A 72,089-nucleotide genomic window follows, 5' to 3' on the forward strand; every position below is an offset into this window, starting at 1 on the left:
AAATTATTTCTCTTCGATTTAGGGTTTCTAAAAGGTTTTCAAAACATCTTTCTGATTCATTTTTTTATGTGTGTTTGTCTATATTATGCTCGTGTGTTTTCCTTCTCTACCATGCATGTGTTGTTCTTCTATTTTCTTTCTACTATACATGATTCTTCTATATCTTTGTATTCTACTGTACCTTTAGACTAGGCTCGCATGTTAATCTTTGTTATGTTCTTCTATCTGTTCTTTGCTATATTTTCAGTATTTTTCTACTGTACGTGTTTCCTACTGAGTTCTTAAATTTTGTTTGCTTTACCTGACTTCGTTTGAGTTCTAAGCATGCTTCCTTTATTGTTCTTAAGTTTACATCACTTCTTCTCTCTGCTGAACTTGCTTAAATTCCGAAGCTTTTCTCAAACATGTTCTTTATGCTTTCAAACTTGCTATCATGTTTGTTGGTCTCTTATGAGTCTCTGAAAGAGGCCTCTGAGTCTGTTTCAATGGCTTGCCTTCTCATCTCTTTGCCTGATTCGAGTGAAAACCCTAGAAGTTGGGGATTTCTTTAGCAAGTTCGATTTTGTGTTTGGACTGGGGTTCTACTTTGAAACCCTGAACTCTCAGACTCATTCTGAGTCTATAAATTGGACTTGAACCTTTTTATGACTGTTTCTATGATAGTCTTTTCTAATCAGCATGACAACTCCTTTTTGTTTGATATTTGTGTGCCTTATATATGAGAAATTCTTCTTTCAAAAAGGTTTTGCCAATTATGATTGATTCCGAATTCCTTTTAATAAGGTTTGATTGATTGTTATTGATTTTCCTTAAGTAACCCTTTCCTCTCTTTTCCTGACTTGGTTCATTCGAACAAAGCCTGCGATTTTGATTTTACTGACTGTTTAATTGGTTCCCTTTCCTTATTTTCACAAACCGTGTACCACTGGACTTTTTTTTCCCTAAATAAACTCCTATGTATTTACCCTCTTTGTGTTACTTTGGAAAAGATTTCAGTCAAATTCTTTCCTTAACTGTCTTCTACCCGTTTGAAATCAGAATCCCTTAACTAAAGGGAGACTTTATGTGATTGATTGTAAAACTATTTTCTTAGCTTTTCTTACTTGCCTTCTGCACTATAAAAGGGGACTACCTTCTGCACTTTCAAGGACACACGATTGAATACTCTTTGACAACTTCGAATTCAATACTTTTACACACCTTCAGCTTACACTACTCACATCGCACTCTCAATTTTAATACTTTCACATTCTCGTCTGAGTTTCTTCTGGCTGTTTGCTTGCAATTTGGACTTTACTACTACTTTTTCTCTTCTTACTTCTGAAACTGGTATGTCCTAATTTAGTTCCAACCATCACACCAATGTGTTTATTTACAGCTTCTGCAATCCTATTTACTTTACTGTCCATGCTCATTGATTAATCTGCATATTATTCTCTTTGCACCTGTTTTTTGCTGTAAATCCCTATACCCCTATTCCCTATATGTGTTTGAGTTAAGGTTCAGGCATGGCAGTATCCAAATTGCTGCTCATGTTTGGACCCGATCCTTAATGGATCCTAACTCCCAAAAAAATGTGGCTAACAGGCTGGTCAGGGGTGTGCCAGCACTCCTAATTGCTGGGTATGACCACCAGCCTGCCATGGCCTTCCCAGAATCCCCTCTATTGCACTTACACTCATTCCTAGTTTCTAAGTTCTGCCCCCCTCCTATGAGCCTTGCTTTGGGACCTTGAGTTCCCTCTGAACTTGGACATCTGAGGGCTGGCCCTTCCACACTGCACTTTAATTCAATTCTGCAATTTATTTGGGTGTAAGCACTGCCCGGAGTTCATGATGCTCCTGGGAACTCTGACACACCCAAAAATGAGAAAGGCTTTGGAAATCAGATCTTTGGAGTTGGTTTATTTCATGTTTCAGACTTGGAGTCTAAATTAGGCTCTCCTTGGTTGTACTTTAATTTCTGATGTAATTTTACTTTCCTTTATTCATTCTGGGTTGTAATAATTTGTAATAACTTATGGGGGTATATAGTGAAAAGGGGAGGGTCACTCATGTATGCATGTGGGTAGACATCATGTTCTAAGGTGTTTATTCCTGCAATCTCATCCTGCTTTTCATCTATGCATATCATATAGAAATCCTGCTTATAGTTCTCCACTTATGTATCTCATATAGAAATCCTGTCTATAGTTCTGCACTTATGCATTTCACCTAGAAATCCTGCTTATAGTTCTGCACCTATGCATGTCATATAGAAATCCTGTCTATAGTTCTGCAGTTATGCATTTCATATAGAAATCCTGCTTATAGTTTTGTACTTATGCATATATAAATACCATGCCTTTGAGGTTCAGCACTCATATAGATACCATGACTATAGGCTTCTTCATTCTTGCATCGTATAGATAACCTGCCTATAGGATCTTTCAAATTATGTATTTTGCATCTATCGTTAGGCAAACGGTTTATAGGTTTAAAATAACAAAATCGCATTATAGATACCATGCCTATAGGACTCTCGCATTTCTATAAATGTTTTAAAATCAATCACGCCTAGAAAGCATGTCTATAAGGGTAATAAATCTGAATCAAGCCTAAAATCAATAATTTCGATACTCAACATCTGTAGAGTGTATGTTTGCTTTCTTTAAAATCAGTATACTTCGCATTGCTAGATACCATGCCCATAGGTCTCACCTAGGCAAGCCATTAGGTAATTAATTAACTACACCAGTCTTTAATAATTACAACCAGCGGGCATGCCTAATTTGGACTTCTTATCTGAAAATATGTGATAAATCAGCCACGCCCTAACGTTTAAGTTTAATTAAAGACCTAATCAGTATCTGAAAGACATGCTAAAACTATATGTTCTTTATGTTTTAAGGAGGTTTGTTTGAGCCTTGTCTGTTATGTGCTTCCCCATACTTATCATGTATGTTTTGAATGTCGCCTTAGACTTTTGTCCTTTTTAAACTCTAAAAGCCAATTTTCCCTCCCCTTTAGGACTAGTAGTCCCTAATACCTCCGGGGCTGATAGGATTGGGACGGGTAATAGCATGCAATAAGTAACGAGAACATTCTGCGATTTAATACCTTAACGGGGTGGGTACATGGATATGATGACCACGCGATAACACCACGTGTATAAATGGTTACCTGGTGTTGTGTGGTGTGATCCGTGTTATTTATAAACCTAGGACCCCCCCCCCCCTCCCTCTTTACTTGTTTACTTCATTTTTCCAGAATTTTAAAGTTGTTTAGTTTTCAGTTTCTTTAACTTCTTCTTTTACTACAATCACTTATACTTATTATGCAAAATCTCTCTTTTAATTGTCCGATTTTTAGTACTGTTTCTCCCCAAACTTCCGCTTCTTTCATTTTTTTTCGAATTACTTGCACCAGTTATTTGACCCCTTCTCCTTTACTTGTGTATCTTTCTTTAATTATAAAACTACCTTCTTCTAAATTTCAGCACTCTTTAAACCTCTTGTACTTCTTTTATTTGCAACCGTTATGTAAAAGTTACCTAGTATTTACAATGCTTGCTTGATCACTTGTTGTTTGTATTTAAAGTCACAATTGTAGTATGGCCGGGAACCACACTAGTGGATCTTGAGGGGTGCCTAACACCTTCCCCTCGAGATAATTTCAAGCCCTTACCCAACCCCTGGTTTTCTAAATCAAATTCATTTTTAGTGTCTTAATGCACTTAATCATTAGGTGGCGACTCTTCTAAATTGCAAACCCAATTCCCAAAAGGAAAAGAGTTGTCCGCCCAAATGTCATAAACCCGATTTTGCGATAAAAAGGGGGCATCGACAGCTGCCACCGCTTGAAATCAATTGCGGAAAATTTTCCGGGTTTTTCCGTCTGTGCCAACGCCGGTGTTCGGCTTGTCGATGCATTGGCAGTCACCATCGGAACAGCATTGACAGTCACCATCGGAACAGCATTGGCAGTCACCATTGGAACAGCCTAGTTCCCCCGAGAAAAATCGAGATTGAAAAATCCGACTTCATTGGTTTGATTTGGTTTATAGATTTCAAAATCCGAAACCATTGGTTTGATTTGGTAATTATAAAGTTTGAACCAACCCGACCTATGTACACCCCTACACAAATCTATAACTTTTAAAATATACTGAGTTCAATGCTATAAACCTTAAAATGTTATTTAGTATGTGGGATAAGAGATAATAATTCCGGAATTGGATGCTGGATTAATTTATCCTGTATTTTGGTGAATTTTTGAATCTAACATTAGCAACCCCGCCATTAATTAATCCCGCAATTGGGTATTATTCTATTCCACAATGAGGCTAGCATAATAATCCTAGGATTAATTAATCTCGAGATAAACACTAAAATAACAAAAATGTCATTCTCTAAGGCTCTTCCCCCAAAATCTTTTAAACAATCCATGGTCAAAATAGAAGTTTAAAGATTGTCTCAACTTATCTAGTTTATCAAAAACATATTATACACCTGTATATTTCATTTTTATCCAATAAACTAAATATCATTCAATAAAATGCATTTACTAAATAATCCCGTCATTATTGAATCCTCATACTATAAGAATATAACCCTATTATTATAATACGAGAATAACTTGTTCCCTAGCTGACGACTCCTAAAAGTTGAACACATAAGCTAAAGTCCTAAATCCGCATGTCGGGGAGATATGATATGAGAAGGGAGGAGGAGTCTAGGAGAAGGAAAGGCTACAATTTCAATTCAGTTTTAACATTGTATACAGTCAAAATCGAGGAGTACGATTTTCAAGTCTTAAATCAGGCTATAGGCCCGAGTCTAGGAGACTCGGAGTGGGTGTCGTATCCGGCTAAGGGACACCTACCTCGAGGAAGCTGATCGAATGCATGGCACGGACTGCATCGAGAGCAGCATTGTCTCGAAGTCAATCAAGAAAGAGCCGAAATATCTCAAGGACACGTGGACCTGGGCATTAATTAAAGGATAAGGGTTGTACGAACTAGTACAGGTCCGTACTAGGCCGTTATACACCTGTACCAATAGAATTCTTTACCTTTATGATCAAGGTACTATGTTGGGGTTTTCTCCTCCTATATAAAGGGGACCCCAATCACTTTGTAAAGCATGAGATCATTCACTGCAATAGAACATTCTTATTCTTCTCTTGTTTTACGTGGCTCAACAATTATTCTTCAGCTTTATTGCCTTTACTTTATTGTTCATACTTTATTGGTCTTAGCTGACCTCGAGGTCCCCAGATAGACGAGCTCGAGGCCCCTACTGTTCTGATAACATTGATTTGGTTTATTATTTCTTCTTACTTAAGCTCAATATTGCTCATATAATCACTAGTATTAGAATATATCACGTATCTTTAAAACCACAAATTATCTTTAATTGTTACTCACATTTTTCGAGGTAAACCGTTTGACGCCCACTGTGGGGCTAAAGATAATAGTGATCATTTTAGTGCTAGTTTTCTGATAACACACGTTATTCTTCACACCTTTTCTTGTCAAAGATTCTTTGATTTCAGGCTTAATCATGTCTAGCACACAAAATGCGCCTGCTCACGACAGTGAGAGACTTGGAGAAAATAGCGGCATAGGGCTCGGTGTACCACCGTAAACCCTGAGGAAGTGCCAAACATGGAGCCAGTCGACATTAGCTCCCACAACGCTCTAAACACGGACGTAGGCACGGACCCTGCAAGGAACGCACACTGGGAAACCCGAGCCATAGGCCAAGAAACATGGGGATTGGAAGAAGGAGGAGTCAGCCTCCAGGTGATATTCGAGATGCTGCAAGCTCAGCAAGTCGCCATCGCTAAACTTCAGAGTCAGAACAGGACTCCTAACACCGCCGAATCGGTAAACATGTAGCATGAACTAGTGCTGGAAAGGCCCGATGAAAGTGGCTCGGGGACTGACCCCACAATCATGAAAATTCTCGAGGAGCTGACTAAAAGAATCGAGTCAGGAGAAAAGAAGATAGAAGACAACGACAAGAAGGTGGAAACTTACAACTCCCGAGAAGACCAGATACCGGGAGCACCTCCAGTTTTGAAGGGTGTAGATGCCAAAAAATTCATACAAAAACCTTTTCCCCCAAGTGCGGCTCTGACGCCCATTCCCAAGAGGTTCCGCATGCCCGATATACCAAAGTACAACGGGGCACCTGACCCTAACGAGCATATTACTTCTTACACTAGTGGAATTAAAGGAAATGACTTGAATGATGACGAAATCGAGTCAGTATTGTTAAAAAAAGTTTGGAGAAACACTATCAAAAGGAGCTATGATCTAGTATCACAACTTAGCTCCTAACTCCATTGATTCGTTTGCTATGTTGGCGAATGCCTTCGTGAAAGCACATGCCAGGGCCGTAAAGGTGGCCACAAGAAAATCGGACGTATTCAAGATAAAATAAAGGGACGACGAAATTCTAAGGGAGTTCGTGTCCTTGTTTCAAATGGAAATGATGGAATTACCCCTAGTCTCCGATGACTGGGCAGTTCAGTCCTTCATGCAAGGTTTGAATGAAAGAAGCTCGATAGCATCTCGACAGCTAAAGCAAAACTTGATCGAATATCCAACTATGACATGGTCGGATGTGCACAATCGGTATCAGTCAAAAATTAGGGTTGAGGACGACCAGCTGGGAGCCCCCCTCGGGCTCAGTTCACCTAAACAGATTCACAGCCAAGCCCCCGAGAGACACAGACCGAGGATCAAGACTCAACAAAGAGCGGTATCAACCATATGATCGAAGAAATGACCAAGGTCAAGGGTCTCGGGGACTCATGAGCAAAAACGAGTTCGATAAGCACGTCTACCCCGCCGAAGCCCCCCGATTATCAGAGTACAATTTCAGCATAGATGCATCAGGATTCATCTCGGCCATTGGGAGCATCAAAGATACTAAGTGGCCCAGGCCAATACAGACCGTTCCCTCCGAAAGGAACCCGAACTTGATGTGCAAGTACCATGGCACACATGGTCATAGAACGGAGGATTGCAGGCAGCTAAGGGAGGAAGTGGCTAGGTTATTCAATGAAGGCCATCTTCGAGAATTCCTAAGTGATTGGGCTAAGAATCACTTCAGGGAAAGGTATGCAGGCAGAAAGAACAAACCTGAAAAACCTCAACATGTCAATCACATGATCATTGGTGGAGCCGACGTCCCACGGGAACCAATATTCAAACGCACCAAAATATCCATCACAAGGGAAAAATGGACTCGGCATTACTTGACCGAGGACACCCTCAAATTCAACGAGGAAGACATCGAGGCTTTATCTCAACCTCACAACGATGCACTGGTAAGTTCTATCTTTTTAAATAAAGTTCAAGTTAAACGTGTTCTCGTGGATCCAGGTAGCTCGGCAAATATAATCAGGTCCAGGGTCATGGAGCAACTCGGGCTGCTCGATCAAATCATGCCAGCATCTCGGGTTCTGAATGGCTTTAACATGGCAAAAGTGAAATGACAAAAGGAGAAATTATCCTCCCAGTCAACGTGGCCGGAACCATACAAAACACCAAATTTCATGTCATCAAAGGTGACATGAGATAAATGCTTTGCTCGGAAGGCCGTGGATCCATAGCATGAGGGCGGTACCATCGACCCTCCACTAAATGATGAAGTTCCCAACGAAGGATGGCGTGAAAACAATATATGGAGAACAACATGTAGCTAAGGAGATGTTTGTAGTGCACGATTTGACACCGGAATCGAAGTCATTATCGGAAAAGTCGAAGGACAAACAGGCGGCCAAATAGCAATTACAGCTCGTGTCCTTGTTTGACCCCGAGGGACAAATGTCCGATGAACAGGTGGCTGGGGACGAAGGAGAAGATTTCCTCACTCCTCGAACTTTCATTTCCTCCGAGGAATCAGATGCAACAAAATCCACGATCGAAGAACTCGAATAGGTCATATTAATCGAGCATCTTCCGGAACAAAAGGTATACCTGGGGACGGGGTTAACCCCCAAACTCAGGAAAAAACTCATTCAATTTCTCATTGATAATATTGATTGCTTCGCTTGGTCCCATTTAGATATGACAGGGATTCCACCGGAGATAACTACTCATTGAGTAAGTGTTGATCCCATATTTAAACCGGTGAAGAAAAAGAGGAGACCTCAGTCTGAGGTAAAGCATGCATTCATCTAACCAAACTTCTCAAAATAGGATCCATTAGGGAAGTAAAATATCCTGAATGGCTAGCTAATGTAGTGGTAGTCCCTAAAAAAGGGAATAAACTTAGAATGGGTGTAGATTACAAAGATTTGAACAAAGCATGCTTAAAGATTCTTTCCCATTGCCCAACATCGATCGCCTGATCGATGTTACGGCCATCCACGAGATCCTTACTTTTCTCGACGCCTACTCCGGGTACAACCAAATTCAAATGAACCCCAAAGACCGGGAGAAAACTTCATTCATCACCAAGTAAGGAACGTATTGTTATAATGTAATGCCCTTCGGGCTAAAAAATGCAGGAGCCACATATCAACGTTTAGTTAATAAGATGTTCGAACATCAAATAGGCAAATCCATGGAAGATTATATTAATGATATGCTAGTTAAGTCCCTGCGCGTAGAGGACCATTTGACCCATTTGCAGGTGATATTTGACATCCTTAAAAAGTATAACATGAAGCTCAACCCCGAGAAATGCGCTTTTGGAGTTGGCTCGGGAAAGTTCTTGGGCTTCATGGTATCAAATAGAAGCATCGAGATCAATCCCGATAAAATCAAAGCCATTGAAGAGATCACCGTGGTGAACAATGTGAAAGCTGTGCAACGGCTAACCGGACGGATAGCTGCCCTAGGCCGGTTTATCTCGAGGTCATCAGATCGGAGCCATCACTTCTTTTCCCTGCTCAAAAAGAAGAATAGCTTCGCATGGATCCCGGAATGCCAGCGAGCCTTGGAAGATTAAAATGGTATCCCTCGAGCCCGCCCTTGCTCCATACTCCAAAGGAGGATGAAACCCTGTACTTGTATATGTCCGTATCCGAGGTAGCGATAAGTGGCGTGTTGGTTCGAGAAGAACAAGGTACACAATTTTCTGTCTATTATGTGAGTCGAACTCTAAGGGATGCAGAAACCAGGTAACCACATTTGGAAAAATTAGCTCTTGCATTAATAAGAGCATCTAGAAAATTAAAACCATATTTTCAATGCCATCGTATATGTGTACTGACCACATATCCGCTTCAAAATGTCTTGCATAAGCCCGAATTATCGGGCAGGTTGGCTAAGTGGGCCATCAAACTTGGAGGATATGATATCGAATATCAGCCTCGAACGGCCATCAAGTCTCAAATTTTGGCAGACTTCGTGGCCGACTTCACGCCTGCCCTCGTACCCGAAGTAGAAAAGGAACTCTTGCTAAAAACGGGTACATCGACGGGTGTGGACCCTCTTCACGGACGGTGCCTCGAATGTGAAAGGGTCTGGGCTCAGCATCATTATGAAATCGCCTACGGGCAGTGTTATTAGACAATCTATCAAAACTTCTAAGTTGACTAACAATGAGGCCGAGTATGAAGGCATGATTGCAGGTCTTGAACTAGACAAGGGCCTTGGAGCAGAGGTCATCGAGGCAAAGTGTGATTCCCTTTTGGTGGTAAACCATGTAAGCGGAAGCTTCGAGGTTCGAGACGTCGAATGGAAATATACTTGGACAAACTTAAAATGAACGCTGCACCGCTTCAAGGAATGGACACTGGACCACATACCTCGAGAGCAGAATAGCGAGGCCGACGCACTAGCAAACTTGGGATCATCGATCGAAGAAGATGATATCGCCCCGGGGGCTGTCGTCCAGCTATCGAAGTCAGCGATCAAAGAAGGCCATGCAGAGATTAACTCAACAAGCCTAACATGGGACTGGAGGAATAAGTACATCGATTACTTAAAGCATGGGAAGCTCCCGCGGATCCAAAGGAATCAAGAACACTACGAGCCAAAGCAGCTCGATTCTCGCTCGATGAAAATGGAACGTTATACAGAAGAACCTTCGATGGACCACTAGCCGTGTGCTTGGGATCCGGGGATACAGACTATGTACTATGGGAAATCCACGAGGGCTCCTGTAGGAACCATTTTGGTGCAGACTCACTGGTTGGCAAGGTGATCAGAGCAGGATATTATTGGGATAGCATGGAAAAAGATACCAAGGAGTTCGTTCGAAAATGTGATAAGTGACAGAGATTTGCACCAATAATTCATCAACCCGGTGAACAACTCCACTCGGTCCTATCCCCATGGCCATTCATGAAATGGGGGATGGACATCGTCGGCCTCCTACTAACGGCGCCAGGTAAAGCTAGATTCATTTTGTTTATGACTGACTACTTCTCAAAATGGGTTGAAGCGCAGGCCTTTGAGAAGGTTACAGAAAAAGAGGTCATCGATTTCATAAGGGATCATATCATATGTCGGTTCGAGATACCCGCTGAAATAACATGTGACAATGGTAAGCAGTTCATCGGCAGCAAAGTCACAAAGTTCCTCGAGGACCATAAAATCAAAAGAATCCTATCAACACCTTACCACCCAAGTGCAAATGGTCAGGCCGAGTCCACCAACAAAATCATTATTCGAATCTTGAAGAAAAGGTTAGATGATGCAAAGGGGAAATGGAGAGAAGTGTTGCCCGAGGTACTATGGGCATATCGGACAACAGCAAAGTCAAGCACGGGGGAGACCCCATTTTCTTTGGTATATGGGATCGAAGCTTTGATCCCAGTTGAAGTTGGTGAGCCTAGCACCAGGTTTCAACATGCCATAGAAGACTCAAATCACGAAGCTATGAACACTTGTCTCGAGCTGCTGGATGAAAAGCGGGAGGCTGCATTAATTAGAATGGTCGTGCAAAAACAAAGGATCGAGAGGTATTACAACAGAAGGACGAACCTTCGACATTTCAGGGTCGGGGACTTAGTCCTAAGGAAAGTCACTCTTAACACTTGAGACCCAAACAAAGGGAAGCTAGGTCCCAATTGGGAAGGACCGTACCGTATCCTCAGAGTCGTAGGGAAAGGATCCTACAAAGTCAGCACAATGGAAGGCGAGCAACTACCAAATAATTGGAACATATCAATGCTCAAGCGATATCACTGCTAAGCTCGAAGACCTTGGGTTTAAAAGCATGCGTTGCACTCTTTTTCCATTGGATCGAATTTTATCCCAAATGGATTTTACCGGCCAGGTTTTTAACGAGGCAACACCTATATGCTACCTAAGAGTCACTCAACAAGTATTCAAGGCTTCTTTTTAATCAACCTCGAATACTGGGGGGGGGGGGGCATCACCCCCGGAGGTTACATTTTCAGGAAAGATATTTCACGCCTAAGAGGGTCTCGATATGAGAACGTTGTAATGGGCCAAACGGTCAAACGAACCGTGTCCATAGAGAATAATCGAGCCCCGACGGCAAAACATGTACGCATGTATCAGCTATTTAAAAAAGTATCCTGGTTATATCAAAAATACTTTGTGTCTCATACGAGCTCAACACTTACAATCCTACGGGAAATGGCTTAAGAGCCAAGACATAGAAGCACCCCGAATACTCGGGGACTGTCACTAAAGATCCAAATTAATAAGACCTTGAAAAGGCACCCCTTCGAAACGAGGCCAAGGCCAATATTCTCGGGGACTAACTTCTCGAACAAGCTCAGAAAGTTATCGGGAAACAAATCCAAGTGACTTACCCGAAGGCTACGACCATACTAAAGACTACGGTCATATAAAGGTTACAGCCAAATAAAAGACTACGGTCATATAAAGGCTACGGCCAAATAATGCGGCTCGGAGATGTCCGGCTTCCGCTATAAATTAAATGGCCTTCAAACACTTTGTAAAAACTGGTTAAATCAGGCTACCCTCGGCAAAAGCAAAATATAAGGGGCCTCGATAAATTCAGCCCCCAAGAGGCTTCGAACAATCAGCCCTCGAATAATCAAAAGGCTTCGATAACACCAGCCTCCGGAAAACCCTTAAGAGGCATTCAAGAATGTCCATGCAAACAAAATGACTAATAAGGTTCCGACACGACGAGCCTTCGAAAAACCCAACGGGTACAAAAATACATGCTAAGTCATAACTAAATATTACCAAGTCTTTCAGCCGAAATAAGGAAAAAAATATATAGCCATTTTTAGAGGCCGAAACGGCCCAATTTAAAGAGCCTAAGGGCCAATACGTAAGAGCCTAAGGGCCGATATATAAGAGCTTAAGGGCAAATATGTAAGAGCCTAAGGGCCAATACGTAAGAGCCTAAGGGCCAATATGTAAGAGCCTAAGGGCCGATGTATAAGAGCCTAAGGGCCAGTATATAAGAGCCTAAGTGCCAATATATAAGAGCCTAAGGGCCAACCTCGAAAGGCTTAAGGGCCTAAAACTTATAGTTCGAGACTCCGCTTTCATTTCGATTCGGACTCGAGGTTCATAATATCCCAAGCCCGAGGACTACCCGAGTTCGAGAAAATTCTCATTCGGGAACTGTCTATAAAGCCTAAGGGCTATCTCTCTTTCGAGTTCGAGCAAATACTCACTCGACTACCAAGCCCAAGGGCTGCCCGAGTTCGAGAAAATCCTCATTCACGGACTAGCTATGTAGCCTAAGGGCTAACTTTTTTTCGAGTTCGAGCAAACACTCACTCGACTACTAAGCCCAAGGGCTACCCGAGTTCGAGAAAATTCTTACTCGGGGACTATCTACGAAGCCTAAAGGAGCTAACTTTATTTCTAGATCGAGACCTTGATATCACTCAACTCGGACTCAGGAGTCTCGGTGTCCCGAGCTCGCATCAAATCAATCTAAGCCTAGCTCGAGGATTAACAAAGAACCTTAAGGGGTATTATATCAGTCGGTTAAAAACCTAAGGGTTTATTATGTTCTGAGTCCAGTATTCGGACTACTCGTTAGAGTTATACACTCGGGTCACAAACGAAGGCAGAATGGGATTCAACACGAATCGAAGATAAAATAGAGAAATTCTTATATTAACAAAAGATGTTTACAAAGCCCACGAGGGGCCCTTACATAGAAACAAAGGAGCAAAAACAAAAGCCAAGAACCTAATCTACTTTTGGGGGCATATCCTCGAAAGCGACATCTTCGAGAACCTCCTCCTCGGGGACTCCATCTCGATCTTTAGAGAGAATTGTGGCCTAGTGAAAAACTTGGCGAGTTTGGGTCTTGTCAGCACAACTATCGTGAAGCCACTTCTTGAGACATTGTACCGGTGTGGGATACAAAAGTTAGTAGATGATAGTGCCACCTCATTCCATGGAAAGAAAAAGGAATGAAGCGCCACACCAGTTTGAAGTTAAGAGAGATGAGCAGCAGTGTAAAGTTCGCATATCTTCCGATACGGGAAGAATTCTGTGCCCTTCTCTCATTGTTTCGAGCAACAATACCAACAACAACAATAACAACAACAACAACAACAACAACAACAACAACGACAATAACAACTCGGTATAATCCCACTTAGTGAGGAAAAGCTTTGAAAAAGGGAGCCATGACATAACTGATAAAGTTGCTGCCATATGACCTTGTGATCACAGGTTTGAACCATAAAAATAAGTGATCAGAGAAAGAGGTAGAAAAAGGAAAGAGCTAAAAGTTGATAAAGAAGAGGTGTGTGTAGTTTTTGTTCAGCCAAGTAGCCCCCTATTTATAGAAGGCCAGTGACGGTTCGGCGACACAAGTGGCCGACCAACGCTGGCATACATTCACTGCATTTGGGGAGATGGATCGGCGGCGCATTTAATGTTTTTGGGAAATGGACCGACGGGACGTTTTGATCACTTCAGGCGCCTACGTCACGAGCATGACATCATCGTGAGAGGCTCGGGACAATCGAAGTCAGAGTCGTTTCTTATCATCTTATTCTAAAAAACGCGGGGACTATCTGTATACAGTCAAAATCGAGGAGTACGATTTTCAAGTCTTAAATCAGGCTATAGGTTCGAGTCCGGGAGACTCGAAGTGGGTGTCGTATCCGGCTAAGGGACACCTACCTCGAGGAAGCTGATCGAATGCCTGGCACGGACTGCATCGAGAGCAGCATTGTCTCGAAGTCAATCAAGAAAGAGCGGGAATTTCTCAAGGACACGTGGACCTGGGCATTAATTATAGGATAAGGGTTGTACGAACTAGTACAGGTCCGTACTAGGCTGTTATACACCTGTACCAATAGAATTCTTTACCTTTATGAGCAAGGTACTATGTTGAGGTTTTCTCCTCCTATATAAAGGGGACCCCAATCACTTTGTAAAGGATCAGATCATTTATTGCAATAGAACATTCTTATTCTTCTCTTGTTTTACGTGCTCAGCAATTATTCTTCAGCTTTATTGCCTTTACTTTATTATTGATACTTTATTGGTCATAGCTGACCTCGAGGTCCCTGGATAGACGAGCTCGAGGCCCCTACTGTTATGATAACATTGATTTGGTTCATTATTTCTTCTTACTCAAGCTCAATATTGCTCATATTATCACTAGTATTAGAATATATCACGTATCTTTAAAACCACTAATTATCTTTAATTGTTATTCATATTTTTCGAGGTAAACTAATATATTTTAAGTTTTTCAAGCGCATTTAATAGGGGAGAATTTTTTCTTTGCCACATCATCTCTCTAAGACAATGGATATACTTTGAACAAGGATTAGCCGTAAAAGGTAACTTAGCGTAAGCAATTTTTTGAGGATAAGTTTAGGCCGTAAATACAACATAGAAATATCTGAAGTAATGGAGTAATCCTTTTATGTAGCTTCCATGTCTTCAAAATGTTTCTTTTGTTCAATTGAATAACTTATGTAATTTACTCTAGAAAATGTTAAAACAAATAGAGATAGAGGTTTAATGGAGCATATTGTGGCATTTCTCCTTTGGAAAATGTCTTTGCTAAATTAAATAATCTGTTTAAAAATTTAAATAAATTATGTTTTCATCAAACTTGGCCAGTGTGCGTTAGAAGAAATATCCAAGCCCGCAATATGGTTATAACTTATAACTAAGCCCGTTACAAAATTTACCTTGGTGATGGAGTAACTAAAAATTTCCACTTTCCTCTTCTTTTTTTCCAAATTTTCCCCTCATATGAATTCGCTTTAGCGTCTTTCCGCCAACCTACACCCCCTCCCCCCACCCACCCACCCACACACACAACTCACATGCTCCTATGCTTCATCTCGTTGATCATCCCCAACCGCCCACCGCCTCTCAGTTGTTATTAAGAATCGAAGAATATCATATTTTCAGATTCAAAAGGAAATAATTTTTTGATTGAATCACTTGAATTCCCACTGGAAATAATAATGGCAGAGAGTTCGAAATTCCAAACACAGATAGAAATCAAGCAACAAATGGCGGCGGCGAGATTCTCCACTGAGCTGATGGCGGAGGAACTACTGAAAGAAGAGAGAGTCCCATTCCCCTTCTTTAAGCCGTTGTCTCAGAAGGGAGCCAACACGTGGATCATTTCTCTCTTTGTGATCCTTCACTTGGTCGCTTTCATTGCTACGATGATCGTTAATGACTGCTGGGAGAATTCACATGGCGATTGTGCCCTTAAACCTCTTCGTCGTTTCTCTTTTCAGCCCCTCTCCGAGAATCCACTGCTCGGCCCATCAGCTTCTGCGTTAGTTCCCTTTTTCTTTTCCATAATCGTTTTTATTTCTTCTCCTATTTTATTGAATATTGTTGAATTCCTATTCGCTTAGTTATTTAGAATTTACTGTTTTCTTAGGTATATCATGGATTTAAGCCTGTAATTTGAAAATCAGACTTCTTAATGTAATTTGAGATGGTTTTTTTAAAATAGGAGGAGAGTTGCTATCAGTTTTGAATTGTTGCGGGAAGTTGATTTTGGTATACTTGTACATCTACATTGTTGCGGTTATGATGTTTATTGAGATCTATATCGTAACGGAAAATTTTGAAAAATAAATGTGCTTATGATGAGCTCTTATTTTGACGGGTTTTATTGCAAGACAGTACGTATTCTATTAAAGAGAATGCTAAATCTCTGTAATAGTGGTGAGAATGCAGCTCGTGATGTGTAGTCAGGGGCACGTCACGGGTTCAAACTTTCTGGCACACAAAAACCTGGTATTTAAGTAGAAAAGGGTAGAGGGGCGGGTATATTATCCATTGAGTTTAGAACTGTGCGCTAGCTACCCTCGGGACCTCTTGGTTATCCAAAAAAAAATGTTAAGAGATTGCCAAATCTTAATTTCTTAGAGAGAGTGGTTAACTAGTACTTCTGACTGGGTAAATTAGCTTTATGTGGATTGATCCTTGTCTCCTTCTGAAAAGTTAGTTTATAGCGGAAATTGGTGCTTTACTCCTGAGAAAATTGTAGTTGGGGATGTCAATCTTATATGTTCTTATACATTCCACTGATATCAGCATTCTCAAGAACGGATATACCATTTTATTGCACGAAGTACATGAACACTTGCCATATCTACAGATGTAATGTAATGAACTGTTTCTAAAATATTTCTTGGCTCTTTATGGAACCTCTAGCTTCTGCTTGTTGCAGTTTTTCAGGCTTTAGAATCAATTAATCACGTTACATATTCGATAATATATGGATCTCTAAACTCTCAAACAAATTGAATGTTTCCTGCTTTTATACCTGTCCTGAAACTTCTTTATTCTTGATGTTATTAACTAAGGCATCTTATTCTCTATGTTAATGTTAATGTCATTGTTTCAACTGTGCATTATAGAAGGCCCTCTCTCTTGCACCTGTTATTAGGTTGAGGAAGTTCTGCTGTCAGTAACACGTATACAATCTTTTCTAATGTAGGTTGGATGAAATTGGAGCGCTTAGGAAGACTTTGTTGACTAATAATCATCAATTCTGGCGTATCTTCTCAAGCCCATGGTTGCATGCAGGGCTTTTCCATCTGATCATCAACTTGTCATCTGTAATCTTCGTGGGGATTCACTTGGAGCAAGAATTTGGACCACGTAAGAATTTCTTTAATGTGTATATTCAGCAAGGAAGTAGTTTTATTGGGGTTTTTATTGGATGCTCCGATTTCTGCAGTAAGAATTGGAGTTATCTACATACTCTCAGCGATTACTGGTAGTCTAGTTGCTGCACTTTTCATTCAGGATCGTCCATCAGTTTCTTCCTCTGGTGCATTGGTTGGATTGCTTGGTACACTGCTCTCTAGCGTCATCAGGAATTGGAAACTTTATACCAATAAGGTCCTGAAATCTTTTAGCTATTGTTCCTCTCATTCTCAGCTATCATGTAAAATAGAATGTCATTTCCCCACTTCCGATTGCAGTTTGCAGGGCTAGTGGCTACCATGACAATCCTGATGACAACTCATGTCCTTGGACTGATACCTTATATCAATAATTTTGCTAATATTGGAGGATTCGTGTCAGGATTCCTTCTGGGGTTTGTGCTCTTGTTCAGACCTCAACAAGAGAAACTGGCTCGAAATAAGGGAGGCATATTTGAGTTTGATACCAAGCACATTGTCAAGCGTAGGAACACTTTGGACAAGCCTGTTCAGAGGGGTGTTGTCCTTGTTATCTTTGCTCTTCTGTGAGTTTCCATCTCTGTAAACTAGTTCCTAGGCTAGTTATAATTGTCTAAGATAAAGCGTAGGAACACTTTGAACAAGCTTGTATTGTTTTACTCTTGCTCCATTTTTCCTTGCATCCATTTTTACAGTAAACTAGCTAGTTATAATTGTCTAAGATAATTGGCTTTGACTTGCTGTCACTCCAAATACAGGCTTGCTGGAATTATAGTAGCAGTTCTGCATAGCGTTGATGCAAACAAGTACTGTAGCTGGTGTCACTACCTTGATTGCGTTCCATCCAAATGGTGGAGCTGCACCGACAAGGCATTTCATTGTGAGGTATCCTGTTATTACTCGATCTATTATGAGAAGGGAAAGCTAATTTCGGTCTAAGATGAAAGGGGATATGCAAGAATAGACAAGAAAGTTTAGGTAACGTTCGATTGTTTGGAGCGAAATGAAAAACACATCGAGTGGTGGCAAACATTTTGCTAGTTCAAAGGGGAGTTCTCGAGGAAAAGAATAATCATAGATATATCCATTCCCTATCATCTTTAGATATAACTGTTGTCTTCTTCTCTGTCTGTCAAGCAGTTCTAACATCACATATTAGTGGTTGTAGTTAGGTTGTTATTCACTAAGATTCTTGGTTCCTCACTTCTAAAGACTGCTCCCTCCATCCCAACTACCAATATCATGATTATTGGTCTAAACATTGGTTTTGAAGAGGGTAATTGTAAGGCTGCTATTTTGATAGAAAAAGGTGAGTTTTTCGCAACTACAGGACAACCAACTATTATCTTCTCCCTTGCTTAATACATCTTGTTGTTGGCCTCGTTTCGTTACTCTTCATAATCGTTATTTCTTGACCGGCAAACAGGAAACTCGTCTTTCCTAGTAGTCATAATCCTCTACTTCTTGCTCAAATTTGGCACTTAGATTTCGTTTGCAATTTAACTAGTATCTTAAAAGAAGACATTTACCAGTGGTGACTAATTCTTGCTTTGCATACTGCAGAAGATGGTCAACGCGGAACATCTGACGTTGAGTTGTCCAAATACTGGTAGATTCAGAGTTTTTCCCTTCACTGACATTTCAGAGGCAAGGTTTCAGGATGTATGCAATTTGATATGTTCCTAGCAGGTAATGGTTGATTTGTTTGCCTCATAGCAGATCAGCATCTGGTATATACTGTGCTTCAGAGTCCTTAATCAAGTTCTCGTACATAACATTCGCATCAAACATGTTGCTGTGACGGATTCAGCTGTTGAAATGTGGATAACCGTTCCTCTGGCTTTTAAAGCTACGTAGGTCTGTGTCTTTCCTTTTATGATTTGCATGGATCCAAATGTACAGTTTCGACAAGGTAAACGTTCTCTGTTCTGTTCTTTTGACAGATTTAAGTCTGTTCAAGTGAAGCAATCATAATAAGTAGGCAATCTTCTTTTGTCGGGTACTGGGAAACCTGAGAATGTTCATTTTGTTACAGCGTCTATGCTACAATACAAGTCCTTAGACCTTAATGATCTTTAATATATGGGAATCTTAAGTCTCCAAAAAGGATTTAATTAGAAAAAGTTGACACGACCAAATCCAAATTCTAGATGCTTCTTTCGCATTTCTCCTTCCTCTTTTCCTTCGTTCCTCTCGACTCTTCCTCCCACTTAAAGTGTTTGTCTTGAAAGGGCAGTAAGGAAGAGAATACAACAACAACAACTATTACACATCAATTGCGGACAAGTTAGTATAATGGTATGTCACTTTTTCATTTAAGCTCAGATCATGTCAGCAACATATCAAATAAAATAAAAGTTAAAAAAAATAAATTAATTAATTAATAATATTAAAGTAATCGAACAAGACTAAAATCAATTTCCAACGGAATAATAGATATCACTTATATTAATTTTTTCTCTTCTCTTCCACGGGAAGGAAGAGAATGGAAAGAAAAATAAGAGAAGTTATATTTTTCTTTCTGTTCTTTTGTTTTTGTTCAGGAGGAAAAGGAATTCAATATGCAAAGTGCAAAGCGGCCCTTCAGCAAGATTTGTCTTTACATAAATGGATTTAAAAAATAAAAAATAAAAATAAAAAAGAGGAAATTTGTTTCGAGTATATCTCCTATTTCCTTCTGTATGGAAAAGGGGTTCAAATAAAGAAATATTTCTTAAGTGTTAGTTGAAGTCAATCTAAACCTTCTTTTTTTTCTTTTGTTTCGTACAATTGCAAATTTAGTACGGTAATTTTTTACAGATCTATTAAAAGAACTTCGTGATTGGTAAAGATGTGACAGATTATCAAAAAAGAACCTTAAAACTAAAATAAAAATTAAAGATTAAAAATTTTAAGAAGACGATTAGACCTTTTAGTATATTAGAGCTCGTTTTGAATACATTGGATCTTAGCTGGAACATTCTTTCTTTTACGTAGTTCTCCCTCGTTTCAAAGAGTAAACAAGTGTAATCAGCTAGAATATATCTTTAATATTAAATTAAATATGTGCTACTTTTCCAAACAAGGCGCCCATGGCCTAATGGATAAGGCGCTTGACTTCTAATCAAGCGATTGTGGGTTCGAGTCCCACTGGGCGTGTCCATTTTCTTTTTTTTTTAATTTTGGAATATTAGCTATGTTTACTCTTTTCTCTCGGTGAATGATAAAGCTCTCATGGGTGAAAAGAAGAAGATAAAACTCTTGGGGATTACGTCAATTATATCATTTATACTTGTATTGCCAAGAAGCTAGTTATAAGTTATTAGGAAATAAATTGCCGATTTTATGGTTTATACTATTTGGTCGTGTATCGCCCAAACAATACATATCACTAGGGGTGTACAAAGGAAACCGACAAATCGCACCAACCCGATAATCCGAATCAAGACGAGAGAAAAAAACCCGACTATGGTTTGGTTTGATTTGGTTTGGTATTGAAAAAAAAAGAGAAACTTTCAGAAGCCACTATGTTTTAATGGTTATTAGCTAGTTGTAGCTACCATTTACTATATTACTTCCTATAGCTATGTTTTCAGATTTTTTTAGAGTGTATTCGATGTATTTAAGCTACTGTATTCATGAATACAATAGCATTTCTAGGCGTGAAACAGGGAATTACAGCTAGATAGATTTTTGTATTTGAGTGTATTCGACTGTATTCATGGCGTGAAACATGGGATTACAGCTGGACAGATTATTGTATTCGACTGTATTCACGGCGTGAAACAGGGGATTACACTGTTTTTAAACGGAAAGTGAATCAATTAACATAATAGACTCCTAATATAACTCAACAAACTCAATTATAACACACAAAATTTGTATTTCCAGTTATAGAAAAGATTCTTAACCGAAAAACACCCCAAAAATATAGCAATCTTCAGAGAAATTATATAATACATATGAATACATAAATTATATTAGTTAAAAAAATATATGAATACATTCATGGAATATAGCGAGACAGCGAATACAATGAAATACATGGAATACAGCGAGATACACTGAAAAACAATTAAAAAGAACAATGAATATAATAAAATACATGGAAATACAGCGAGATACACCGAAAAGAAGAAGATAAAACTCTTGGGGATTACATCAATTATATCATTTATACTTGTATTGCCAAGAATCTAGTTATAAGTTATTAGAAAATAAATTGCCGATTTTATGGTTTATACTTATTGGTCGTGTATCGCCCAAACAATACATATCACTAGGGGTGTACAAAGGAAACCGACAAACCGCACTAACCCGATAATCCGAGTCAAAACGAGAGAAAAAAACCCGACTATGGTTTGGTTTGATTTGGTTTGGTATTGAAAAAAAAAAAAAAAAAACTTTCAGAAACCACTATGTTTTAGTGGTTATTAGCTAGTTGTAGCTACCATTTACTATATTACTTCATATAGCTATGTTTCAGATTTTTTAGAGTGTATTCGATGTATTTAAGCTACTGTATTCATGAATACAATAGCATTTCTAGGCGTGAAACAGGGGATTACAGCTAGACAGATTTTTGTATTTGAGTGTATTCGACTGTATTCATGGCGTGAAACATGGGATTACAGCTGGACAGATTATTGTATTCGACTGTATTCACGACATGAAACAGGGGATTACACTGTTTTTAAACGGAAAGTGAATCAATTAACATAATAGACTCCTAATATAACTCAACAAACTCAATTACAACACACAAAATTTGTATTTCCAGTTATAAAAAAGATTCTCAACCGAAAAACACCCCAAAAACATAGCAATCTTCAGAGAAATTATATAATACATATGAATACATAAATTATATTAATTAAAAAAATATATGAATACATTCATGGAATATAGCGAGACAGCGAATACAATGAAATACATGGAATACAGCGAGATACACTGAAAAATAATTAAAAAAAAACAATGAATATAATAAAATACATGGAAATACAGCGAGATACACTGAAAATATACTTAAAAAAAAGGTAACAGAATCTTCAATTTGCTTAAGGGTAAAACAATCACACCTTGAAGTTGAATCTTCCGACACAATCGACAATGTGAAAGCCAAAATCCAAGATAAGGAAGGGATTTCCCCAGATCAGCAGCGTCTGATTTTCACCAGAAAGCAGCTTGAAGACGGCCGTACCCTAGCCACCAATTCCATAGAAATCAACCTTACTTCACTAGGTCCCTTAGTCCTTCCCTTATCGGAAAAATTCCTTTTCTTGAAAAATCTTGTTATAAGACGATTGTTTGAGGTTCAAAATGTTAAATATATATNGTGTTAAAAAAAAATAATATGTACCAAATTTCAAATTGGCTATTGATCATTTCTTCCCCACACGTGGGAGGGTTAGCAGTAATGAAACATCAGGAAGAAAAACTTTTGATTTAGTGATGTGGAAATGAAAACTTGAAAAATCACATTGAAACAATTTGGGAATATTTTTTAGAAACGTCGACTCTTCATCTCGTGCTCCGTCTCCGTGGTGGTGCTAAGAAGAGGAAGAAGAATCGGAACCGAAGAGGGTTGAAGACGGCAAAGGGGTTGGATACACTTTAATATAGTACTTCTTCTTCGACGAGTTTATCTTCTATGGAGAAAGATTGGCATTGAGAGAGATGGTGGAGAAAAATCTAAAAGAATGAGAGAGAAAAATAACACAAAGAGTATTTTATGGCTTAAGGGTAGTAGGTAACCATAAATAGATATTTGGCTATAAAAATCAAAAGGTAGCTATGGAATATAATTTTTTTTAAAGGGTATTTATTTTGAATAAATAAGGTATCAACCTTTGCTATAGGAGGTAAAAATTTTAAAAAAAAAAAAAAAACCGACCATAATTGATTTGGTTTGGTTTTAACTAAAGAAAGTCAAACCGAAAGCAAACCAACCCGACATTAGATATATAAATATTTTAGATATATTTAATATATAAATATACTTATTGTGATGTAATTCATAAATACTTCTTAAAAAACTTCATAATTTTATCTTTTAAGGTATTATTTCAAGGTTGGACTTAGAACTTTTGAATGTTCCAATAAGTTTTATAGCCATTAATATTAGTAAATTAAATAATGCCAACAAAAGCCCAAATCAAAAGCAAATCAATACTAATGCTAACAAAAGACATTCAATTCAATACTGCGAACATGAATGTATTGAATATCTGTTTTATGTTTTGCAATAATTTAAATAAAAATGCATAACCTATTTTATTTTTTCTTTAGCGTTTGGTCATGTAATTAATACTCCCTTATTAGTCTACTTATTTTAGCATGACTTAGTACTTTTAGATTATGTTTATTTTTATGGCTTTTTAATTAGAAATATTTATATTACATAATTATATTGTCTTTATTGTTGAATATTTTAGGATAAGCCATGACACATCTCATATTTTGTATTATAATATATTTGGAAAATACTTTATATAGTTGTATCTTACTAGGATTAAAAAAATATTTTGAGCACAAGTTATATAGTTTGTTCTACGAAGATTTTACCGGAAAAAATCCCGAATAACCCGAAAAATCGAGAATACCCGAGATTGGTTTGGTTTGGTAATAGTAAAACCCGAACCAACCCGACCTATGTACACCCCTACATATCACTACTTACAAATTTGTTTTAAAAAAGGTATTTTCAACGGAATCCATATTTTAAAAAAATTAATTATAAAGTAAATATGAAAACACACTAACCTCTTCCATGATGTAAAAAAAATACTTTTGACCAACTTATCTTTTGTATATTCTATCAGTTGCTGCAATCATCTTCTATTAGTTGTAGGATGAATGATTCTTTTTTTTCACTTATTAGTTTATAACAGGTACAGTGAAACCAATTAAAATAAATTCAAATTAACTATTGATATTTCCTATAATGAGAGCATGGAAAAAAGCATACTACTATTATCTAGTTTGATCATGGCGCTAAGCGGTAACTCCTTATACATTATTCATGGATGATCATGTGTTTGATCTTGACAAAATACTGAGAATCAACAATGCAATCGAGCTCAGGTCGAGCTCCAATGAAGGAAGGGTTTCGAGAAACAGACTGAAGCAAAAATGAATTCCTCTTACACACCAAAATATCTGTACAATATATTTATATATGTGTACAGCTGGCACCAGCTCTAACCTCCACTAACTATTAATCTAACTGCCTTATTACAATAGTAGCCTAAGTGTTTACAGAAATAGCCTATGTAAATGTAAGGTAACTACAATATGACTTATTATTAAATAATCTCAACACCCCCCTCAAGTTGGAGGTGGGAAACTCACACCCAACTTGCTAAGTAGAAAAGTATGCTTGTTGCCCGGCAAAGACTTAGTAAAGATGTCTGCGAGCTGTTCATGAGTAGAGATGTAATGTAACAAAATCAGGCCATCTTGAAGCTTGTCTCGCACAAAATGACAGTTCACTTCTACGTGTTTGGTCCGCTCATGGAAGACTGGATTCTTTGCAATGTGAAGTGATGTTTGGTTGTCATAGAAGACAAGTATAGGTAGAGAAAGAGGTACTGTGAGTTCCTCAAGCAGTCATGCAAGCCAGACCAGTTCTCCAACCACTTTTCTCACTACTCTATACTCAGCTTCTACTGATGACAACGAAATAATATATTGCTTCTTGGATTTCCAACTGATGGGGCTGTCACCAAGCAACACTATGTAACCACTGACAGATTTCCTAGTTTCAGGGCAAGCAGCCCAATCAGAGTCACAAAAGGCCCTTACTATGTAAACTCTGTTATTAGATACAAAGATGCCCTAGAGATAAACTCCCTTTCAAATATCTCAATACATGTACTGCTACTTTTAGGTGACTATCTCTAGGATTTTGCTTATATTGGCTCAAGTGTTGAACATTGTAGGCTATATCAGGCCTAGTTCCTGTAAGAAAATTCAATTTTCCAACTAGTTTCCTATAGTGATATGAAAGTCTCATGCACGGTTTTGAATGAGAGAAAGAAGTGAGGAATCCTCGTTTGATTAGGATATTAAAGTGGTATCCCTTCACTTGCTTTTAACTTCACTGTTGGATCAAGAGATAAAGTAACAGCAGAACATCCTATATAGTCAAAATCCTTAAGGAGGTCTTGAGTGAATTTCCTTTGTGTAATCACAACTCCATCCCTTTTATAAAGTATCTCCAACCCTAGGAAGTAATGGAGTCTCCCCAGATCTTTTATTCTGAAAGTTTCGTGTAGGAACTTCTTTAAGCTGGTAATTTCCTCCAAGTGAGCTCCTTTGATAATAACATCATTTACATATATAGCTACAAAAGTTACTGAATTACCTTTGCCTTTATAAAACAATGAGTATTCAAACATAGTGTGTGTATAGCCTTTAGAACAAAGAGCTTCTGTCAATTTGGCATGCAACTGTCTACTAGCTTGTTTTAATCCATACAAGGATTTGTTCAACGTGCATACTATTCCAGACTGCTCTACAAGTACGCCTAGTGGTACCTCCATATATACTTCCTCATGTAAGTCACTATGAAGGAAAGCATTGTTCACATCTAATTGAAACATTTCCCATCCCTTCTTAACTGCTACTGAATCAAAGTCCTTACTGTTGTCATTTTTACAACAGGTGAAAAGGTCTCAGTATAATCCACTCCAACTTGTTGAATGTAACCTTTCACTACCAACCTAGTTTTGAACCTCTCTACACTCCCATCTGCCATGTGTTTTATCTTATACACTCATTTGCATCCTATGGTCCTTTTTCCAGCCGGAAGTGGCACTAAATCCCAGGTATTATTGGCATATAATGCCTCAAATTCTTGAGTCATTGCCGCTTGCCATGCAGGTACATCAAGTGCTTCTTCATATGAGATATGCTCATAGTCTAGTAACACATTCTTTATCAAATGTTAACTATCAGCGGCCAAGGCTCTAAATCAATGGGTTGCACATCAGGAATAAAAGTATTAAAAGAAAGAGAAGATGTGCTTTGTTTATCTTGAGGTGAGGTATTCATAGGTTGGTTTGGGAGTGTATACACATAATCCTTCGGGTAAGTAGGAGGTTTATGAACTCTAGGTGGTCTGATGTTTTCTGGAGATGAGGCTGGAGTATTTCGGCCAGAATCAGATGAGCTAGTAGTATTGTGTGGGATGTTTTGGTTCTGGAATTGTGGAAATGGGATACTAGATTCAGCTGTATCCTGATCATTTCCAGTGTCATGATCCCTTGATACAAGTGTTGGTGACACCATATAGTGACTGTGAGGTGATGCAATGGGAGATGTAACAGAATCACTTGTGCAGAGTCAGTTGGTGCATGATTTTCTACATTCAGATGCATTTGGTGTAATGGGAAGGAGGAACATCAAGATTAGAAAACAGATCATTAGAATTTGGTTTTAAGCTAAATAGAAAAACATTTTCATGAAATAATACATCTCTGATATGTATTCTTTTTGTGACAAGATTTAACACTTTGTATCAGTTTGTCCCAAAAGGGTATCCCATAAAAACATGTGGAGTTGATCTAGGTTCAAACGTGTCTTTGTGTGTTTTGAGAGTGGCTGGGAAGCAAAAGCAGCCAAAGCTCTTAAGATGTGAATAAAGTGGCTTTTCTGGTAGAGTAGTTCATATGGACACTTATTTTTTATAGAGGATGATGTCAGTCTGTTTATTACGTAAGTAGAGGTGAGGATCCATTCACCCTAATACTGTAAAGGCAGTTTAGATTGATACAACAATGCTCTAGTTGTTTCAAGAAGGTATTTGTATTTTTCACTACTATCCCATTTTGTTGAGGGGTATAAGGGCAAGTCTTTTGGTGTATGATTCCTTTACTTTGAAAAAACATGGTGCTGTCAGCATTGACAAACTCCAGACCATTATATGTTCTAATTGTCTTAATGGTAGTCTGAAATTGATTCTCTACCATGGCAACAAAGGCTTTGATAATATGCAAAGCATTGCTTTTGCAAGTTAGAAGGTATGTCCATGTAGACCTGCTATAATCATCTACAAAGGTAATGAAATATTTATAGCCATCATGAGTTTGAATGTGATAGGGACCCAGAGGTATAATAGTTCAAAGGTTTTAAGTGTGTTTGTGGTACTTTGTGGGAAGGGAGATCTGCTTTTCCTGGCCATTGGACAGACATGACAGAAAAATGGTTGTTTTGTGCAAATGTAGTTGGGATAGCTGAGATGCCCCTTATTTTGACAAAAGGCACATGGCCCAATCATTATGACACAAAATATCTACATTATATTTCTCACAAGCAAATGCATTTGGAACAGAACTACAAAGTTTATGAACTTCAGAAGAAAGATAAGAATGAAACAAGACACTTATTATTATTGCCTAAAACAGTAGTTCCTACAATGGACTGCACTTTATTTCTATTGTGTGTTGAAGTAGTGGTGGATGCACAAGGTGTTGTGTGAGAGCTATGTGATGAAACAGTAGTGTCAAGTGCAGAAGGCAAAACTGATTTACTTTTGCATGAGTTTGAACAATAAAAGTAAAGGTTGTCCTTGGCCTCACCAATCTCCAGTGGCCTCTTCAATGAAGGGCCCTGTTAGAAGAAGACAAGAGAATTTTGTGAATACAACTATGTAGTCTAGTTGCCCAGTTAGGGAATGAACATAAATCAAGTTAAATTTGAAGCAGGGCATATAAAGTACTTTTCTTAGAATGAATCACATCACCAATAAGTGTCACCTTCACTTTATATCCATTGGGCAGTGAAACTAGGTAATGGTAACTAAGGTTTTGATATTGCACAGTAATGTCTTATTGAAGGTCATATGGTTTGTGGCCCCGGAATCAAGGATCCACGAGTCAACATTTGATTTAGAACATTTACGCAACTGATTATTATGCTCAATGGAAGAAGAACAAGCAACAGTACCTGCAAAGTTCACAACTCCTCCAGCCAGGTTCATGTCTCCTTGCTTTTCCCCTGTGTTTTCTGTTTGATGTTTTTAGAGAATGTTAAGAAGTTGTCCATATTGTTCTTGAGTTAGGTGATGTATAAGTCTTCCCTGTTCATGATGACCTCCTTCGAATTCTGAAACATTAGGTCCGTCATTTGGTGTTCCAAATATATTTGATGCAACTCTCTTCCCTTTATTGTTGTTACCATAACTAGGATACTTTGAATTCCAAGGGTACCCATGGAGTTTGAAACACTTATCTTTACTGTGTATTGGCTTCTTACAATACTCACAAAACACGCGGGGCTTGTTCGATGGATATCCTCCTCTATTTGCATTATTTCCAGCATTGTATCCCTTTGTATTATAATTGGGTTTGAAATTATTGTTTCCTGCACTTGCATTAAGAGATGCAGATTCCATCACAAATTGATTGCGTGGCTTAACTTTCCTCTGTTTTTCCTCATGAATGAGTATGGAAAACGCTTGTGCAATGCTAGGTAGTGGGTTCATCATCAAAATACTACCTCTCACCACAATGTACACCTCATTTAACCCCATTAGGAACTGAATTAATCTTCTATCATGTTCTGCCTTGTGCATGTTTGCCTTAGCTCCACAGGTGCAGGTACAATTGCACTGAGCGTGTGCATTTAAGGTATTAAGTTCTTCCCAAAGCTTCTTCATTTTGGTGTAGTAGCCAGTGATGTCGAGAGTTCCCTGGCTTAGATCACTGATTTCCTTCTGAAGCTGATACAACTTGGTAGTGTTATTTTGGTCACATCTATCTTCCAATTCTTGCCATAATTCCTTCGCATCCTTAACATATTGTAGACTATCAGCCAAATCTTTCAAAAATGAGTTGAGAATCCAGGAAGTGACTATATCATCACACCGTTCCCATTGATCAAAAGTGGTGTGAATCGCATCTGGCTTCTTAACCCTTCCTGTGATAAATCCGACTTTGTTCTTCACTGATAGCGCCCTAAGTACTCCTCTCCTCCAGGATCTACAGCCGGTGCCGTCGAAAGCCACCAGTATCAGCATCGTTCCGGTATTCTCTGACGGATGCATGTACAGAGGACTAGATGAATCTAGAGTTTATTTGTCTCCTGCAATGACTTAAAGTGTAGGAATCGACTCGCGATCGAACAACAATCAAAACTCAGCGGAAGTGATTTCCTTCTGTAATTTTACCCTAATTGAATCGAATCAGTAATTTCAAAGAAAACGAATGAAGTTCTGAGAGACATTGACTAAATTGAGTGACTAAAGAGAGAATCGGAGCCTATACTCTGATACCATGACAAAATGCTGAGAATCAACAATGTAATCGAGCTCAGATCGAGCTCCAATGGAGGAAGGGGAAAACATCCACACTAGGAAGCTTCGAGAAACAGACTGAAGCAGAAATGAATTCTTCTTACACTCCAAAATATCTGTACAATATATTTATACATGTGTACAGCTGGCACCAGCTCTAACCTCCACTAACTACTAATCTAACTGCCTTATTACAATAGTAGCCTAAGTGTTTACAAAAATAGCCTATATAAATGTAAGGCGACTACAATATGACTAATTATTAAATGATCTCAGCAGATCCCAACTCTCACGAAGAGTAGAAACATCTTGGATTTATTTGAAAAACTTCTCTTGATTTCTCTTTTTTGTTTCGTTAATTCGAGAGCTAAAATAATGTATCACTCAAACAAAGGATGATATAGTTCTCCTTGGGATATATTCAAAACCCAAAAAGCATTGTGTGGTACTTGACCTTGAGGAAAACTTCTCTAAGAATTGTTAAGTGGGCGTTTGGACATAAAAATTCTAAAATTTCAAAAAAAGTGAATAAAAAATTTAAGTAAAAATAGTATTTAAAAATTAGAGTTGTTTTTGGACATAAATATAATTATTGGTTGTTTTTGAAGTTTTGTGAGTGATCCGAATAAAAATTTTGAAAAACGATTTTTTTGAGTTTTTCAGATTTTCGAAAAATTCCAAAATGCATCTTCAGGTGAAAATTAGAAATTTTATGAAAATGCTGATTTCGAAAAAAAAAGTAAACTTTTTTTTGAAAAAAGTAAAAATTTCTTATGTCTAAATGGGCTCTAAGATCCCTGAAATTTGAGATGCTCTTAAGGGGATGTACGACCTCAAATTATTGTTATGTAAGAGAGACAATTTCGTTATAAACCGATTTGTCCACTTGAGTTGATGATTCGGATTATCAAAGGAATTTTTACCTCCTATAGTAAAGGTTAACACCTTATTTATTTTAAATAAATACCATTTACAAAAATTATATTTTATAGATACCTTTTAATGTTTATAGCAAAATATCTAATTTTGGTTACCTCCTACCCCTAAGCAACTAAATATGCTATTCAGTGACACCATTTTCTTTCTCTCTCTACTTTGATACATGCCATTCTCTTAACAACAGGTTTGCTTATTAAAGCGAATATTTCCTTCAAAACCTCCCTTGTCAAACGATACCACTGGAGACGGATAAAAATACCCAGATCGAAAAACTAAGGCTTTGCTTAGAATGAAAGAGGGAGGGGAAGAGTGATGAAAGAGCAGAAGTAGAAGGGCAGAGGAGATTCAGTAGTGTGGTAAAATCAAAAAGGCAATGCAATGAAGAAGATTCCAGATGGAAACGAAAGGATGAGTTTCACGATCCGATGGGTCGTCGGCGAAAAACTTAGCAATTTCTTCTTCCTGTAATTTTGATGTTGAATTTGTAATTTTGATGTGTGGGAACAGTGAGATTCAGGGTTTTTGCTCGACGGCGGATTTGCCGGAAATTAGGGTTTGTTCTTGAACAAAGACGACGGAGTTTGGGGCTGAGCAACTTGATTTTCTGTTAATATATTTCAATGTATTTTCAACGTATCACGCTGTATTTTCATGTATTTTATTGTATTCATTATCTTTTTTTTATTGTAATTCAATGTATCTCGCTGTATTCCATGTATTTCATTGTATTCACTGTCTTTTTTTCATTGTATTTCAATGTATCCCGTTGTATTATATGTAATTTTCGGTTGAGAATCTTTTCTATAACTGGAAATACAAAATTTGTTTGTTATAATTGAGTATGTTGAGTTATATTAGGAGTCTATTATGTTAATTGATTCACCTTCCGTTTAAAAATAGTGTAATCCCCTGTTTCACGCCGTGAATACAGTCGAATACAATAATCTGTCCAGCTGTAATCCCATGTTTCACGCCATGAATACAGTCGAATACACTCGAATACAACAACTGATTAGTTGGACTTCCCTGATTCACGCCTATTTTTGCTACTGTATTCATGAATACAGTAGCTTAAATACATCTAATACATCTTATAACAACAGAAAACGTATCTACAATCCGTAATATAGCAAATGGTATCTATAGATAGCTAACTACCACTAAAAGATAGAGCTTTATGAAAATTTCTCAATATCAAATCAATCAAATTGGATCTATGACAAAGCCATATTTAATTAGGTATAGAACAATTCACTTGCATTATTTTAATTGACCTTTAATCGAGATCTTTACCAAATAATCGGCAAGATTCATTGTTTACTTTTGCTAGCCGGTATATATAGATTATATACTAATTATACATAATTATACATGAAATATATATGAATTATATATTTATTATACATCCTCCGGCTATTTTTTAGTTGAACAATTGGGTGTGTTAATTGAGATCATTACCTATATAGCCTGATGGGATTAGCTACTTACTTTTTCTTGTCGGTATACGTAAATTATACATAGTTATACATATATTGTATATGAATCATACAGTTTTTATACATCCTCCGGCTATTTTTAATTATAAAAAATTAGGTGTCTTAAATTGTGATCTTTACCCAAATAGCTGACCAGATTCACTGTTTACTTTTCTAACCCGTATACATAAGTTATACGCTAATTATATATAGTTATACACATATTATATACAAATTATATATTTTATTACATATTCTTTGGCTATTTTTAGTTTAAACAGTTGGATGGACGACTATTTAAGTTAATTCTTTTTAATTTATATTTAAGTAATGTTTAATTTAACATGTCATATGATCAAAATATGAATTCTCCTCATTGGGCTTTGGATTTAGCTTTCCACTCTGGTGACGCATATCATGACTTAGGCTTTTAGTACTTAGCAAAACTTAAACGAACCTTGCGCTAATAAACGAGCGGGTGCATCTATTTTTTGAACTCCAACCAATACCTTACTCAAATGAATGCAAATTTTACTTGAATCCCTTTACTAAACTACGAAGTATGAGCCTATCTCTTGAACCTAATTAATGACTAATGCATAAATCTTTGAAAACCCAAGAAGCGTATTACACCAAGAACCAAAAAATTTACTTAAGACCTTTATCAACTTTCTTTTTTCTTTTTTTTTTTTTTAGAAATGTCTCAATTTTATTTTTTTTTGGATTTTGTTATTGTATAAGTTGTATAAGCTAGTACTCACAGTTCATTATCGCTTGCTCATATATGTTTATGTGGATTTCTCCCGATCAAGTTGGGCTCCGATTTGCCCAAGTGGACCGGCACATTCAAACGGCTTAATTACACAAATGTCCTTTTCTAACGTCATTGTTTAGATTTTGTCCCTATTTTTATAAGTTACGCAAATATAGCCCTCTGAAAATTATTCCTTCCGGGAAACGTTTGATTCGATTTAATATTTGCTTATATAATTTTCAGTTTGCTCACAAAATATTAGACTTTTTAGACTGTGGCCTAACGTTTTTTCATACGCTTTTCAGGTTGCTCAAAGAAATTCTTTAAACCTTGGTCTAAAAGGCCCATCAGTTGCAAGAAACTTAAAAAAAAGGATCATCTACTAAACAACTGGTAAAAATTCGGAAAAATTATCCAAACTGTCACTCTACAAACTTTTCCAACCAAAAATAGTCTAAAATAAAATATCTACTAAGGTATTTTCATCTGATTCCAGGTAATTTGGAGTAGAAAACCTCTTGTTTTGTATATTTTCGGATTGCATGTGTTTTTGTAGAAGCGATGTTGCTTTTCTTTAGGCTTTTGCGACTGAATTGTTTAGTTAGAGTTCATTGTATGTATCTGTTATAGACTATTTTGTAAGTTTTGGTCGAGTTTTTGTATCAGTTTCTTCATAAATTTCTGTAACCGTTTGTTCGTATAAATTTTTTTTTAATTTTCTCATTGAACTTAGTTTCAATTGTGAAACAGATCAATATGAGAAGACAAACTCGTTCGATGAGTTCATCACCTTATTCAAAGTCGGTTTCAATTGAGAAATCGAGCAACATGAGAAGAGAAACTAGGTCGATGAGTTTATCTCCTCATTCAACCCCGGTTTTAGTTGAGAAATTGATTGATGAACGAAATATGCGAAGACAAAATCGTTCCGACAATGTTAAAGTGTTAGAATCTCGAAAGGATGTTGTTGGACAATCTGAGTGAAAGAAGAGCAAAAGAGTTAGAGTGGATGATGATCAAGGTAAGAGAAAACGTGTCATGGAGGACGAAGTGAATTTGGGTGTCGAACAAAAAAAAGTAAGGTTCAGAAGGCAGAAAAAGTTAAAATGCCTAACAAAGTTTGTAAGGTACATACAATTTCAGTTATAATTTTTTCTATTGTTGAATCTTCTTTTAAAATTGGATTTAGTTTGTATTTGTTTGTTTTAAATTCGTGTCATGTATTTGTAGCCTTGGAAGCTCTATATCCAGTTGGTGAGCCTTTTCCTGTTACTCATTGGTCATCATACACTAATGTGGACATCGTATCGGTTTTACAGTCAAAGTTGACCGATGTCCTGCTTCGGATGTTTAGGGAAAGCTGTTTTGGCTATTTCCTTGATTTACCTCGAGTTGCTATCCAGGCACAACTTATTCGTTCTTTAATAGTTGGTTCAAGATAAGTGTGATCAATTTTATGTGAAATTGAATGACGAATGTGTTTTACGTTTTGGTCTTCGAGAATTTAGTGTTGTAAGTGTGTTTAAATTGTTGTGGCGTTGAACATGTTGAGGGTGAATTCAGTAAACCCAATAGGTTGGTGGATACCTATTTTCTTGTTTTGAAGTGGTGTCAAAGAAGTCGTTTACTGATTGTTTTGAGAAGAAGAAATGGCAGTCTGATGAAGACGCAGTTAAGATTGCAATCATTTATTTCATAAACACATTTCTAATGTCCACTCAGGCTCAGAAGACATTTATAAGTAACGTGATTTTCATCTTGTCAAGAGTGGTGAGTATGTGTCATTTTCCTGTGGTAAGATTGCATTTCGAGCTTTAATGAAGTCGTTGAGGGACAGGTTGAGGGGAAAGTCTGAGTTTTATAGGATTGGTGGATTTTCTCTTGCACTACAGGTGTGGTTCTATGAATGTTGCACTGTAGTTGATCAAAAGTTTGTTGTTCGCGTTGGAGATCATACACCACGCATATTGAATTGGGAAATGACAGACATGCCAACCGTGAGGACTTCTCTACTGGTTTCTTCAACAGCACGGGGAATAAGGTACCAACTTTTATGTCTTGATGGTATATACATATATAATACATTGCAATTCATTGTGATACATCAAATATACAATTTTTATACATCTTTGATACATCTGGGACTAAAGCACTTTTGGTTACATTTGCAGTTTAAAAATATTTCTCCAACAACTGAAGAGCTAAGGAGATTTACTTTGCCTAATGTAGTTACGATGAGTATCAAAAATATTTGACATCACGTAACAGGGGAAAACTTCCTATTGATGATAGCGATGATTTTGTCACGCCACCCCCGAAACAAATTAAGGAGCCAGTCCCACCAAAAAAGGCGCCAGATGTCCAACTAGTTGATTATGACCGTGAGTTGCAGAAGTTGAAAGCTGATGTGAAACAAGTTTGTATTGCTCTTTTATATATAATTTTTTTGAAGTATTGTTTAAATTGTATATTCAAAGTCTATTATCTTTCTTGTTTGTTTCATCTTGTAGCTACATAAGTAGTTAAATTCCTTCACGGAATATGTTTCTAATAAATTCAAGGAAGTTTTTGAGTTGATAAATTTCAAGGTATGTGTTTCTTTTCATTGTGCATTTCTTTTTATTTTTTAGTTAACTTACTGTATCCTTTTTTTTAAAAATAGCTTGGTGCAAGCGAAGAAAATATGGTGCACATCCAGAGGAAGACACCAGTGGTCGTCAAGATAATAATGATTTTATGAGCAATATGGAGTTTGGTGGCAACGAAGACGTTGAAATGGATGGTTGTAAGGTGTGTTTAGTTGTGCATTCTGCACTTTTCCCTTTTCTTTTCTTTGTTATTTTTTATAATTCGATTCTTTTTTAAAAAAATAGGTCGGTGGAAGTGAAGGCAAAGATGTTTCACATTCTCAAGGAGATACTAGTGAGTATCATCGTAACAACATTGTGCTCGATGCGGCAGATCAGTTAGGTGTCAATATCATGGAAGGACCTTCTGGTGTGAAAGTTAACATGTTTGTTGCCAAAGTAACTTTCACACCAGATGCAGCGCATGCTGGCGCTATTGGTGAGACTGCAGATGAGGCAGCAGGGGAGACGGAGGAAGAATCAGAGAAACAAAAGATTCCCGAATGTCAGACTGGCATTGTTTGTGCGACTGCAAGTGTTGATGAGGTGGCAGAGCAGATGAAGGAACAATCTGAGAAAAAGGTTGCTGAATCTCAGATTGTTTTGTACCAGCTTGAATTACTTTCTGAAGTATCGCCGCAAATGGAAAAAAGAAAGAGATGTCCTGCAAAGGCCGTGCAGTCTCCGTTCATTACTGTATTTGATTCAGGTTCCAGTACTGGTGTTGTTGCAGCGAAAGAAAAAAGCAAATTTATGCTGTCAAGCATCCTTTTCAAAGAAAAATCGGAACTGGCGTTAACAGCTCTTTGTTGAATGTATTTGCTGCGTGGATCAAAGATGGGAAGTCCAGAAAGAAGTATGTTTCCAACTTCTGAGTTTTGTTTAGTTTTATATTTTAATATATTGTCACTTATAGCATTATTTTATATCAAATCATTGTATCTCTTTTGTGTATATATGTTACCAGGAATGATTAGTGAACTCAATCCTACTTATGATCTTGGTGTATGTCATATTGAAGACAAAAAAAGTTTTACACTTTGGCATATAATGGTCAGCCTTTGGATGACTCGGTATGTAAGAAGTTACTTTTACAATTTTTTTTTAAAAAAAATTAGCCAGTGTACACATGATCAGTCATCTTAAGTTAGAACAGATTATTACTCCCTCCGTTTCATATTGTTTGAGGTAGTTGACTCGGCATGGAGTTTAAGAAAAAAGAAGAAGACTTTTGAAAGTTGTGGTCTTAAAAGCTTAAGGGGTAAAAGGTTTGTGGGGCCATGCCATTTGTGTGTCTATAAAAGCTTCTCATTAAGGGCAAAAGGGTAAAATGAAGAGTTTAAAGTTGAATTATTTCCAAATTTAGAAATGTGTCATTTGTTTTGGAACAGACTAAAAAGAAAAGTACCTCATTTAATATGAAACGGAGGGAGTAATTGCTATTGCCTGGCACAAGAGAAGTAGTGATCATTCATCTTCCTTTGTTTTCTGTGATTTTGATTTGAAAACCCGTAGCTGTTTAAAGCTTACGAGCCTTCAATGATTAGTTATTTGTTACGTTTTGTTTCAGCACATTGATGTTTTGTTCTATTATCTGAGGAAGAAGGAGAAGTATGACAAAGACCTACCTGTAACATTCACCACCACAAATTAGTACTTCGACGAGAAACTTAATGAGTTGTGGCAGGCGTTTATTGATAAAGATGTAGACAGTGATATGTGCAATCTGGAACATGTCATTCCAGAGTATATTCAGGGGTTTGTCTTGGATACCCATGTTCCATGGCACACTGTCGAGCACGTCTTAATGCCAATTAATGCTGCAGAACAATGTCATTTGATAATGGCTATGATGTCCTTCAAGGATAGGTGCATTTATGTGTATGACTCAACGCGCGATGGAGCTGCTCATCAAGCCAAAGTTCATAAGACCATGGCCAAGTATTCTGTGTTGCTGCCTCTTTTTTTTGTGCACACGCATTTCTATATAAACAAAAAAGATATCAATTGGCACACTGGCGTCTACAAATCAAAGGACTTGATTACCCCTTTTGATGTAAAACTGGTTGAAGGACTGCCTCAACAAGTCGAAGCGTATGAATTTTTTTCATCACAATCTATTTTGTTTTTAGATTCTGCGGTCTTATAATTGTTGTTCTTTTTATTTTGTAGTGATTGCGGTGTATTTGCAGCATCATTTGCCAAATATTTAATTGAGGGCAAGACGCCTCCTAAAAAATTCGATGCCTATGAACACCGGTGCAGATTTGCTGCTCTCTTGTGGGATTATGCTAGAAAGAAGATGGAACTGAACGCGCAAAGTGATGATGAGATTATTGGTCGACAGAATAAGTCGTGGAAGCAGGAGTAGTTACTTTTGTCATTGTTGTAGGATGAACTCTATAATTTCGTTTTGTATTGTGTTCTGTTATGTTGTCATTGTTGTAAGACGGATCAGATTTGTTTGTCTGAATTTTATGAATACTTTTAAGAATTGTATGGCAAATGATATGTTTGCTCTGTTATAAAGGTTTAATGAGTTTCAGTGCAATATTGGAGTGTTGCAGTTTAGTTTATTTTGGTATTTTCTCCCTTGATTTTGTGTTGTGAATTAAAGATATAAAAAATATACGGTATTTTGTGATACATTGTCTCTTGCAGATACATGCATGATACACACATGATACACAGTGTGATACATAGATGATACAGTCATTTTGGATTGCTGCACAGTTAGTTTCTTAACAATGAGTTCTGCAGTTTGTTTGGTTTTGAAATATGCATCGATGAAGCCACACTCTTATTTGCAAATTTCTAAAACTATTTGCATAGTTTCTAACTGCTACGACTGTTTTTCCATTAGTTAGCTTTGTTACTACACAAATACAGACATGAGTAAGAGCCTATACACAGAGATACATAGGTGATACACAAGCGATACATAGATGATACAAATATGATACATAGCTGATACAACTTCTTTTTAATCAAACAACTGTGTATAATTTTAAAAATACACTTGCAACACGATTTTAAATGATAGATCAAATGTTTATTTATATCTAAAATTCAAATGACATTCTGCAATGATACAGTTCTTGATATATTGTATTCTTCTAAATCTCTATGATAGCCAGTAAAGTAAAATAACAAGTGATTCTAAGTTTGATATATTTCATCCTCTCTTTGGATTATTTCTACAAGTTTTTCTGTTCTAACATTATTCTCTACACTGTCCTCATGAAATCGACCTTTTTCGTTCCCTTTCAGATATTGGCTTGCACCTCCCCTTCCTTGGCCTTCCTATTGTTTTAGTCACGTCTGGTGGCAAGAGGTATTTTAATATTGTCCAAGCATGTGCACATGGCAGCTCATCCAACTGAAACCTTCTACAGCTGCAAGTTCGATCTTTTGGGAACACCATTCTCTGCTTACCCTTGTCAAGTACTAAATATAAGTAACTCGTCGAAGGGGTCACCTACTAAATTTATCAACTATAATTAGTGGTGACAAAGCAAATGTCCTCAAAATACATATACTAGAGAGCCTACAAGATTCAAAATAACTTAATATCATGTCAAACCAACCAATATTTCAGTAGTGGGGTAGGCATAGATGCTACATTAAATTGAAAGCCTTTGATTTTGTGTAGGTGGACACTAGCTTAACAGAATCACACAAAGGGCTCAAGATATACAGATCCGTGAGTTCGGCATGATTACACATTCTATGTACAAGTATCTATAGATTCCAGTCATACCTTCATCTGATGTGACAATTCGAGATTGTCCATTAGCATTGTATCATACTTTTTTCCAAAATTAGTAAATGACTCTACTGCATTCTTTAGGTTTGTAACATTCCATCGTCTGATCAATTGCCTTATGTAGTCCAGCAAAGGCAGTACTGGGAGTTCCCTAGCAGCCTTGAGCGCTGCATTGACCGACTCCGCAATGTTTAAAGTCATTGTCAATGTTCTGTTGATAGTGGAATGTGCTCTGGACCATCTTTCATACCCAAGTTCATTAAGTAATTTTTGACCCTCTTATCAATTTTCTCTACCTCTGCCATGTGGTAATTAAACTTCTCGACTGTGTATGCTTTGACCATAGCAAAGAATATGTCTTTGAGCAGCAAATGGTTTTTCTAGTAATTTTTTTTTAACATTATTCCATAGATTCCATATGCAGACACAATGAGGTACTTGTGGATACAATGTTGCCGCTGCATTTTCAATGCCTTCATGCCTGTCCGAGACTATGCACATTCCCTCCCTTTTCCCAAATGCATCCTTGAACCTCGCGAAAAACCACTCCCAGGAAGCATTATTCTCTGAATCTACTATGGCATATGCGAGTGGTAGGATACTGCCTACTAAATTGAATCATATAAACATATGTGAGTATATACATGAATAATATATATATATATATATATATATATATATATATATATATATATATATATTTATATTTATATTATTATTCTTATTTTTACCTGCTGGCTCTTGTGTGGATGCTATCAATAATTCAATAATGTTCCTCTATATGTCGATTTAAGAAAGGTTCCATCTACAACAACAACCGGTTTTACAATACTGCTATCCTTTTATAGATGGATATAGTGCAACGAAAGCATACATGAACAAGTCTCGCTCTGTTTTTTTCAAACTTAGCACCGATATAGGATTTGTAAAAACCAGCATATAAAAGTAGCTTGGCAGCTTTTCATATGATTCGCTCGGGTTCCCTCTCAGTACTTGAACTGCATATTCTTTCGATCTCCATGCTTGCATATATGTCATTTGAAGACCATACTGCTTGTTCATGTCTCCAATTATTTCATTAGGAGTGTATATTATTTTTGGGTCTTTATACTGGTCTATCAGAAGACTGCCGATGAGTTTTGCAGTAGCTTGATGTTGTGCATAAGATCTGTCTTTCAGCGGACATGAGTGCACTTTGCTAAAAAATTTGACCTTGAAAAGTTTTGCTTTTTTCAGGCTCGAAGACTTAAAAAACCAATCATAGTTGTTGTTGATGCATACTAGGCGGTACCTACGACAAGGATATAAATTTTTTCATCAATAAACAGAGCGACATGAAATACAATGATATATAGTGATACACATTGCCATCAACAATACTATATGAAAAAATACAACGACTATACAGTACTAGACGGTGACAACCACAACTTAAAAGTGTACAACCACAGAATTACAAGAAACAACTTATTTCTGCATAATTATGCTTCTAACATTAACTACGATATACATTGAGATACATAATTATACCGTAAATATTTTGATACCTGCTTTCACTTGATCTATGCACCTTAAACTGAAATTTTTCCTTTACTGCCAAGTGCTTCATGACTTTGACTATCGTAGCCTTGTCTTTATAAATTTGACCTTCTTCTGTATCTATGTGTTGAGGGTCAGTTATTATTGTATTTTCATCATTCTGTATCGTGCCAGTCTTCTCCATCCCCAAACTCGGTCATATTAATTGTATCGCCATTGTATCTCTCCTGTATAACTGAGCTTTATGCACATTCTGAGGAAATCACAACATAATTTGAATTGTAGCAGATCATGTCCATATCCCTTTCGCTCGATGTTATACAAAGGGGATACATTGTAAATTCCGAGCTTTTTTTCAGCTCAAGATATACACATACACCCATACTATTGTGTATCACTATTGGTGGAGAACCGTTTTGGACAATGTATTTGATTTCAATAACATTCAAGAAGTATCTATCATAAGTTATTTCGAAATCACCTCTACAAAATCTTCAAAACTTATATTTGGAGTAACTATTACAACATCTGCATTGTAATCTACAAAGTTGTTGTCAACATTCCATCGGCCACCATACTGAATAAAAATTGGTAAATTTGCTATTGAAGTAGCTGAAATTAGGTCAAAACTCACTAATTCCTTGATTGATTTTGATTGTAGTTCGCAGTTCCTTCTACACAGAAATTGCGAAAGCTGTATCTACACAGAAATTGCGAAAGCTGTATCTACACAGAAATCGCGAAAGGATATAGTGAAATTGATCGACTTTGAGTGAAATTTGGAGCTCCTTTGGAGAATTTTTTGGGAGAGAATGCCGTGATTTACAGAGGGAGAGACTGTCGTGATCTGGTAAATTGATACGCTTGAAAAACAAGGAAGGAAGCGTGATTCTCTTATGGAAGAATCCTTCCTTGCGTGTATCTCTAATTTTGGGCTACTTTTGATAAATGTTTAATTTTGGGCTAGAGGTTAGTAAGTTTGTGTTTAAATTTGGCTATTTCTGTACTTTTTCCTAAAAATTCCACCATGAAAACACCTTCTAATGCCAACGTATATGCATTCTCTTTTCATTCTTTTTGGCTAAATACAACAATGATTCCGTAAACTCGATAATTTTTCGTATAGACATCTTATCTAAGAGTTCGGATTCTTGAACACATGTGTTTATTGAATTCTTAATGCTCTCATGGCAAATAATGTGCTTGTCACCCAAAATTGAGAAGTGAAAGAGCTGTCCTTTCGGCTAATAGGCATATTTAATTTTCTACAAATGTAAAATATTCAAATAGGTCGGACTCTTAGAAAAAATATCTAAATAAAAGTTTTACTTTGACTAGGAGGAAATTAATGAAGAGGAAAATCAAGAAAAGAGTACGTAGGAGCTATACTATGGCACTCTCATTTACTTTTCATGCCAATTTATGAAAAAGTCGGCCTTTTGAATAGACTGATAGAAGAATTATCTGCAAATAAGAAGTAGTGAGCTAATAACATGCTATTTTGCAGTAATATTAGTTGGAATCGTGGTTACTTTCTCTCTAATAAGAATATTTTTACAGGAAGTTGAAGCAAAAAATCTCACGTCAATTTTAATGACCAAAATTTTCAGTTATTTGTGATGACATATAGCCGACTTGATTTGTATGGAATTGAGACGTTGTTATTGTAACAATATATTTATGTAACAATACTACTGTCATCACAATAATGTTAATTGTAGTTGTAATGACATATCATCACTTTGCTTGTGCTAATTTAAGTCAAATGTTGGAAAAGTAAAGAAGGGAAGAGAGAGTAATGGAAAATGAAACTCGATCGATCTTGGCATTTTCTCAATCCAAACTTAGGCCACAAACTCAACAAGAAAGAGATTTTCTTTTCTTGTGTACTTTTCCTTGCATACATACATGAATAAGTAAGCTAGCGTTTGGACATAGATTTAGTTGAAACTTGAAAAAATGATTTTTAAAGTAGTTTTGAAAAATAATTTTTGGAACTTGAAATTATATTTGGACATGCATTTTATTTGAAAAAAATTTGAAGTTTTGTGAGTGGGAGAACAAGTTTCACCCAAAATCTACCCTAAACTAGATTTTGGGAACTTGAAAAATAATTTCAGAAATTTTTCAAAAATAGATCATTAATCTATGAATAAACAATATTTTCAAAAGAAATTTGAAAAAACGGTACCAAAATATATGGCCAAACGGGGCCTAAATAATTTCAAACTTTCACTTGCTTACGTTGATGCTATGTTTGGTCGAAGTGAAATCAGACATGTGAAAGCAAAAGTTGAACTGTAAAGTATTTCCCTTCTTTGGCAACGAAGTAAAAGACAGAATATGTTAAAACCTAGAGGTTTGCAGCAAAAAATCTGAGTGGTCAAAGCCTTTTCTATAAAGTTGGGCCCATAAATAAAGCCTCCAAAATAGTACTTCGGGTGTGTTTGGTATGAAGGAAAACAGAAAATGTTTTTCAATTTTTCCATATTTGGTTGGCTTAAATATTTTGGAAAACATTTTCCTTATCAACTCATTTTTCTTCAATTGGAGGAAAATGTTTTCCTTATCAAGAGAAGAGAAAATATTTTCCAAAACTCCTTCTCAACCTTCCCCACCCTATCCCCCAACCCACCCCCACACCCCCCACACCCACCCACCCAAACCCCACCTCACTTCTCTCTCCAAAAATAATTTTTCTTTTTAAATTTCAGTTTTTTTTTTCCGTCACCACCCACCCTGCTATCCCGCGCTAAACCCCACCCTCACTGCCCCCCTCCCCCGCACTAAAAAAAAGTTTTTTTTTACTTTTTTTTATAATTTTTAAATTTCTGTTTTTTCGTTTTTTTACCCCTCCCTCCCCCCGCCCTCCTCGGCTAAAAATTTTTTTTTACTTTTTTTTTTTAATTTCAAATTTCTATTTTTTTATTTTTCTGCACATATCCCCCTGTCCCTGCCCCCCCTCTCCCCTCCCCCTCTCCCCCCGCGCAAAAAAAAAATTTTACTTTTTTTTTTAATTTCAAATTTCTATTTTTTTATTTTTCTACACATACCCCTAGTAGTGTTGGAGTTGGTAGCAGGGGTGGTGGTCGTGGTGCTAGTTGTAGACCACCTGTGGCCCCGCTATTTGGCTCTCATTTTTTTTAGAATTTAATTTATCGTATTATTTATTATTTGAAGTTTGAACAATTGAACTTCAAACTTTGAACAATTGACGTTTCTTCGTGGTAACATTGGAGTTGCAAAAATCATCAAGTGTTTAATTTTGTCGAATTCGGTGCACTCCCTCCAACTCTTTCTCTTTTTTACTATTTTATTTGCAAATTTAATTTTTGCTAGTAGTTAAATTTTTACAATATATTTAATGCTGCAAAAAGGGTTTGCAATAAAGTTACTAATCGGGGTAATCGGGAAAATAGAAAAAGAGGTACTACTTCAACATCTGGTAGTAATTTAAATGACTCTACACATATTTTTGAAACATTACCTGATAATAATATAGATTATGAACAATTACAGGAAGATTTCGGTATAGAAGATAATGAATTAGAAATTGAAGATGAGACACCACTTACACCTAGTAGTGTTGGAGTTGGTAGCAGGGGTGGTGGTCGTGGTGCTAGTTGTAGACCACCTGTGGCCCCGACTACTAATCGGAGAAAAAGTTTTTTTAGAATTTAATTTATCGTATTATTTATTATTTGAAGTTTGAACAATTGAACTTCAAACTTTGAACAATTGACGTTCTTCGTGTACATGAGTGCAAANNNGTTATTTGTCGATCCGTGCACTCCTCCACTCTTCTCTTTTTACTACTTTACTTTGCTAATTTAATTTTTGCTAAGTAAGTTTAAATTTTTTAACTAATAGTTTTACTTTAATCGACCTCGCAAAAACGGGTTTGCCAATAAAGTTAACCTAACTCGGGTAATCGGGAAAACCTACCGAAAAGAAGGTTAAACGTTTTTAACTTTTTCTAAACTTAATTCTGGTTTAGGTTTAATTTAAATCGACCTCCCTACCACAGTATTTTAGTTTTAAACTTTATTTACCTAGTATAATTTAATTATAGATTATGAACTAACCTTACACGGTAAGACCTTTCGGTACCTACCGAAGTACCTAATGAAAAAATTTAGTTTTAAATTTGAAGTATGTTAGTTACACCACTTACACCCTAGTAGTGTTGGAGTTGGTAGCAGGGGTGGTGGTCGTGGTGCTAGTTGTAGACCACCTGTGGCCCCGACTACTAATCGGAGAAAAAGAAGTAAGGTTTAGAATTTTTTTGACGAAATAGTAGGTAATGATAGAGTTAATCCAGACTTTGTAATGATGATTTTAAACATAAGACTGAGGACAATTAGGGGGGACTGGGACACTTAGTAGACATATGAGAATTAAGCATCATATAGAATGGGGCTCTGATTTAGATCAAAATCAAGCAACTCTAAACCCTACTACTGGAGGACTTATAAAATATAATAAAATGAAGGATCGTGAGGAGTTAGCAAAAATGATTGCTTTGGGTTGTCTACCTTTTTCTTTTGCTTCCTCATCATAGCTTATTATGTATATTCAAAGGATTTATAATCCTTTATTTAAAAGTATCCCTAGAAGTACTTGTAGATTTGATATCTTTAGACTTCATGGACAATATCCAACATACATACGTTATTTGTTTGACCACCTTCCTTGTAGAGTTTCTCTGACTTCTGATATTGGCCTAGCTATTAATGGAAATGATTATTTGATAATTACATGTCATTGGATAGATGATAATTATTGTATGCAAAAAAGTATTATCGCTTTTAAATATGATGAAGATCAGAGTCATACTGTTGTGTTTATAAGTACTACTATTTGTGAAGTTGTTGAATTTTATAATCTTAAGAAAAAAGTATTTTGCATGTCTTCTGATAGTGCTTCTAACAATTATGCCGCAATATCAATATTAAACTGCATTTGCAACCACCACTTGACGAAATTTTTCATGTTAGGTGTGCATGTCATGTTTATAATTTAATTGTTAAAAGTGGCCTTGATTTATTTTCAACTGAGATTACCCATGTTAGAAGACCAGTTGGTGTTATTCAAGGAAATAATAGACAATCTAAAATTAGGGAATTTAAGAATAAGTGTACCGAGCATAACCTTAAGCCCAGATTCATGCCAGACGAAATTGTTACTAGATGGAATTATACATTCCTATTTTTAAAATGTTGCTACAAATATAGATTGCTAATAACTGAAGTTACTAATGCGCATTGTACTGATCCAAACCGTATGTTAACAACTACTACTTGGGAGGCCATTAATAATGTTGTTAAATTTTTACATAAATTTCATACAGCTACTGTTGAGTTTTCTGGAGCATATCACCCTACTGTTACTGTGGCTTTAGTACATATAGCTGAAATTTTTTTTCTACTCTCTGAATTTAAGAAGAAAGGAAAATATAAGGATGCTGTTGAAAAAATGCAAGCAAAATTTAAAAAATATTTCGTTCCAATTCCTCCGATTTACTTAATTAGTGTTGTTTTAAATCCTTCTATTAAGATGTCTGATTGTCACCAATTAATCAATGCTTTATATACTTATATGGAGATTGGACCAACTGAAACCTATATATATATATATATATATATATGAACAAGCTAAATGATTATTTACAACAATTATATAATTATTATGCAAATATATTTGATGATGATGCTCTTAACGTAGGCAATGTTAATCCCACTATGCATTGTACCACTTCTACTACTATGGATGATGATGAAGGCCTTGATAGTTTTAATATTTTTTCTACATTTTTGTAACACTCAAACCAGTAGCAGGAACATTGATGAACTTCAATTCTACTTGCAAAAGCAAAAAGAGCCTCGCACAAAGGAATTTTCACCGTTGGGATGGTGGCATGAGAATGTAAAGCAATTTCCTGGTCTTTCCGCTATGGCTCGGACCGTGCTGAATGTGCCAATTTCAACTGTTGCATCAGAGAGTGCATTTAGTCAAGCAAGATAACAACTTGGAGACACCCATCACTCATTGGGAAGCAATGCTTTAGAAGTTTTAGTATGTTTCAGAGATTGGATTAGATAAGAACAAAGAAATCAGGGACGTGAAGATGTTGATAGCTCAAAAGACGAGGAACTTGGAAATATATATACACATGGTAACCCATCTAAATTTAACACTCCAGAAGATGGCCAAGAAGTTCATATTGATTATGAAGAACTTAATAAGGTAATGCAAAACCTTTGAATTTATTCTTTTTTCATTAATTTACTTGTTGTTAAATGTAAACTTCAATTTGTAAGTTTGAATTTTGAAATAAAAAAGTACTTGCAATTTATAAGTGCAATTTTTTTCCATCTTCATTGTATTCTTTAAATTTTTTCTTATATTAATATAAATTACAATAGTTATAGAAAATACGAAAAAAAAGGAACACTATCCCGGCCCGGCCCCTTGGATCCGTAACCCTTACGGTTCATTTTTTACCAGGATGGACCCGGACTGTTAAGCCCGGTTTAGACTAACCCGTAACCGGCCCAGATTGGAAACCGGCCGGTTTCATTTTTTCTCAACCCGGACCAGCCCGCTCCACCCGTTAAACATCCTTACTTCCTACCGTTTAGCCATTAAATACGCGGGGTAATATGTTTCTCTCTCCTACTTTCTATTCTTTCTCTCACAAGACCACCGTATAGTATACAACTTCAGAAACCACAATCTCTCTCCACCATCTCTCTCTCAACGCCAGTCTCTTCTCCATGAATACAACCACGATTCTCCACTGATTCATCTCCATTGTCTCGCGAAATTTTCAAATTTTTTTGCTCAAAAAAGTTATGGTAAGTGTTAAAGTTGTTAGATTTTCACTGGTAAATTGCTTCTTCTGTTTCTCTTTACTAATTTTTTTAGAAATGATCACCATTGTTATGTTTTCACCAGAAAACTCGAAATTTCATCTCCAATGGATGAGTCAACAACTCACAAAAGGGTTACCCAACATCGGAACAAGCCTAATTTGAGAAATCTTTGAAAGAATCAACACTTCCTGATGCGGAAAAGAGAAAACTTATGGATGATGATTCAGGGGTTAAGGTAAAAGATACTTTATTTTCATTGTATTCAATGTATCTCGCTGTATTTCATGTATTTCATTGTATTCACTGTCTTTAGTTGTTTCTACCTTTTCAATATATTCACTGTATTTAACTATATTCAATGTAATTATATGATTTCAAAGCTTCACTTTGTTTCACTATTTTGTCCAGCAGTATGTATTCAATGTATTGTAGAATGTATTTCATATATTTTTTTAATTAATATAATTTATGTATTCATATGTATATATGTATTCAAATATATCTGCAGTATGTATTCATATGTTTTGCACTATACATGACCTGCTATACTTCATGTATTTAATGTATTATATGTATTTAACTGTATTCAATGTAATTATATCATTTTAATATATAAATCTATTTGTAAAGATACCACTAAAAAATATTTTAGTAAAGATACCACTAAAAAAAAGAAAGGATGAATTGAATCTCTGAAGATTGCTCTGTTTTTGGGGTGTTTTTCGGCTGAGAGTCTTTTCTAAAACTGGAAATATTTGCGTGTTATAATTGAGTTTGTTGAGTTATATTAGGAGTCTATCGCATTAATTGATTCACTTACCGTTTTTAAACAGCTGAAGACCTTTTTTTTCGCAGATTTCCTTTACTGTATTCACGAATACAGCTCGCGAATACATATGAATACAGTCTATGTTTAGCTGGACTTCCTTGTTTTCCGCCGAGTTTTGCTACTGTATTCATGAATACAGTAGCTTGAGTACATTGAATACATTCTATAACAATTGAAGACATAGCTATCGGAAGTAATTAAGTAAATAATAGCTATAACAAGTTAATAGCAACTAAACATAGTCATTTCTGAAAATTCCTCTAAAATAAAACTAAATCACCTAAAAAGGCCTTATGGAGTAACTGCCAACTGGACCATCCAGTACTTGATTCTATTGAATAGGAAAGGAATTTTTACCTCATATAGCAAAGGTTAATACCTTATTTATTTTAAATAAATACCATTTAAAAAAAATATATTCTATAGATACCTTTTAATGTTTATAGCAAAATATCTAATTTGGGTTACCTCCTACCACTAAGCCACTAAATACGATATTCAGTTACACTATTTTTCTTTCTCTCTCTACTTTGATGCATATTCTCTTCCCCTATCGATGACACACTTCTCCAGCGAATGTTCTCTGTCCTTTTCCTCATAATAACAAAACCTCTCTGATTTCTCTCAGAATCACAAACTCAGAGGAGGATTTGAACAAGGACGAAGAGCAAAACTCGCCTTCTCTGTCCTTTTCCTCATAATAACAAAACCTCTCAGATTCACAAAATCATAGGAGGATTAATGAGCTCAAGATCATGTCCCTCTCAGATTCACAAAACCTCTCTGATTTCTCTCAGATTCACAAAATCAAAGGAGGATTTGAACAAGGACGAAGAGCATAACTCGCCTTCTCTGTCCTTTTCCTCATAATAAAAAAACCTCTCGGATTCACAAAATCAGAGGAGGATTAGGACGAGGACGTAGAGCAAAACTCGCCAATTCTATGTCGAAATTCGCTGAAACGCGTGATTCGTAAAATCAACAATCGGCGATCCATCTTTCATCGACAAGGCGTTTAAGAAAAACTCAAATCCACTTTTTTGGTTGAATTTCTGTATATATTTTAATAATTTGTAGTGAAATTAGAGTGTAAGGATCTCAAAATATGGATAGTTTCATCAGTAAAATACATAATTTGGATGCGTACCCGAAGATCAATGAGGATTTCTACATATATTTCAATGTATTTTCAATGTATCACGCTGTATTTTCATGTATTTCATTGTATTCATTGTCTTTTTTTCCATTGTAATTCAATATATCTCGCTGTATTCCATGTATTTCATTGCATTCACTGTCTTTTTTTTCATTGTATTTCAATGTATCCCGCTGTATTCTATATTTTTCATTGTATTCACTGTCTCTCTATATGCCATGAATGTATTCATATATTTTTTTAATTAATATAATTTATGTATTCAGATGTATTATATAATTTCTCTGAAGATTGCTATGTTTTTGGGGTATTTTTCGGTTGAGAATCTTTTTTATAACTAGAAATACAAAATTTGTGTGTGATAATTGAGTTTGTTGAGTTATATTAGGAGTCTATTATGTTAATTGATTCACTTTCCGTTTAAAAACAGTGTATTCCCCTGTTTCATGCCGTGAATACAGTTGAATACAGTCGAATACAATAAGCTGTCCATCTGTAATCCCTTGTTTCACGCCATGAATATAGTCGAATACACTCGAATACAACAACTGATTAACTAGACTTCCCTGATTCACGCCTATTTTTGCTACTGTATTCATGAATACAGTAACTTAACTACATCTAATACATCTCATAACAACAGAAAACGTATCTACAATCCGTAATATAGCAAATGGTATCTATAGATAGCTAATTACCACTAAAAGATAGTGCTTTATGAAAATTTCTCAATAGGAAAATGCTACAATTCCCAACCTCTAAAATGCCATAATTATTCCTGTTAATTAATTAATTAAGTGGGCCCAAAAGTTTTTGGTTTCAAATGCTAGTAGTACAACTCCTTTGGGCCCATAGAGCATCTCTATCTCTAAAATCATTTATTTATTACTTCACAAAAAAGTCCATTTAATTGGCAGCTCATTCAAACATTCCCCTATTAACATAAATTATAAATTGTATTATAGGTGAGTGGTTTGGTTCTTGATAGCTCTATCTTTAGCTACTATTTTAGGATAAATCAACCTTAATGACAAATTGTATGGCCGCAGGTGTCTTGTTATTCCTTAACCATTTGCGGTCAGGCGCGGAGCTACAATTATGCTTACGAGTTTGGCCAAACTCAATGCTTAAGCCTGTGTTTGTGTTTAACTTAATACATACAAATAATTTATCTAGAATCCAATAAGCTATATTTTCTGGAACGAAGAAACATAAAGCTCAAAATTCTAACTCCGACTCTATTTAGATTGTTATGTTTAAAGAAAGAAGGAAAAAAGAAAGAAAAAAAAATCATAGTCCTAGTCTTAATCAAATTACATAAAATGACGGCAAAATAGATCGGCCACTATAGAACCAGGCCGACATCAAACGGCTGACATAATGGATTTGAGACAAACTCTTTCAATTATTTGAGTTGGTACAAATGCTTTTCAATTTAAATTCAACAAACGCTACCGATCTATCAGAATTTATATCGCATACTTTCATTTCTCATCACAATATTCATATGTACACACACGTGTGAAATCGTTCTATTATAAGAGTGGATGATATATTGTCAACAATTCAACCATTATCGTCGCGACAAGTGGTATTGCTCAAATGCATACGTTTGGCAAATATTAATGTGGCAAATATAAGTGAGATATTGAAATATTGCTCTGAGGAGAAGTTTAAATAGAATAATATGCTCAAGTACAATTTTAACTTTCAAATACTACAATGTTAACTTTAAGTAAAATATATGTTTTCCTAACTTCAACTAAATATGGTGGAAATGGCCACTTAAACAATGGAAAAGTACTCCTAGGGGTCTCACTATTTAAAGGCTACAACTACAAGTGGTACTAGATTACTATTAATATCTCAGACGAGGGTTTGGCTCACGAAAGATAAGTCTGTGTATATTATTAGAAGTTCCTTCATTTATGGGTGGATTATTATAGTAGGGGGGTGGGGCTAAAGGGTACACATAGTGGGAGGGAATCTTAAACTTTGGCCTTTTGCATAGTTAAAAAAGGAAAACATGGAGTAACAATATGGAGTTGTATTCCTTTGTGTTTAGTCAAAAAATAGTAATGGGGTGGAGAATTTGGGTGAGTGCCCCTTCTTTCGTGGCCATGGTATAACATCATTTAGAACGTAACTCCTGTTTCTCCACTAAAGGCTATTTTTAATATAATATCACTACCATACAAGAGTAGTTAGGCATATGGTTGATACTTACCAAAAACAATCTATAAAGAGCATATATAGAGTCAAACATTTTATAACAACATTCCTATATAACAATGTTTCACTATAAAAGCCAAGTTTTTCCAGAACCAATTTTTATGTTATGTTATAATATATGTTCTATATAACAACACTTCGCTATAATATCTCAAAATATTCTTATAAAAAGGTTTGATTGTATATGATATTGCAATATCATGACTTTTATCTATATGAATACATGAATGGTGCTGAGAGTTCTTAAGGTCTGATGTTGTAAGCATTCATAAATTGGGATTAGCACATGACTTTTCAAGTACTTGAGCTAGCAAATCAGTGTCGTATTAACGTGGCTGATTAAAATTATATTTTTGATTTACACATAAATATACGTCAACCTCTGTGAAGATCGGAGCTGAAAGCAGAGCATTGGAGCTCAGCCATGTCTGCCATGGCAGATGAGGAAGCTTCTAGAACTGTATAAGGGAATGAAGAAGAAGAAGAGAAATGGAGAAAATTATGAAGAGAAGCTCAAAACTCTTCACTGATACTTCATAGGGTATATATACACGTACAATTGCACAGCTGGAAGGAACTAATCACTAACAAAGAATTAACTAACTCTAACCAACACCAACTAACTACTTGAATAATCTGATAAATATCTTAATACCCCTCCTCAAGTTGGAGGTGGTGAAAACACTGCCAACTTGGCCAGAACACCTGAATGTTTGATGCCTGTTAAAGCCTTGGTAAGAATATCTGCAAGTTGTTGATCAGTCGCTATGTGATGCAATGAGATGAGGCCCTCTTGCAACTGTTTCCTCACAAAGTGACAGTCAACTTCGATATATTTGGTGCGTTCGTGGAACACAGTATTTCTTGCTATGTGCAGGGCTGACAAGCTATCGCAGAACACTGGAATGGGATGCATAGAAGGAACTCTCACTTCAGCCAAAAGTCTGCTCAGCCACACTAACTCACCAACTACTTTTCTAAGTGATCTGTACTCTGCCTCTGCAGAAGATAAGGAAACAACTTCCTGCTTCTTGGACTTCCAGCTGAGTGGACTGTTTCCCAACAAAACAATATACCTGCTTACAGATCTTCTTGTGTCTGGACAGGAGACCCAATCTGAGTCACAGAAGCCCCTAACAGTCCAATCTTCAGATTTGGACATGAGGATACCTAAAGTAGGATCACCCTTGAGATACCTCAATAGATGATAGGCATCCTTCAAGTGAGGTTCTCTAGGATCTTGTATGAATTGGCTCAAATGTTGAACCCCAAAAGCTATGTCCAATCTAGTATTAGTAAGAAAATTTAGCTTCCCTATTAGCTTCCTATAAAAGGTTGGATCATCCAAAGGCTTGCCCTCCTTGGCTTTAAGTTTTTCATTAGGATCAAGTGGGGAGCTAAAGGCAGTGTAGTCCAAGCAATTGTACTCTTTCAATAGATCCAGAACAAATTTCCTTTCAGAGATGATCACACCATCAGGCTTGTACAACACTTCTAGGCCCAAGAAGTAGTGCAAATTACCTAGGTCCTTTATTTTGAACTTGTTATGAAGAAAGGTTTTCAATTGCAGTATTTCCTCCTGGTCTGTTCCTGTAACCAAGATGTCATCTACATAGACTGCAGCATAAACCACTCAATCTCCATGCTGTTTGTGGAATAATGAATAGTCATTTAATGAGTGACTGAAACCTTTAGAGCATAAAGCCTCAGTTAGCTTCTCATACCACTGTCTACTGGCTTGTTTGAGCCCATATAAAGACTTATTCAGCTTGCAAACCAGTGACTTGTCTTCCACCATGAGGCCTGGTGGAATCTGCATATACACATCTTCATGTAAATCCCCATGGAGAAAAGCATTATTGACATCCAACTGGAACATTGCCCAACTGTGCTTTACTGCTACTGCAATTAAAGTTCTCACTGTGGTCATTTTCACCACAGGAGAAAATGTTTCTGTGAAATCTACACCTTCCTGTTGAGTATAGCCTTTTACAACCAGCCTGGCCTTATACCTCTCTATTGTGCCATCACACCTGTGTTTTATCTTGTAAACCCATCTACAACCTATTGCCTTTTTATCAGATGGGAGAGGAACTAGATTCCAGGTATTATCAGCATAAATAGCTTCAAACTCTTGTATCATGGCTGCCTGCCAAGCAGGGCTGACAGCAGCTTCCTCAAAAGAAGATGGCTCACTAACATTACAAACACTATTTACCAAAGCCTGACTACTAGGATTCATTTATTCATGGGCTATGTGGTGACACTCAGAGAACAAGGAGTTGAGGGAAAAAGAGTGTTCGTTAATATTGCTGATTTTGTGGACATAATCCTTTAGATAGACAGGAGTTTTGTGTTCCCTTTGTGATCTTCTCAAGAATGTGGGAGGATGATGTACTGGTGAAGAATCAATGGATGGAGGTGAATGTGGTGGAGATAGTGCATAGGTGCTAGGAAGGGAAGATGGAACTGGAGAAGTGGAAGATGAAAGGGGTGAAGAAGGTGGAAGACACTGGATTATCTGAACTAGGTGAATTCATATGTGTGATATCAAATGAGGAATCATTAGTGTACATATCTGCAACATCATTGTGGTTAACAGGTTCATCAGAGGAAGTAACATCAAAGTATGTGGGAAATGACTCAGACTTGGAATTGGAATGGATTCTAAAAGGAAAAATGGACTCATGAAATACAACATCTCTGGTGATGTGTATTTTCTTTTTTGATAGGTTCAGAACTTTATAACCTTTGACACCAAAAGGATACCCTAGAAAAACATGTGGAACAGACCTTGGTTCAAACTTATTTAGGTGGACCTTGGGTGTTGTAGGGAAACACAAGCAACCAAAACTTCTCAACTGTGTGTAATCTGGTTGTTTGCCATACAGTACTTCAAATGGAGATTTGTTTTGGAGATATGTAGTGGGCAGTCTATTAACAATGTGAGTTGCTGTCAAGATACATTCCCCCCAGTACTTTAAAGGCAATTTGGACTGAAAAAGTAAGTCTCTAGCTGTTTCAAGGAGATATCTGTGTTTCCTCTCTATCACTCCATTTTGTTGTGGTGTATAGGGACATGTTTTCTGGTGTACAATACCTTTTGACTGGAAGAAAACATTGGTTTCTTGGTTATTAAATTCTAGTCCATTATCAGACCTAATGGACTGGACTTTGATTTTGAACTGGTTTTCAACAAAGGAAATGAAAACTTTGATTGTCTGTAGTGCATTACTCTTGCAGGCTAGTAGTTGAGTCCAAGTAGTTCTACTGTAATCATCCACTATAGTGATGAAATATCTGTATTTGTCATGAGTATGTTCATGATAGGGTCCCCATAGGTCCAAATGGAGCAGTTCAAAGGTTTTGGAAGAAGTACTGACTTTCTGAGGGAAGGGAAGTCTTGTTTGTCTGGCCATGGGGCAAATTGTACATATGAATGGTTGTTTTTGAGAAAAATCAGCAGGTATGTTTGAGATGTGTTTCATCTTTCCAAATGGCACATGCCCAAGTCTATTATGCCACAATATGTCTACATTGTTGGAGAAACATGATACAGATTCAGACAAGCCATTATTCAAAGTAGAAGTACAAGAAGTAGGAATGTTCTGCATTTGATTCAGAGATGGCTTATTTACAAATGAAGGCAGATAACTCTGCAGATTATTCAAGAAAGGACTATTTACATCACATGAATGATTGAAGGTCACAGAAGTGTTATTGTCTCTCACGCACTTGGAGCAAAGCAGGTACAAGCCATTCCTCACTTTACCAATCTCCAGAGGCCTCTTCACTGAAGGGGCCTGCAGAAGACAAGTATTGTCAGTGAATGATGCCATTCCTCTGAGATGTTTGGTTAACCAATAGATAGACACCAGGTTGAACTTAAAAGAGGGAACAAAAAGAACTTTCTGTAATACTATTTTGGATGTAAGAACAATATCACCAATTTCAGACACTTTGACTTTGTATCCATTGGGTAAGACTACTAGAAGGGGATAAGGTAGGAATTGAATGTTAGACAATAGAGATTTATTAAAGGTCTTGTGATTGGAAGCCCCTGAATCTAGTATCCATGTGTCAATTTTGGACTCAAAGCATTTGCAAGGAAGTTTACCAAAATCAATGGAAGAAGTGCACATTATCATACCTGCAAAGTTGGCAGCATTGACACTAGATGAGTAAGAGCTTCCTGATGATCTCCCAGCATCTCCATTCCTCTCATGAAACTGCTGAAGCAGACTTACCAGTTGCCCATATTGTTCTTGAGTAAGACTCATATTCCTGCCATCATCTTGTGCCTTGTTTTCAGTTTCCTTGCCAGTGGTGTTTTCATCAGCAATTCCTTGCACACTCGCAACTACTCTCTTTCCTCTGTTGTTGTATCTAGGACCTTGACCTTGGTCATAGTTGCGGTTATTAGAGAATTGTCTAGGGGTAAAATTCTGAGTAGGATAGTTCTGTGGATAGCCATGAAGCTTGTAGCACCTTTCCTTACTATGTCCTGGTCTTTTGCAATAGTCACATATGAGTCTGCCTCTAAAAATTCCACGATTATTGTTATCTGTTGGAAAGTTTGTCTTAAAAGAACCCTGTCCTGAAGCACTCACATTTAGTGAAGTTGAGTCAACAATTAAGTGGTTATTTGGCTTGATCTCTCTTTGTTTTTCATCTTGAACTAGTAGTGAAAAGGCTTGTGCCAAATTAGGTAATGGATTCATCATAAGTATACTTCCTCGAACTACTGTGTATATTTCATTTAATCCCATAAGAAATTGTATTAGTCTCCTATCTTGTTCAGCGTTATACATGCTCTCTTTTGCCCCATAATTACAAACACAATTGCATTGATTCTTCTTATTTAAAGTAGCAAGTTCTTCCCAGAGTTTCTTCAACTTAGTGTAATAGGTAGTAATGTCAAGAGTTCCTTGGGAGAGATCATTGATCTCTTTCTAATTTGATACAACCTAGCTCCATTAGTTTGTTCATATCGATCCTCCAATTCCTTCCAAAGCTCAACAGCATCACTTGCATATTCTACACTATCTGCGATTTCCTTAGAGAGTGAGTTTAGAATCCAGGATGTTACCATATTATCACAACGTTCCCATTGTCAAAATTGTGGTGACAAAGGATCTGGTTGTTTACACTCTCCGCTTATGAAACCTAACTTGTTTTTCACAGATAAACCTCTCAACACACTTCTCCTCCAAGATCTGTAACCTATTCCATCAAATGCATTTGAAACTAGCATAGCTCCTGGGTTATCAGATGGTTGAAGGTACAGAGGGTCACTAGGATCAAATCATGTGCCTACCGGAGTGACGGTTGCAGCAGTTTCTACGCCGGTCGAATCGCCTTGATCAGTTACAGCCATAACAAAAGCAATTGAGGGAGAAAACAGAAGGATTTTGAACTCTCAGCTATTAGAGAACTCAACAACAAGTAGATGAGACGAAAAAATCGAGATTAGGTCTAAATTCAAAAACCGGTGAAATACAAAAACTAGACGAAATGAGACTATAGAAATGAAATCTATCTACGAGATCGACCTCGCTTTCATACCATGTGAAGATCGGAGCTGAAAGCAGAGCATTGGAGCTCAGCCATGTCTGCCATGGCAGATGAGGAAGCTTCTAGAACTGTATAAGGGAATGAAGAAGAAGAGAAATGGAGAAAATTATGAAGAGAAGCTCAAAACTCTTTACTGACAGTGGCGAATCCAGGATTTTAAAGTTATGGGTGCTCGCCGATAAAAACTTCAAAAGAAGAGGGAAAATGAATTTACTTGTGGGTGATCACTCAATATTTATCTAAATATTGTACCGTTGCCTATATAAATTTATTAATATGGTCAAAGTTAATGGGTACTTAAGCACCCACAACTCTCTATGTGCATCAGCCACTGTTTACTGATACTTCATAGGGTATATATACACGTACATTTGCACAGCTGGCAGGAACTAATCACTAACAAAGAATTAACTAACTCTCAATGGCCATATTGGTCATTTTGAGTTGGATTGATAAGTATTCCAAAGGAATGTAGTTCGAAAACCCTATAGACAAGCAATCAGTTTTTTGAGACAGTTCGTATCATGCATGCAACTTATTAGACGCTAATAATTATTATTTTTGAAAAAAAAAATATTCGACTGTTTTTTTCAGTTTAGTTCATCTAATAGCATTAGAAGATTTAATTTATAAAAATAACAATTAGATTGCGCTAACCAAGTCAAGCTCTTCCAAATGGATAAGTAGAAATATATATTTCTTTTCTGTTACAAATGAATTACTAACCGAGAATGAGTCAGTTATATATATCTGAAGTTGTATAAACTCTATTCACTATCCTATCTCTAAAGTAAAGTTGGTGGATCATTAATTCCAATATCTTTCAATTAAACCAATCAATCTGAATATAAAAGCATTAATTAATTCAGAGTGTCAGTGGTCCCTTAAATTGAAATATAAATTTAATTTTGACACTTAATATTGCCAAGGCCAACTTGCCAAAAAATGGCCATGTCAAACCTATACTGATTGTGTAGATAGGATGCAACAAAATACTGATTTTGTATTTTCCATTTTTCTTTTTCTTTTTTTAGACGCAACCTTTGGTGGGGAAAAGATTATAATTCTGTTAGGGAATAATTAATAGTTACTTGAATAGTGTTGTAATGTTCGATTAGATGTAAGTGATTGGAATATTGTGATAGTAGGATCGCAGAAGGAAGAGACGGATGGGGCATGTGATTAGTGTTTTTTAATGGTCACAAGCACTAAAAAGGCTAATTCAATGTTTACACTGCCACTAATAAGTTTTAATTAATTTTTTCCAAGTGCTTGCATAAATATACGATACCTTATGGTTGTTTTTCTTCGACACTTGATTTTTTTGTTCAGTTTTATATTACTCTACCCCGTAGAAGTGTAGAACTAATTAAAGAATCTGGAAACAAAAACACAAAATTAAAGGTTGTGTGAGTTGACAGAAATTATCAATATGGGGACATGATATATATGTTAGTATACTGTATTTGTAAAATAATTCTGAAAATATAAATGAGCATAAATAGAAATGAACATAAACATGAACATAAACAGAAATGAACAACAAAATAACAGAAAACCAATTCGAGCCCACTGAATTCACAGTGTTCCCTTAAGGAATTTAATCCCCTCCTAGTACCCAAGGTTATGGATTATTTCCTCCCAGGATAGAACGAATTACACAGTGGTGTAGTGGTACTTCAAACCCCAGTGTTTCAGCGAACACAAAGTTCGGTAGCAAATCGCACTTACTGTTGCTTTGTTTGATGCTAAAAGTATGCAGAAGAAGGAGGAGAAACTCAGAAAATCGTAGTGAAATTCTGAGCAGAATAGTGTTGTATTTATAGCCAAAGTTGGGCTGAAATCTGAAGATGCAACTCTTCAGAATGGCTTTTTATGCAAAACGGCCACAGCATAAATGTCATTACATAAATGGCCATTTACTCAACAATAAAGAGGGAAAATAAAGAGGAAAAATTGAAGAGGGTACTTAATTTTCTGTTACCAAAACAGAAAAACGGATTGGATTAATATTTCTGTTAATATTTTACTATTAACAAATAAATTTGGTCCAAAAAGTTAATCAATCAATCATTTGACCAAATCCGAAGCCGAAGCCGAAGCCGAGCAAAGCCGAGCGAGCGACGACGACGACGGCGCGAGGCTTGCCTTCTTCTCAACTCTTTAAGAGCTAGAAGAAGAGCAATTGCTTATACACCCATAAAAAACCTCTTCCTCTTCCAATATGGGACAATGTCCATTTACCAAGGGGGGAAACTTAAAATTTCACTCAAAAATTTTATTTGCCTCCGTTTCCCATTCACCCTCTTTTAAGTATTTAATATATTAATTAAATACATAAAAAATCCAACAATCCCCCACATGAATGGGGAATGGCTATATTACGGAAGTATGCATGAAAAACTGTGTGATCGCAAGTAAGGATTAATTGCATCTGGATAAGTAGGTTTTCCTTTGAACTTTCCGTAGTGAACTTATGTCGGATATACTCGATCAATCGGTAGATTTGATATCTTTGAACCGTCGAACTTTGGTGTATACCTAGACAACCACAAGTCACACAACCAACCCTTAACCTTCTTTGGTTCTCATTATTGTGCTCGTTTCAGCCATGAACACCGTCTGGTTTCATAAGTGCGTAGAGAACTGGCCTTACAAAGTTCTCTTTGAAGCGGCTAACACTTCACACTTACATAGGTGATTCCTAAACGTGTCATCCCGTAGATACACTATTTGATATACCCCGTATCAAATTTAGAAATCATTCAAAAAGCCTTAATGTTTTATCCTTGGTACTGAACATTGTCTCATCACGAGAATGGACCAAAAGTTTATTTGACAATGTTGAACCGTCATTAATGACTTTGTTTGATCTCCTTGAACCTAGATCTTGGGATCTCCAGTCTTCTAGGTAGAGTTACCGCCACTATGACTTGTTCTCGGCCACAGTCCCATTCCCCTTGATGACTTCTCAACTACCTCTCTAGTTAGGCCTTTTGTAAGTGGATCCAACACATTATCACTTGACTTTACATAGTCAATTGTGATAATTCCTCTAGAGAGTAATTGTCTAACGGTTTTATGACTTCGTCGTATATGACGAGATTTACCGTTATACATAACGCTCTCAGCCCTTCCAATTGCCGCTTGACTATCGCAATGTATGCATATTGGCGCCAACGGTTTGGGCCAAAATGGAATATCTTCCAGGAAATTCCGGAACCATTCAGCTTCTTCACCGGCTTTATCTAAGGTTATGAATTCAGCCTCCATTGTAGAGCGGGCAATACAAGTTTGTTTGGAAGACTTCCAAGATACCGCTCCTCCACCAATAGTGAATACATATCCACTTGTGGACTTGGAATAAGTTGATCCGGTGATCCAATTTGCATCACAGTATCCCTTAATGACCGCAGGATATTTACTGTAGTGCAAAGCAAAGTCCTGGGTATGTACTAAATACCCCAAAACTCGTTTCATGGCTATCCAATGAGATTGACCTGGATTGCTCGTATATCGACTCAACTTACTTATAGCACAAGCTATATCTGGTCGTGTACAATTCATGATGTACATTAAGCAATCCAACACACGAGCATAGTCTAATTGTGATATGCTTTGGCCTTTGTTCTTTGCTAATGCAAGATTCACGTCAATTGGAGTCTTTGCAACTTTAAAGCCCAAGTGCTTGAATTTTTCAAGTACTGTCTTAATATAATGAGATTGTGACAATGCCAGACCTTGAGAAGTCTTATGGATCTTAATTCCCAGAATTAAATCAGCAACTCCCAAGTCTTTCATATCAAACTTGCTAGTTAGCATACGCTTAGTAGCATTTATGTTGGCAATGTCATTACTCATTATGAGCATATCATCCACATATAAGCAAACAATGACTATGTGATTTGGAACATTTTTAATGTACACACATTTTTCACATTCATTTATCTTAAATCCATTTGACAACATTGTTTGGTCAAATTTCGCATGCCATTGTTTGGGTGCTTGTTTTAATCCGTAAAGAGACTTAACAAGTCTACAGACCTTCTTTTCTTTACCTGGAACCAGAAACCCTTCAGGTTGTTCCATGTAGATTTCTTCCTCCAACTCTCCATTTAAGAGGGCTGTCTTAACATCCATTTGATGAATTTCAAGATCATAAATTGCAGCTAACGCTACTAACGTTCGTATGGACGTAATTCCTGTAACTGGAGAGTATGTATCGAAATAGTCAAGACCTTCTCGTTGTCTATACCCTTTGACCACAAGTCTTGCCTTAAATTTGTCAATAGTGCCATCATCTTTCATCTTCCACTTAAAGATCCATTTAGAACCCAACGGTCTATTTCCAGGAGGAAGATCAACCAATTCCCGTGTATGGTTGTTCAATATGGATTCTATTTCACTATTGACTGCCTCTTTCCATAACAATGATTCCGAAGAAGACATAGCTTCTTTAAATGTTTGAGGCTCATTTTCCAATAAGAAAGTCACAAAATCTGGTCCAAATGAAGTAGACGTTCTTTGACGTTTACTACGTCTTGGATCATCCTGGTTAAGTGTACTTTCTTTTGTTTCTTCCCGAAGTCGTTTAGATCCTTCACCAATCGACTCATATTCCTTTTTATACGGATATATATTTTCAAAGAACTCAGCATTATCTAATTCTATAACCGTATTATAATAAATGCCGGGATTTTCTGATTTATGAACCAGAATCGATATGCTTTACTATTAGTCACATATCCTATGAAAATACAATCAATGGTTTTCGGTCCTATTTTTACCCTTTTGGGTTTAGGAACTTGCACTTTTGTCAAACACCCCCACACTTTAAAATAATTCAAGTTGAGCTTCCTTCCTTTCGATTTTTTATATGGAATGGATTGTGTTTTGCTATGGGGTACTCGATTTAGTATTCGGCTAGCCGTAAGAACGGCTTCCCCCCACAAGTTCTGTGGCAAACCAGAACTTATCAATAATGCGTTCATCATCTCCTTTAATGAACGATTCATTCTTTATGCAATCCCATTGGATTGGGGCGTGTAAGGGGCCGTTGTTTGATGAATAATTCCATATTCTAAACATATTTGTTCAAAAGGAGATTCATATTCACCACCCCTATCACTTCTTATCATTTTGATTTTCTTGTTAAGTTGCGTTTCAACTTTATTTTTGTGTTGCTTGAATGCGTCTATTGCTTCATCTTTACTATTAATTAAGTAAACATAGCAATATCTAGTACTATCATCAATAAATTATGAAATACTTTTTTCCACCGCGAGATGGTATTGATTTCATGTCACAAATATCTGTGTGAATTAAGTCTAAAGGATTTGAATTCCTTTCAACCGACTTATAAGGATGTTTAACATACTTTGATTCCACACATACTTGACATTTTGATTTGTCACATTCAAACTTGGGCAATACTTCCAAATTAATCATTTTCCGTAAGGTTTTATAATTGACATGACCCAAACGTATATGCCATAATTCATTTGACTCAAGTAAGTAGACGAAGCTGAAATTTTATTATTATTTTCAACAACCATTACATTCAGCTTGAAAAGGCCCTCAGTGAGGTAACCTTTTCCTACAAACATTTCATTCTTACTTATTACAACCTTATCGGAAACAAAAACACATTTAAAACCATTCTTAACAAGAAGTCCAGTAGAGACTAAATTCTTCCTAATCTCGGGAACATGAAGGACGTTGTTCAAAGTCACCACTTTGCCGGAAGTCATTTTGAGAAATATCTTCCCACATCCTTCAATCTTCGCCTTTGAAGCATTTCCCATAGAAATCGTCTCATCGGGTCCAACATGAGCATAAGTAGCAAAAGCTTCTCTAACAGCACAAACATGGCGAGTGGCTCCAGAATCAATCCACCACTCTTTAGGATTGCCCACCAAGTTGCATTCGAAAAGCATGGCACATAAGTCATCAACATCACCATGCTTTTCGACCATGTTTGCTTGACCCTTCTTCTTGTCTTTCTTCGGAGCACGACACTCCGTAGATTTGTGTCCGGTTTTTCCACAGTTGTAGCAACTTCCACGGAATCGCTTCTTGCTTGGGTTGTATTTCGGTCCAGAAGCCTTCTTCCTCTTTTTGTTCTCTTCATCAATATTTGCTCCCATTATTGTTGAGTTCCCACGGCCTCTCTTTTCAGCAGCTTTGTTGTCCTCTTCGATTCTCAACCGAACAATGATATCTTCAAGGGACATCTCATTGCGTTTGTGTTTCAAGTAGTTTTTGAAGTCCTTCCACAAAGGAGGCAACTTCTCAATCATCGCTGCTACTTGGAATGCTTCATTGATGACAAGACCTTCAATGAAATTTTTGTTAGTAAAAATACTAAGATTACTACTTTCAACATCAATATTAATTTGATTTATATCTTCAGCAAGGAGATCGTGAATAATCACTTGCAATTCCTAGACTTGGGTAATAAAAGACTTGCTATCTACCATTTTGTAGTCCAAAAACTTTACAGCAACAAACATTTTCAACCCGGCATCTTCGGTTTTGTATTTCTTTTCAAGCGCAGTCCACAATGCTTTTGACGTTTCCACGCCACTATAGACGTTATACAAAGCATCCTCCAGCCCGCTTAGAATATAATTCTTGCACAAAAAATCTGAATGCTTCCACGCCTCAATCACGAGAAAGCGTTCAGTTTCTAGAGTTTCATCGGGCAGCACAGGAACATCTTCCTTGATGAACTTCTAGAGACTTAGAGTAGTCAAATAGAAGAACACCTTTTGCTGCCAGCGCTTGAAATCAATCCCGGAAAATTTTCCAGGTTTCTCAGTCGTTGCCAATGCTGCCAGTGTTGTTCGGCTCGTTGAGGCATTGGCAGTCACCGTTGGAACAACTTGGTTCACATTATCATTAGTCATTTCTGTAAAAGAATGACATAAACGTTAAAATCACGTAGATTTTAATCTCCAATAGAGTAACCACAAAGGTTTTACTCTCCAAAAACAGTAAGTACAAATACAGAATATACGTTAAATTCCTTAAGCTTGTTAGTATACTGTATTTGTAAAATAATTCTGGAAATATAAATGAACATAAACAGAAATGAACAACGAAATAACAGAAAACCAATTTGAGCCCACTGAATTCACAGTGTTTCCTTAAGGAATTTAATCCTAGTATCCAAGGTTATGGATTATTTCCTCCCAGGATAGAACGAATTACACACTGATGTAGTGGTACTTCAAACCCCAGTGTTTCAGCGAACACAAAGTTCGGTAGCAAATCACACTTACTGTTGCTTTGTTTGATGCTAAAAGTATGCAGAAGAAGGAGGAGAAACTCAAAAAATCGTAGTGAAATTCTGAGTAGAATAGTGTTGTATTTATAACCAAAGTTGGGCTGAAATCTGAAGAGGTGCAGCTCTTCAGAATGGCTGTTTATGCAAAACGGCCACATCATAAATGTCATTACATAAATGGCCATTTACTCAACAATAAAGAGAGAAAATAAAGAGAAAAAATTGAAGAGGGTAGTTAATTTTCTGTTACCAAAACAGAAAAACGGATTGGATTTAATATTTCTGTTAATATTTTACTATTAATAAATAAATTTGGTCCAAAAAGTTAATCAATCAATTGACCGAAGCCGAGCCGAGCGAGCGAGCGACGACGACGGCGCGAGGCTTGCCTTCTTCTCAACTCATTAAGAGCTAGAAGAAGAGCAATTGCTTATATACTCATAAAAAACCTCTTCCTCTTCCAATATGGGACAATGTCCATTTACCAAGGGGGAAACTTAAAATTTCACTCAAAAATTTCATTTCCCTCCATTTTCCATTCACCTTCTTTTAAGTATTTAATATATTAATTAAATACATAAAAACCAGACAATATATATCTCATGAACTTTTTTGTGGTTGGTGATTTTTTTTTTCTCGGTCTTTTCCCTTTCCCTTTTTGCCTTCTTCGTGTCTTAGGTACTTTGTTTGTCTATACTATCAGAGGCGGACCCAGGATTTTGAAGATGACGGGGGCATTATTAGTGGAGAACTTTACCAATAGTTGTTGGGTCCCGCCGGATGCCGACAAACTTTCGGTGATAACTGACATATATAAGTGAGTTAGGACGTGAAGTTGGGTATGGAGTTTGGGAAAAGGAAAGAGAGAAGTGATTTAGAGCTTTTAAGGCTAGGGTTTTATCAAAACAAAAAACATTTGAAAAAATAATTAAAAGGAAAAAAGGAGGTTTGGAGGGGGGGGGGGGAGATGGGTTGAATCCTAAGCTAAAAAGGCAAGATATAAATAAATGAAAAGTCTAGGCTACAGTTAATATTTAAGCTAAAAAAGAAAATTATTTAAGGAAGGTGAAGGGATCCAGATTCAAACCTAGGACATCCCGCACAAAAGCAAAGGTAAGCAGCACATTTGACCAGTGCCCCCAGCATACTTTTGTGCTTCAGGGTGCACAATTAAATATAAAGCCACTTCTCAAGGTATATATACATATAATACTTATATATACAGAATTCTTTTCGATGTTTACGGGGTCCCGTGACCCCTCTACCATACACGTAGGTCCGCCTCTGTACACTATATGATGAATTCTGAAAACTGGAAAAGTCATTCATTATTGGGTAAAATATAAATAGAAGGAAGAATGACCCTGTATAGCTGCCGTAAAAATAATAGTCAAAAAAATATATTTTTATATATTTTTGCACATACAAAACATATTATACAAATTTTTGTACTCTTTTATAACTACCGATTGTAAGTAGTTTCTGTCGCGAGTTAAAAGTGATATTTGACCAAAATAGAATAATATGGATCATAATTGTTCGTTTGAATTGAGTCAAAGCTCAGTAATAGATGTCCTCCCACTTAAATTTTTGATTCAGTCCTTATAATCCAGTCTTGCCTTTCTCGTTGCCCCTAGCTCCCAAAATTATTTTTGGAAACTTCCCTATTCAAACTTTAGAAAATTTAACATAAAATGATGAAGCTTTATTTTAAAGAATGTAAAAGCCATTAGAAAAAAATGTGGGAAAAGGTGGAGTGAAGCGCGATTTTAAATTAAAGTTTGAAAATAACAGTTATACCTCAATCTCAAATAAGTTTGAAGCCGACTATATGAACTAATCCATCAAAGCTCCATTGAAGCTCGTTTTAATCAATATATGTATTAATAAAAATAAAAAATATTAGAAGTAGTCTATATCTTTCACAAGTATATTTAAATCTCCAACAAAACTAAAAGACTTTCAAAATAATAAACATTAAGTGAATAAACTAACATGGTTAAAACTTAATCCCTACTAATTTTTCCAAGTGTCGCTTCCATGACACCTGATAAAATTGGAACAATACATAATCTCATCTCCCGTTAAAAAAAAAATAAGAAAAAAAAAAAAAATCCTTTTTTGGGGTCTAATCGAGCATGATGTATATTGTTACGAAACTTAAAACTTAATCAACTTAGATTAAACAATTTAACCACTCGCTCGTTGGCACCTATCATTATCGTTGGAGATCAGTCAATGCTTTCAATCATCCATTATTGAATATGAACTCTCAAGAACGTTAATCAACAAAAGAAATTCAGATCAGCTCTTTTTTCTTTTTTTTCTTTTTTTTTTTCTTTTTTATTTTTTATTTTTATGTTGGAGTACTACTTGCTAATAGATTTTATAACGTGCTTTGAAATGTGGATATGACACCAAGCAGTTATTTGTAGTACTCCTATTTAAAATATATTAAGCTTTTAGCAATTATTTAAAGTGTTATAAGTTTTGACAAACTTCAGAGTACAGTAAGGCTGTTCAAAACTGAATTGTAGCTGTTGGCTTATTGGTATTGAGTTATCAAATTAATAGTTGGTTCGGATTGAAATTTTATAATTAACGGTTTATCGATTCGAGAGAAGATTAGTTAATTTTCTTATCGGATAAACCGTTAACACGTTAAGAATTTGCATACGATAAAATTGGTTAGTGATAGTTGGACGAATAAAAAGATGACACGTGAAGCTGAAGACGAGTAGGATGTGAGTCAGCAAATAGTCAATACCGGTTACCGGTATGTGACCAGTGTTGGATGAGTCCCGAAGATAGAGTAGCCAACGACAAAGGTTCAAAGTAGTAACATGGGGTAGCATTCAATGAGTGACCGTTACAGAGAATATATGCATTTACAACAAACAATTCTCATTCAAGAGGAGCTTCATTTGGGGATCTTGTCTTCCTCAATACAACTATAAATAGGAGAATTAACATTCATTATTGACATGAAATCACTACCAGAAAAAGAGTGATTTCCGACCACGATATTCGTCGAAAAACGGTCAAAGATACGGATTTCCGACTACTTTCCGACCAAAATTGGTCGGTCGGAAAACAATTGGTCGGAAAAGAATTTCCGATCGAATTCGTCGGTGAATTCCGACCAAAGCAGTCGGAACATTCAAAAGGTCAAACAACCAAATTATTTTCAAATTTCTGACCAAAGTGGTCGGAATTTTATTGACCACACCAGTCGCAATTTATTAGTTCCGATCGAATCGGTCGGAAATTAATAATTAAAAATTAAAATTTCTTTAACTTTTCGACCGAAGCCGCCGAAAACTTCAAAAAATAATTAATTTTTTTATCATTTTCGACCGAATCGATCGAAAATTTGGGTGTTTTTTTTAAAAAAACTGGGCAAATATCTGACTGTTTCCGTTGTAAATCAGCCGAAATTTTTTGTAAAACTGGGCAAAATTCTGCTCAATTTTGAGCTACACCACCTGTCAAACAATTACAATACAATAACCAACAACCAATCAACAAATGTCAGTCAATATCACATCTAAACCAACAAATCCAACCATTAACATAATCTAAACCAACAAATCCATTAAACCTAATAATTTTGAGCATAAAAACATCTAAATAGTTCCCCACATTCAAGTTTAAAAATAAAATATAAACTTGTCTCTCACAATCAAGTTTAACAATCAACCAATACCATACACCTAAAATACTATAAATCAGATTCAGTTTGTTCATCAGATACACCTCATCCACTATTGCTTCAACACTTGAAATGTCATTCTGGTACGCCACATCTAATGCATCTTCGACTTTCACTCTACCCATGGGCTTTGTTTTCAAAACTATCCACTATGTAGACTTATTCTTGCTCAAACGATAAGGAGCATAATACACTTGTTTCACATTTTTTACATTGTAAAGGGATCATATATCTATACTGCGCCGTGTGTTTAACTTCAACTATTTTGTACTGTGCGTGTACTTTTATACCTCTATTCGGTGTTGGATCATACCACTTACATCGAAAAAGTACCAACTTTTTCTTGGGCCAACCTATAGTATACTTCAGACCCAAAATCTCTTGAAGCACACCATAATAATCAATATCTCCATAACCTTTTACCCACGCCCCACTATTGTTGGTTTTCTTTCCCATAGACCATTCTTCTGTATGAAACTTGTACCAATTCACTAAGTATTTAGACATCATTTTGACTCTAGGGTCAGTTCCCCAAGCTATATCACGTAAAAATAAGTCGCTAATGCCATTAGCTAGATTATGAACCTATATACAGAATTAAAGATAATGTAGAGTTTTAAAAATATATAAAATTTATTTACATATAATAAAAATTATGTTAAATAATTAGTAATACTTATAAATTTTTTAAACCACTCTGAAAACTTCGGATAAACAACATCTTGCCCATATGTATCTACAAAGTAACTGTAATTATAACTTTTATTAGTTAAATCAGTGGTAGATCTAATATAAATGTCTGTAATATATACAAATATACACTTACCTATAATAATATTGGACCTCAAGGCAATTCAACAATACATGTTTTGTAGCTTCGCTTCGGACTATTTTTTGGACCTCCTTTACCTAATTGATTAAATATGGAAAAGGTGGTGCCAAAGGATCGATTTCGCCTACATCGTCAAGCCGATTCGGTCTATTTCTCAAACATGGCACATCATTTTGAAAATAATATGAACATAAATAAGATGTTTCTTAAGCCACATATGCCTCACATATCGAACCCTCAATTCTTGATCTATTTTTTACGGTGCGATTACATTTGCCAATAGTCTTGCACAGTGTAATTTTTAGACAAAAAAATATTTAAAGAAAATATAAAAGGTAAATGATTAAATGTCATTACCTCTCGTAAGGATACATCCATCTACATTAAACTGGCCCTCCAAGCCGTGCCTCTTGTGCAAGATGAATTGGAAGATGTTCCATTACATCAAAAAATCAAGAGGGAAAATTTTTGCCAACTTATTTAAAGTTAAGATAATGTTACTCTACATATAAATTAGGTTCTCCACCCTCAATGTGCTAGAACACAAATCATTGAAAAAGCAACTTATCTCTGTAATCGGTTTCCATAAGCGATCGCGCAATCATTGAATGAAATAGGCATCAACGCTTCCATGAGAATATGACAATCGTGGCTTTTAATTGACGCTAACTTTCCTTCTTTCATGTCAACACACCTGGATAAATTTAATGCACACCCATCAGGCATCCTCAAATTGTTAACCCAACTACAATCTCTTTTCTCTCATCCAAGGTGAACGTGTACCTGATTTTGGGATTCTGAATCTTGTTGTTAAAGTATGTCAGATACAACTTATTTCGCCTACACTATTCCTTTAAGTCCATCTTGGCCTTCAAGTTATCCTTGGTCTTGTTAGTAACATCCATAATAGTGTTAAACAAGTTGTCAAAAAATTCTTCTCGATATGCATAACTTCCAGATTATGCCGAAGAAGATTATTCTTCCAATAAGGTAACTCCTAAAATATGCTCTGTTTAGTCTACTATGGGGCTACCCTCACCACCAAAAGAATTATGAAAGTTAATATCATCTAAACTAGCATGATTCTCCCCGTGAACAGTCCATGTAACGACCCGACAGGTCGTTTTGAGATCTAGTGCAACATTCGGCGGTTTGAGGCCTTGAATAGCTTCTCATTATGCGTTATGACTTGTAAGCATGGTTTGAATTGAATTTTGGGAAGTTCGGAGTTGATTCGGATAGAAAATTCTCAATTCAGAAGTTTAAAGTTGGAAGAGTTGACCGAGGATTCACTTTTGAGTAAATGATCTCAAAATCGAGATTTGAAGATTCTAGTAGGTTCGTATGATGATTTCAAACATGGGCGTGTGTTCGGGTTGAGTCGGGTGGTCCGGGAGCATTTCAGCGCTTATTACGAAAAGTTGGTATTTTGAAAGTTTTAGAATTTCATAAGTTTGGTTTGAAGTGGATTTTGATGTTATCAATGTCCGTTTGGGGTGCTGAGACTTTGAATAGGTTTGTACCGTCATTTGTGACCTGCACGTAAAGTTTGGCGTCATTTCGGAATGTTTAAGTATAATTCGGACGGGTTCGACAAAGATTAAAAGTTGGAAAGCTTAAAGAAAGGTTTCGATCGTCGATTCGTAATTTTGATGTTGTTCGACGTGAATTGAGGCTTCAACTAAGTGCGTATGGTGATTTAGGATGTGTTGGTATGTTTGGATGGGGTCCTTGGGGCCTCGAGTGCGAATCGGGTTGGTATCGGGTCGAGTTTTAGACTTAAGGGATTGCTGAAGCTTAAGGCTTCTGGTGTGATCACACTTGTGAGGTTTTGGCCGCAGGTGCAAGACCACAAAAGCAGCCAAGGGGTTGCAGAAGCGGTTCTAGATGAGCTGGTCAGTGGTCGCAGATGCGATTTTTGTATCTACGGGCCCGCAGATGCGACGAGGCCCCGCAAATGCGGAGTTGGAGAGGTGTAGCTAGTATCGCAGAAGCGGATGGGCTCCGCAGGAGTGGAAGCGCAGGAGCGAGGGTAGGGCCAAGAAGCAGCCTCGCAGGTGCGAGCTTTGGGCTGCAGGTGCGGCTGGTCGGGGTCTAAGTGACTTCCGCAGGAGTGGACATTATTCCACAAAAATGGAGCCGCAGGTGCGGCTAGGGTGCTCGCAGATGCGAAGACGCCTGGGCAGAATATATGTTGCTGAATCGGGATATTTGCTCATTTCACTCATTTCTCTCTTGGTTGGGGCGATATTTGGAGAGCTTCAAGGAAAGATTTCCATCATCTATTGCAAGGTTAGTAATTTCCACATAATGTTAGTGTAATACATGGATTATATGTGGATTTAAACATGGAAATTAGTCGAAACTGTGAGATTTTGAAAGAAACCTAGAAATTGGTTTTTCTGGATTTTTACCACGAAATTGGACATGAAATTAGGAATAATTTATATATTTGGGTTCATGGTGTTATGGGTAAGGTTTATCTTCCAAATTTTTTGAAAACTAGGCACGTGAGTTGACCTTGTTGACTTTTCGAGCGGAGTTGAGAATTGTTATAAATTGATTAATTATGAGTATTAGAGTATATCCTTATTGATTAATTTGGATCGTTATCATACACCCCAACCCCATCCCTTGGAAAAAAAAGGTATCACCCAAGAAAGGAAAGAGCGAGATGGTGGTTTTTGTTGACGGACATCGGTTTAAGGTGTTAGAGTGGCGTTGGAGCCGGTGTGGAACTTCGGAGCGAGGTAAGTCTCATGTCTAACCCTGTGAAGGGAAAACTACCCCCTAGGTGATGTGATTGTTATGTGCCACTAGTTGTGGGTGCTATGTACGCACGAGGTGACGAGAGTCCGTACGTAGCTAAAGCATGTTTATGTACGAGTAGACTTAGGACTTTATCATATAATATTTGAATTACTTGAACTCATTCTGCTAAGCCTAATTAATTGGATATATATATATATATATATATATATATATATATATATATATATATATATATATATATATATATATATATATATATATATATATATATTACAAATATTAGGCTGAGCCTTATCACCTTGAGTTGTTGGCGAGTTATTTGAGAAACGGTAAAGGTTATATCCACTTTATGCTCATGTACTGTATTGTAAGCACGTGCCACGTAATTCGATAAGTTCCT

At 36.6% G+C, this 72,089-nt stretch overlaps 1 protein-coding gene and 1 non-coding gene across 5 annotated transcripts; both read left to right on the top strand.

Annotated features, from left to right (window-relative positions):
* The first annotated feature begins 15,185 nt into the window (after positions 1–15,185).
* On the top strand, positions 15,186–19,105 carry LOC109206024 (RHOMBOID-like protein 8). Of its 4 annotated transcripts, none has more exons than XM_019368790.1 (7): positions 15,186–15,676; positions 16,853–17,016; positions 17,096–17,259; positions 17,343–17,608; positions 17,801–17,927; positions 18,606–18,651; positions 18,762–19,105. In XM_019368790.1, the coding sequence occupies exons 1-7, from the start codon at positions 15,354–15,356 to the stop codon at positions 18,797–18,799; spliced, it is 1,128 nt and encodes a 375-aa protein (XP_019224335.1). In that variant the 5' UTR covers positions 15,186–15,353; the 3' UTR covers positions 18,800–19,105. The 4 variants fall into 4 exon arrangements, with proteins under 4 accessions (XP_019224335.1, XP_019224336.1, XP_019224333.1 ...); XM_019368791.1 differs by having other exon boundaries at positions 18,609–18,651; XM_019368788.1 differs by having other exon boundaries at positions 18,606–19,105.
* Positions 19,106–20,107: 1,002 nt separating this feature from the next.
* TRNAR-UCU lies at positions 20,108–20,180 on the top strand. The gene has a single exon. It is a non-coding gene; the product is annotated as a tRNA-Arg (tRNA).
* Positions 20,181–72,089: the final 51,909 nt, after the last annotated feature.

This window comes from Nicotiana attenuata, unplaced genomic scaffold (genome assembly GCF_001879085.1).
Source record: "Nicotiana attenuata strain UT unplaced genomic scaffold, NIATTr2, whole genome shotgun sequence".
In the NCBI taxonomy this organism is placed as follows: domain Eukaryota; kingdom Viridiplantae; phylum Streptophyta; class Magnoliopsida; order Solanales; family Solanaceae; genus Nicotiana; species Nicotiana attenuata.

What these genes read in the sequence shown, in the direction of transcription:
- LOC109206024 (XM_019368788.1), top strand. Translation starts at nt 15,354, where the DNA reads ATGGCAGAGAGTTCGAAATTCCAAACACAGATAGAAATCAAGCAACAA. An exon ending in GGAAACTTTATACCAATAAG is followed by an intron (nt 17,260 to 17,342) that starts GTCCTGAAATCT and finishes TTCCGATTGCAG; the next exon opens with TTTGCAGGGCTAGTGGCTAC. An exon ending in CTTGTTATCTTTGCTCTTCT is followed by an intron (nt 17,609 to 17,800) that starts GTGAGTTTCCAT and finishes CTCCAAATACAG; the next exon opens with GCTTGCTGGAATTATAGTAG.